General features: G+C 47.8%; 1 protein-coding gene and 3 pseudogenes across 7 annotated transcripts; 3 read left to right on the top strand and 1 right to left on the bottom strand.

Moving 5' to 3' along the window:
- The first annotated feature begins 18,316 nt into the window (after positions 1–18,316).
- On the top strand, positions 18,317–18,717 carry LOC109024896 (interferon-induced transmembrane protein 3-like; annotated as a pseudogene).
- A 1,675-nt stretch (positions 18,718–20,392) lies between these two features.
- Positions 20,393–29,474, top strand: LOC109025373 (MHC class I polypeptide-related sequence B-like; annotated as a pseudogene). The gene is made up of 6 exons (XR_008680546.2): positions 20,393–20,542; positions 23,710–23,964; positions 24,202–24,464; positions 24,869–25,170; positions 25,285–25,430; positions 27,961–29,474. The product of XR_008680546.2 is annotated as an MHC class I polypeptide-related sequence B-like (transcript).
- A 1,832-nt stretch (positions 29,475–31,306) lies between these two features.
- MHC-G (HLA class I histocompatibility antigen, alpha chain G-like) lies at positions 31,307–47,260 on the bottom strand. Of its 6 annotated transcripts, none has more exons than XM_063707090.1 (8): positions 47,117–47,186; positions 46,590–46,670; positions 46,190–46,459; positions 45,669–45,944; positions 44,811–45,086; positions 44,554–44,670; positions 31,614–31,680; positions 31,307–31,426 (listed from the first exon to the last, which is right to left on the bottom strand). In XM_063707090.1, exons 2-7 carry the CDS (start codon positions 46,651–46,653, stop codon positions 31,652–31,654), a joined length of 1,032 nt encoding a protein of 343 aa, XP_063563160.1. In that variant the 5' UTR covers positions 46,654–46,670; positions 47,117–47,186; the 3' UTR covers positions 31,307–31,426; positions 31,614–31,651.
- LOC109027162 (large ribosomal subunit protein uL23-like) lies at positions 42,671–43,510 on the top strand (annotated as a pseudogene).
- Positions 47,261–56,041: the final 8,781 nt, after the last annotated feature.

The raw sequence follows: 56,041 nt of genomic DNA, 5'->3' as shown, positions 1-56,041 counted from the left end.
TATTCTTGCTTTAGTTTCCCTGCTTCGGTCAATCATTGGTTGGAAAAAGCTGGGGCAGGTGTGGTCTCAGATCAAACGTGACAATAGATTTCAGGCTGCGACAGCTGGGACATCATCAATTATTCTTCCTCTACCTGAGGGCCTGGGATGTGCATCCTCATGAGTGCCACAGTGATCCACTGGAATAAGAGGAAAAGGGATGACGATAGAGAGAAAAAAAAGGTATTAATTGATGAACTAACACTTTAAATAGATGAGAAGGGATGATGTTCAGGGCGCCAGCAGAGGAACTGGCTCTGGCTGGGAGCAGGATGGTTAACACACAGCAATCCCCCATGTAGTAAAATGCCTGACATGTGGTGCAGCTGCAAATGCATGAGCAGACGGTGGTGGAATCTGTGAAGCTGTCTTCTAAATGTGTTCAGTTTTCTCAGTGAAGTAGGAAGCAAGATCATCAGCGGAAGTAAGAATGGGGAAGGAGGATTGGATGTGTGAGGACAGAGAGAAGGTATGTAAGAGTCACCCAGGCCAGGAGGAGGCTGAGAGTGAGCCATGCAGGGAGAGGGTGATTGCTGGCTATGGTGGGGGCTCCCCATGAAGTTTGGGTCGTGAATGTGGAGAGAACAGTCAGCATGCTGTGTGCTGCTCTCCAGCCTCCTGCAGCTCATGGGGGCAGGTGCAGTGTAGGCTGAGGTGGAATCCACCAGCTGTGTAGTTTTGCCAGGCAAGTGTGACAACGAAAGGGAGAGGCAAGGGAGGGATGGAAATTATTTACTACAGAATCCAAAATGGGTGAGGAGGGAGGAGAGGACAACAAACACTGAGGGAGAAGGAATAGATAGCAGCATCACTGGATTGGGAATTTCAAGGGGGTGGAAAAATTATTGGAATAGATGTGCTACAGAATGGACTCCATGCCTGGAAAGCAGGCACACATGCAATGAGCGGTTCACTGATGTTACATTATAGCATATGATCAAATGATAGTATCAGTGTCTTCAGAGCCTGTGGCTACCCTGCAAGGGGATGAGTGGAAAGATGGTCAGAGAGTGGGAAGTGTGAGATTGAGAGTGTGGAAGGGCTGGGGTTCTTTGCCATGATGAGACCTAGGGGAGGACAAGGTCCTGAGATTCCGGCAGAGAGAGGAGACGGTAATGAAGAAAAGGAGTTCCAGGATCTGAGAGGCCAAGGAGTGAGGGCATCTTCTCTGCTGTATAGGTGTCTATTGCTGCCATAAAAATTACCACAAACTAAGCAGCTTTAAACAGCACCTAATTATCATGTCACAGTTGTGTGGGTTGCAAGTCCACCCAGTCTCACGGGGCTAAGATCAAGGTATGGGCAGGTCTGTGCTCCTTCCTGGAGAATCTGGGGAAGAGTCCACATCCAAGCTTATTCAGGTTCTTGTCTGAATTCACTTCCTGCAGATAGAACTGAGCTTCCCACTTCCTTTTTGGGAGCACCCTTAGATACTAGAGACTTCTCTCTGGTGCCTAAAGCACATCCAATCCTCCTGCTTGGAACCTCTGATCTCCCCTTTGCTGTGTCTCCTCTGCCTTCCTTCTCTGCAGCATGTGACTCCATCTAGAGCAGATTCTCTCCTTTTAATGGCTCATGTGATTTGATCGGGCCCACACAGAGAGTCTGGGATTATCTCCCTACTTTAAGGTCCTTTATCTTCATTACATGAGTAATGTCCCTTTTGCCATGCAATGCAACCTGTTCACCAACTCCAAGGACTAAGACTGGATCTCTTTGGGGACTAGTACTCAGCCCAGCACATCTGCATATGTTGAAGTCAGAAAGAATCAAGGAGACAGCACTGCTGGAGAGGGTGACAGTGATCTAGGAGCTACAAGAGTCAGGATTGACAGGAATGGCTTGGGGCCCACAGGGAATGGCTACAATGAGGGGAGCGGGGCCTTAGTCTGACGACAGCTTAGGGGTTTTAGGGAGGAGGGAGGCAGAAAGGTCTGAGAACCACAGTGAAGAGCAAGGACCCCAGCTCACCTCTGAAACCAGGGGTACAAGTTGCTGGGAAACTCCCCCATGTAGGGGAACTTCAGAGCGGGTCACATCCTCAGGAAGACCTGGTTCCTGCTAGAGCTTCGAGGTGAGGGAGCATCCTGAGAGAGAATGAGGAGGTTTTGCTGATCATGGACTGAGGATTCCAAGGAGTACAGAGGGAAGATTTCTGGAGTTAGGTAGGGGACATGGTGGGGGGACAGAATAGAGCGTGCGGAGCCTTGTGGGGATGCAAGTGCTGGGTATGTGGGGGACCCAGTGTGACTGACACAAACAGGGAAAGGGCATGAGGAGCTCAGTCCTGGTGGACTCGAGGCAGACGATGGTGCTGAGGCTGTGGGAGATGAGGGAGGAGGAGCAGGGGTGGCTGTCACCTGGGCTCTGTCCATGGCGGTGAGGACAGTGAGGTGGTTGGGTCTTAGTGCTGTGTGGACCTTCTGATGACTGGATGGAGTGTCTGAGGGAGGAGGGGTCTTAGAGGATTCACTCGTGACCCTGAGGGAGGGTATGTTCTCACTTCAGGTCTCAGGTCTGCCCTGACACCTTTCTTTGTGGCTTAGTGCTCCCTACTGTAAATTATTGGGGATTAGTACCTTTTGGAACTTGTAACTTAAAGCAGAAACTCAGATGGTTGAAATGTCATTTTCATGAAGGTTTGTTATTAGCGTATCATTTAGATTGTCTTGCAAAAGTCTCATTTTTTGTTGTTTTTCTAAAGAGCTGTCGATCTTGTTTTAGATTTACAAATATTGATAATTTATCTCCACTGTTAATTGGTTGGGGGTTGTTTAATTTTGTACTGCATAGTTTTACATATCTATAACAACAGTGGTTTGGGCCTCTTATGTTCTAATAATTAAGACTTTAAGCTGTGTACACATTGCAATTCAAGTATGAGTCATGCATAACCCTGGCACTAAGAGACAAGAGGGAAAGTCCTTCTCTCCTAAAATTTTGCAAAGGTTCTGGGTTCTTTCTCCACTGAATAGGAACAAGTCAGCTAGTGAGGAACATGAGGTCTTTGGCCTCATCGAAAAGTGATTCAACTCCCAACTGTGAGAAGCACTGACCACTAGGAAGACCTCCCTGCCTGGTCCCTGGACCCCTAAACCATGGTAGAGGCTATCTTCCCTCCCACTGCAGAGTGATATCCCAGATAGCAAGCTGGTTAGCTGCTGCCAGCTCTTGGGTAGTTTTGTCTTCTAAGGCATGGGTTTTTATCTGAGAATCTTCCCCTTCCCAGCTGACCCAAACCGGGGCCACCCACTCTTTTCTGAGCCACCTCTGCCCAGAGACCTGTGGCTATGCCCTCCAGTCACAACAGAACACCCTTTCAGAACACCCTGCAGGAAGCTGAGATCTCTACAGACTCACATGAATGGTGTGTGCACAGAGCTTTGGTTCTAGTTCAGGAGGTGTGGAGGGAGGCTCGCTAGTCCAACAGAACTTGAGGCTAGTACTAGTGTCATATGCCAGGAGGCAAGGTTACAGGGGATACAAAGTGTCCAGACCTACCAGAGAAGGCAAACCCCTGCAACAGGCAGGGCTAGACAGGGACAAGAAACAAGGTCATTCTGGGCCAGCAAGAAGAGGGAAAGGGAAATTACAGACATATCTCAGAGAGATTGCAGATTTGGTTTCAGATCATGCAAACAAAACAAGTCACACAATTTTTTTGTTTTTGTAGTGTACATAAAAGTTATATTTATACTTTAGCCTATTAAGTATACAATAGCATTATGTATAAAATAGATATGTACATACCTTAATTAAAAATTACACTACTGTCCCTCTCCCTCTCCCTCTCCCTGTCCCTGTCCCTGTCCCCACAGTCTCCCTCTCCCTCTCTTTCCACGGTCTCCCTCTGATGCCGAGCTGAAGCTGGACTGTACTGCTGCCATCTCGCCTCACTGCAACCTCCCCGCCTGATTCTCCTGCCTCAGCCTGCCGAGTGCCTGCCATTGCAGGCGCGCGCCGCCACGCCTGACTGGTTTTCGTATTTTTTTGGTGGAGACGGGGTTTCGCTGTGTTGGCAGGGCTGGTCTCCAGCTCCTAACCGCGAGTGATCCGCCAGCCTCGGCCTCCTGAGGTGCCCGGATTGCAGACGGAGTCTTGTTCACTCAGTGCTCAATGGTGCCCAGGCTGGAGTGCAGTGGCGTGATCTCCGCTCGCTACAACCTCCACCTCCCAGCTGCCTGCCTTGGCCTCCCAAAGTGCCAAGATTGCAGCCTGTGCCCGGCCGCCACCCCGTCTGGGAAGTGAGGAGCCCCTCTGCCTGGCTGCCCAGTCTGGAAATTGAGGAGCGTCTCTGCCCGGCCGCCCATCGTCTGAGATGTGGGGAGCACCTCTGCCCTGCCGCCCCGTCCGGGATGTGAGGAGCGTCTCTGCCCGGCCGCCCCGTCTGAGAAGTGAGGAGACCCTCTGCCTGGCAACCGCCCCGTCTGAGAAGCGAGGAGCCCCTCCGCCCGGCAGCCGCCCCATCTGAGAAGTGAAGAGCCCCTCCGCCCGGCAGCCACCCCGTCTGGGAAGTGAGGAGCGTCTCCGCCCGGCAGCCACCCCGTCCGGGAGGGAGGTGGGGGGGGGGTCAGCCCCCCGCCCGGCCAGCCGCCCCATCCGGGAGGTGAGGGGCGCCTCTGCCCGGCCGCCCCTACTGGGAAGTGAGGAGCCCCTCTGCCCGGCCACCACCCCGTCTGGGAGGAGTACCCAACAGCTCATTGAGAACGGGCCATGATGACAATGGCGGTTTTGTGGACTAGAAAGGGGGGAAAGGTGGGGAAAAGATTGAGAAATCGGATGGTTGCCGTGTCTGTGTAGAAAGAGGTAGACATGGGAGACTTTTCATTTTGTTCTGTACTAAGAAAAATTCTTCTGCCTTGGGATCCTGTTGATCTGTGACCTTACCCCCAACCCTGTGCTCTCTGAAACATGTGCTGTGTCCACTCAGGGTTGAATGGATTAAGGGCGGTGCAAGATGTGCTTTGTTAAACAGATGCTTGAAGGCAGCATGCTCATTAAGAGTCATCACCACTCCCTAATCTCAAGTACCCAGGGACACAAACACTGCGGAAGGCCGCAGGGTCCTCTGCCTAGGAAAACCAGAGACCTTTGTTCACTTGTTTATCTGCTGACCTTCCCTCCACTATTGTCCTGTGACCCTGCCAAATCCCCCTCTGCGAGAAACACCCAAGAATGATCAATAAAAAAAAAAAAAATTAAAAAATTAAAAAAAAAATTACACTACTGCTAAAAAATGCTAACAGTCATCTGAGGCTTCAGCTAATACTAATGTTTTTGCTGGAGGAGGGTCTTGCCTCAATGTTGATGACTGCTGACTGATCACAAGGTGGCTGCTGAAGGCTGCTGTGGCAACTTCTTAAGACAATAAAGTTTGTGGCATGGATTGTAAAGTGGGAATTAGTACATAAGTAAGGTCAATATGAGTTTTCAAGTCAGGTGGACCTGAATATGAACCCTCCAGGCCTTTCCACCAGCTAGCTATAGAACCCTGGGCACATCTGGCCCACAATTGGCCCTGACAGACACTTTCACAGTGAATGACTGCTGAATGAAACCATATGAGTCAGTTTCCTCATCTGCAAACCAGTGATGTAATTCCTGCCTTGCCAATTCAGAAGAATACATGAGAAGAAACATAGTGCCAAGAAAAACAGACACAAGACCTGTGGAAGGCTAGGCACCAGTGCTCTAAAGCAAGATCTGCCTAAACTGGCAGGAACATTTTTCACAGCAGAGACAGGAGTTGGTCTGGATTCTGTCTGGGGCCAGGCTGAGAGGGAGGTGGGGGCAGCAGAACGGGACAGGGGCAGGGGCCTACGCAGGGCCAGGCAATGAAGCAAAGTCCAGGCCTGGAAGGGCGGGCTCCTGATGTCTGCTGGGAAACTCAGACAGCTCCCTGCCTCACCCGCCATGGTTTTTCCTCTTCCAGGATCTCTCGGAGCTGTTGCCTTCACTTTTCCTGCCTCGGAAAGTGGGGATGATGACGAAAAGCTGTTGCCAAATTAAAGGAGGCTATTGCCTCCTATCCCCTCCTGGTCCCTAGCACTCCAGGACTCACAAAGATGCTGCTCTGAAAACCCCAAGGGAAGCATGGAAGAGTAGAACAGCTCCAGGGGCAGTGGGAAGATGAGGGCACCCCTGCATGTTGACGGACACCAAGGGTGGGGGTGGAGGAGATGAAGGGGATCAGCACAGGAGTCGGGGGAAATCCTCTAAATCCCACCCTGCACCAACCTCACCCCTGCAGCTCCTTGCCTAGTTCCAGCTCTCAGCTCTCAGCTCCTTCCCAACCACACCCCAGCCCAGACCTCAGGGCTCCCTCTCCCCACCCCCTCCAGAGCAGCACAGTCCACAGAGCCCTTGAAAAGGAATTCCCCCTCATCTAACAGTTAATTATTTCTTAGTGGGGAGGGACAGCCGGTCCTCTCTTTCCAGTGACCCCATATCTTTGTTCAAGGCATCCAGTTATACTCCCTGAGCCAGGGATCTCTACGCCAGCTGGGACCTAACAGCTTCTCCAGTTGCTCAGGGGCCAGCAATTATGCAACCTGGCATCTGTGCCTGGCACTTCCTTCAGATGTCTGGCTGTCCTCAGAGGGCTGGAGTCCAAGGAGTTGGGGCAAGTAGGTGGTAACCAGGCAAAGCTTGAGTTGCAAGAAGACAGGGATATCGGCCATCCTGGTCATTGTAGTCTTATCAGGTCCTTGTCCCTTGTGGAGGCAGAATTCACCACATGTTAGTTTTTCCTGCTATAATGAACATGAACTTGGGGTTGGTGCACTGATACAATAAGGTTTGCTCTGCTGCAGTAGTGTTGCCTCCATGTAAGAGAAACAAAGGCTTCAATATAACATTTGCCTGTTTATCTCACAGCCTAAGGGCTAACAGAGCATCTGTGGGAACACAGCGGCCCACACCCCAGTCAGGACCCCACAAGGACTGAACCAAATGTAGGGTCATTAGCTTTTCCTGGCCTCAAATAGGAGTCTCACCCTGCCTTAGCCATGACTCCCATGCCATGTACATGTGGTAGGGGCCTGTGTGCCCAGCAAGGACACAGTTCAGAGAGCTTTCTTCATTACCTAGGGTGTGTGGCTGGAAAAAAAAAAAGTTGCCCACGCCCATGAGGCTCTGGAGGGAAGCATAGAACCTACTACTAAATTCTTCTGGGCTGACCCATTTCAGGCATGGTTTCCTCTGTATCAAAGTTGCTCTCTGATCTACTGCTAACTGATCAGTTGCTAACTGATCTACTGACAGTTAGCTCTTAACAAAAGAGTGTGTGGAGCAGTAAAACTCATGTCGGCCTGAGAGGGCCCCAGACGTGTAATGATGTCTGGTGGCTTTGGCTCGGGCCGCCCCATGGCTGTTCTCCTTCTTGGGTGTTCCCCCCTCCCATCTCACTGGAGCTATGGTGGGTTCACCTGTCCTCTCTTCTCACTCCCATTCTTCAGGGTGGGATGCAGTGGTGTGCTCCTCTCTCCCCAACACAGCACTGGTGTCCCTTTTGGAGTCTCATTTCTCTTTTCACCCCCAAGCCTGCTGGGGAGGTCTCAATTCCAGGAAGTTGGCTGCTGGGCATCCACTATGGGCTCCAGCCCTGGACCACAGGCGCTGTCATATTTTGGGTGGAAAGGAATTTGTTTCTTTTCTGCAAAGTAAAGAAAAATGGAATGAGGGCAATTAGGTTGATCTCATGATGTCCATGGGTCCATGGGAACTTGAAAGACTCATCCCCTTACCCCTGCTTTAAGAAGATAAATGGAGAAAAGGAGCTCCCATTAAGGGAAAACATTGACTCTATCCCTATTGACTCTATCCTTGAAATGGAATTTGGATTCAACTTCAAAATTGAATTCATTTTTAGGGATAGAGTCAAATTCAAATATTGACTCTATCCCTGAAATTAAATCACGAGCAAATAAGAAATTTATGAGATCCAAACTAAGCCATTTAAGTAAAGTATTCCAGAATTTAAAGCTCAGCAATGACAAGATATCAGGAAACAGTGACAATTCTCACACTCCACAGGTGAGTCCAGTGAGACTGGTCAGGGCTTGCTGCCTGCTCCTTGGTGCTGTCCTGGTACTTTGGAAGCATCTATGATTCTGTGAACCTCACCCACAGCTGCCCAGCAACTTCCTTTTGCTTATATGAGCCAGACTCTGCTTTTATGGCTTATACTCAAATAATTTAAGTTATTTATTTATGAGTTATACCTCCCATGTGGAGATAGGGAAGGAGAGTTAGGTACTCTTCAATGTTACTACCTGCTAAGCATATATACATGATTTTTTTTTTTTTTTTTTTTTTTTTGAGACGGAGTCTCACTCTGTCACTCAGGCTGGAGTGCAGTGGCATGATTTTGGCTCACTGCAGCCTCTGCCTCCTGGGTTGAAGCAATTCTCTTACCTCAGCCTCTCAAGTAGCTGAGGTTACAGGCGCCCATCACCACGCCCAGCTAATTTTTGCATTTTTAGTGGAGACAGGGTTTCACCACTTTGGCCAGGCTAGTCTCGAACTCCTGACCTCAGGTGATCCACCCGCCTCGGCCTCCCAAAGTACTGGGATTACAGGCGTAAGTCATCATGCCTGGCCGAAACGTTGCTTTTTAAAGGTATAATTTTGGATTAGAGCAAATGCTAGTATATTTAAGTAAATTCCATGAAGAATGTGAACACTGTAAGCAAGTGCATTATTCTCAGCTTCCATCTCCTCACAGAGCCATCATCCGCTCTCTTCCATCCTGCCCCCTACACTGGGAGACAACTATGACAGACAGACGACATGGCCTGTGCTCCTTCACCATCTGGCTTGTGCTTGGGTGTGGATGATAACAGGCACCTGCAGGAGATGGGAGTGTGGGAGGAGGAGTAACTCAGGGTTTTCATTTCCCTCTCTTACTCTGGGCAGCTCTGTGATTCTGTAATCACTTCAGGCCTCTATCTACAGCCATAGCCATGCCGGGCTGCCCCTAGTGAAAGCTACAGATTTGCCGGAGTTCTAGAAACTGCTCCCTTCCTTGCTCTTTCAAGCTCAGAAATGCAAACCATTTCCTGCTACAGATCATCCCAGGGAGCTTCAGTGCCCCTTGTGACTTTCTTAGCCCTGCCAGAACCTCTTTAAAACATGTCTTCCTTCTGTGCCATCTCTTTCCTGCCAGGACCCAGACCATGGGGTGCTCCCACAGAAGAAGGGACAAGAATTTATATATGACATGGCAATAACATATCTATTCACAATGCTAATTCAATTTGTTTTGGAAGAGACTGGGTCTTGTTATGTTGCCGAGGTTGGTCTTTAACTACTGGCCTCAAGCAATCCCTTTCCCTTAGCCTTCCCAAAGTGCTAAGGTTACAGGCGTGAGTGAGTGTGCCCAGGCCTTAATTCAAAAATTTGACTTACTACAATAAAAGGGAAACAATAGAAGCATTCTGGGAATGGAACAGGAAAGAAGGCAGAGGTGGGAACGATCAATCTGTGTCATCTGAGAAGCCCCATGTGCAGAGGCTGTCCTGGGTCTTTAGGGGACAACAACAACAAAGCACACAGGATCCTGGTGTCAGGGACAGAGCATGGCCACTGTGGGACATAGTGGCTCTCCTACAAAATAATGCTCATATACATCCCTTATGAGGAGGATCAGATCAACATATAAAAATATGTCAGATAAAGTGGAGGCGAGGGCAGGATGGAGAGCTGCCGAGGGCAGGATGGAGAGCTGCCAGTATCTGCCCTTGACCTCCATGGACTTGAAGAAAGGCTCAGCCTGGAGTTGTGTGAGGCCTCCGACCTGGAGCAGCACCCACCCCTGAAGACCAGGCACCAATCACAATGCAAGGAGAGATCCAGACAAATAAACAGGGAATGACCACAGCAGGAGCTTTGTTGAGCGCAGAGTGAGGCCACACACCACTCAGCACCTGGCCCTCCACCCGCCCTTCTCTCCCCACCTGCCCCTGCCCCAGCACAGCAGATCCTCAGAATCCAAAAAGAGAACCTAACCTCCATGTTTTATTAATGGCTGATAATATTTTACCACAGCTTCAAAGATATGATATGAGAACAATAACTAATAGAGTAAGAAGTCTATTCAGGGTGAGTGAGTGACAAGGGAAATCTAGGAGGGAGATATTGTAACCCTTTCATTCCCAGAAAAGAAATGATGGTCCAGGGAGATACACCAGGCCTGGATATTGAGATTATGTGGAAGGGGTTCTGGGGCATCAGAGGAATGGGCCTCACTCCCACCATCCTCCCCTTGCTATGCTTGGGAGGAGATAGAGCTCATCAGCTGCACAGCTGGGGAAAGAGAAGTCAGGGTCTTCCAAGAGACAAGGGGAGCTGCGAACAATCTGTGTCTTGCTGGTCTGCACAAGGCAGCTCTCAAACAGTGGAGAACATGCTAATGAGCAGATTCAGCTCAGCCACTCTCAGCCTTGACACACTGAGCATTACAGACAGCCCGTGACCAACCCCTACTTTCAAATCCAAAGATCCCCTACGGCTTGAAGCTGCTCCCCGGCCTCAACTCCTGTTGGCGTTGGGCCCCAAGGGTCATATTTCAGGAAGCTGTGAGCACCACATCAGCATCAGGGACCCGGTCACCACCTGGAGAATGATAATAAAAAGACCCAGCAGAGCCTGCAGGAGGAGACTGTATTTGAGGCAGGACCATGGGATAAGTGAGGAATGAGACGGTGGCTCCATCCTGTCTATTTCAGGAGTTAGAGATGAGCTGCCCCTACCGCCCCTTCCATGCTGCTTTTTATTGAGTAGACCCCTCCTGAAGTTATTTTGAGGAGAGAAGACCCTGTTAGGTGCCATGGTAGAGAGAGGCCCTGTGAGTCTTAAATAACTGGTTAATATAGCTACTTAGCTGAAATTAGGAAGGTAAACTCAGGATTCAGGAGAGGAGAAAGAGACAGCATGGGATCCTGCAGTCACCCTCCTGTACATCTGTTTGCAGGGAGGGTCTTTCCTGCAGGGTTGGGAGCACCCAGTATTGAGGTCCTCTGAGTATGGCTACCCTGTTGTTCTCATCTGTGAATGGGGCCAGGCCTGTTTCTTCTCCCAGTATAAACAACCAGGGGAATCCATCCACAAAACACCTGCTAGCTTCACATTAATCCTGTATTAGTTTGATTTAATATTTCATGTCTTATAAGAAATGAAATGGAAGGATGATCTCTTTGGTAAAGGTAATTCAGATTCCTGGGGCCCTGGATACCTGACCTCACTGTTTAAAATCCTCATGGAGGATCAGGAGAGTACAGAGCCCAGAAACAGTCACGAGGCCTGAAGCTCCCTGGTGTAAAGGACCCTCCCCCGCACCCTGGGGCTTAGAGTGAACAGCACAGCTGACTCCCAGGGTCTGCAACCTCTGGCCTCTACTGTCAGCCTGATCGTTCTCAGTCTTCCTGGCTGCCAAGCTTCTGGTTCCCAGCAGCCTCCTCTCTCACCCTTCACCTCTTCTGACTGGGGTCATTAGCCACTTGACAGGCAGTGCCCTCCTTGTCAGTCAGCCTGTCTACCTGGTTTCCTCTCAGGGTGTGTGGCTTGACTGGGTTAACCATCCCCAGCCCCAGCAGAAACAGGGAGAAGTGACTCAGCAAATCCCCCAATAGCAGTGGGATCCCTACATGTGAGATGGGGCAAAGCCATCATTCTAGTCCCTCCCATACCTGAGAACTTCTTGCACATCACAGGTCCAAGGACCATAGCAGGAAGTAGCTCTAAGCCAGAGACAAGAACAGAGCAGTGACAAGAGGCTGGAGTGAGTGGAGACCAGCGAGCTCTATTGAGAGTAGTGGGATGAGGCCACAGATGCCCTGTGTTGAGGGGCTAGTAGAAAATGGTGGGAGACTGGGATTTCACTGCACTAAGAAAGGAAGAGGATGGAGTGTCTGTGGGATGTGATGGTGAGGATGTTCCGTAATTCCCATTTGAAAGGCTCACTCTGCCTGTTGTATGGGTGATGGACAGCAGGTGTGAGAAGCAGCAGGCAGCCCAGCTGGAAGGCCCATCTGATTTACTATCCTAGAGAGGATTGGCTCTGGGGTAAAGTAGTAGAGGCTTGAGAAGTGATTGGATTTGCGGTCAAATATTTAAGATGGTGTTAGCAATAAGTCAATGGAGAATCACACATTTATTTACTTAACTTAATTCTACAGTTCATTCCCAGGAGTTTACAGCAACAAACCCATGGTAATAAATATACATGAATTATTTTAAAAACAACACCAAGGAAAATATAAACTTTAGAATGTTAAGGCTGGGGTAAAGCTAGAACATTGCTAGGCACGAAGGAGCATCTGAAACATTTGCTGAAATGGTTTACTGTTTACCTATCCATGGATTTGTTGGCTCACAATTTTATTGCATCAGAGCACCACGGAGAGGGGTGACAGTGCAGGTCACCAACCCTTAGTTTTCTGCTTCAGGAAGAGTTCCTTGTTCTACACTTAGAGTCAAAGCAAATTACGTAACTGTAAGATGTTCAAAGATGAAGTCAACGAATGCAAAGTCAGTAACTAAGTATAAAAACCTCCCCCAAGGAGAGTCTACATTTCTTCCCCAGAAATGGCCTCACTGTGCACTGCTGAAGGGAGAGGGTCTTTTCAAAGAGCCCAAGAAGCAGGGGCTACTGGGCTGCAGCTCTAAATAGAGATGCCATTCTTTCTACCTGCAGGTCCTGCCAAGCCTAACAGCGGACTTCAGTGATCCCACCTGAACCAGGAATTCGGGATTGATGCTGGTTCTATTTGAGCCATTGTGTAAGCTTAAAAATGTGACATGGAGATTTTGCTGTAATTGTTTCTTTGCTGGAATTTGACATCCACGGTGCCTCTGGCTTCCTGTCTGGTCCGAGGAGGGAATGGATTGTCCAGCACTTTTTTTCAGCATCTCTTTGTGGAGAGGGGATCAGGAGATTTGGAGTCAGGGGCCCCTCCGATCTCACCCTCTTCTCTAATGCAGAGTCCCTTAAGCTTTCTGGGGTGGGGGCGTTGGCACTCTGCGGATCTGATGAATAAAATTGTTCCAGCTCCTGAAATAAAGGCACAGGTGCACATAAATACGCTGACTCTTGCATGCAGTGCCAAGGTGAGGAAGTTTCCTATGATAGATGCCGAGTTTAGCACTTTGACTCTCCATTAACATTCACACAGACACACACACACACACACACACACACACACACACACACACACACACACATACAGAGCCAAAGCCAGCGATGCGGGAGGGGCTGACCTCAGGGGCGGGGTCACAGGCATCCCTCAGGTCCTTCTCAGTGGACTTTGTCTCTTTTTCCTGGAGGTGGAGGAGTCTGTACTTCATGAGAAGTCCTCTGATGAAAGCAGGAGATACTTAGGAGCGGGGAAGTGGAGACAAAGGGGAGGGGGCGAGGCAAGGGGGGAGCACGCAAGAAATGGGGAGGGGGAGGACCTTATAGTGGTCAGAAAAGTCACACGCAGAATTTGGCTCTTGGTTTTTGTGTTTCATTAGGATGGATTTAGAAAACCAGACAGAGTGCGAGATAAGGAGTCTACTTTGCAAAAGACACGTCTTAGTGTCCTCCTAGTTTGAACTCATCAGTAGTAGCTGGGAGAAGGGAGCCGGGACGCCTGTGTGGGGCACGCCCCCTCTAGTTGTTCCCATTCTCTGCACCCCACCGGCTGGTGCCCTTCAACCCCAACAGGAAGGAAAGGAAGGAGGGGTCGGAAGGCTTTGGGTCTTCCCTCGCGCGCCTTCTTCCTCTGCCATTTATTCCCTGAGTGTCCTTGCCTTCCCTCCGCTACCTCATCCCCACCTTAACAAAGCACACTCTGCGCTGTTGGGCCAGGATTCCTCCTTTGGCCTATGACTCACTGGTACAATTTCGCTGCGTCCTGTCCTTACCGCAATTGCTACTGGGTAGAGCCGGAGAGAGCATCGCTCAGACCCGCTAGATTCATGCAGCGCCACTGCCCGCACATTCTTGACACTTCTTTAGATCCAAAGTCAGAGCCTGAGTTTTCAGACTAGTTCCGAAAGTCTTTAGCCATTGGAAAGGGGAAATCAATACTCTAGGAAAAAAATTCGCTTCGACTTTGTCTCAACCCAAAGACACCATGACGGCGCAGTTTTCAAAGTTGCTTTGAGTATAAATGGAACAGGGTCTCCTGTGTCAGACTCGATTTTGCGTTTCCCTCTTTATTATAGCCCTTCTGTAAATTTTATTACACGTATCTCTACTACACTAAAAACATTTCTATCAAAGACACTAAGAAAGAGTCAATGCCATGAAAATATGAAGGATACTCTTAAAAGAGAGTTTCTGGTGTTGAGTTTTAATTAACACTTTGGTATTTTAAAATCTCTATTTGGTTTTGGGGCTTAGCTTCATAATGTTTCAAACTGAGATATACCCTTCCTTAACCTCCATACAAATTCAGGTTTATTTTTATTTTTAATTGCATTTATTTTTCTTTTTTTGAAACAATGTCTCCATTTGTCACCCAGGCTGGAGTGCAGTAACACAATCATAGCTCAATGCAGCCTCGAACTCCTGGTCTCAAGCAATTCTGCCTCACCTTCCAGAGCTGAAATTACAGGTACAAGCCACCGGGCCAAGCCAAATCCAAGTTAATACTGTAATATAAAATTCCAACATTTCAGAGAAAGTGAAAGTCACCAAGTTATTGTAGTCCCTGGAGTCACTGTCAAAATTTTGGTGAGGGCTCAGTGGCTCACGCCTGTAATCCCAGCACTCTGGGAGGCTGAGGCGGGTGGATCACCTGAGGTCAGGAGTTCGAGACCAGCCTGTCCAACATGGCAAAACCCCATCTCTACTAAAAACACAAAAAATTAGATGGGTGTGGTGGCGAGTGACTGTAATTCCAGCTACTAGGGAGGCTGAGGCAGGAGAATCACTTGAAACCTGGAGGTGGAGGTTGCAGTGAGCCAAGATCGCACCACTGCACTCCAGCCTGGGCGACAAGAGCGAAACTCCGACTCAGAAAAAAAAAAAAAAAAAAAAAAAAAAAGGCCGGGCGCGGTGGCTCATGACTGTAATCCCAGCACTTTGGGAGGCCGAGGCGGGCAGATCACAAGGTCAGGAGATCGAGACTATCCTGGCCAACACGGTGAAACCCCGTCTCTACCAAAAAAAAAAAAAAATACAAAAAATTAGTGTGGTGGCGGGCGTCTGTAGTCCCAGCTACTCGGGAGGCTGAGGCAGAAGGATGGCGTGAACCCAGGAGAATGGCGTGAACCCAGGAGGCGGAGCTTGCAGTGAGCCGAGATCGCGCCACTGCACTCCAGCCTGGGCGACAGAGCTAGACTCTGTCTCAAAAAAAAAAAACAACTTTGGTGAGAAATCTTCCAGGTTTTTCCCTACTTGAAATATACATTATGGAAGTGGTATTACTGGCATTATAATTCAGTATATCCTTATCTTTTAAAAAATGGTTAAAAGTATGAGACGCACACATCTTCTCATAACAATACTTAAAACTGATCTTACCTCTTTTATTGACCCTATAAAATTGTATTGCATAGCAGTTCTTTGGAGGACGATGGAAATGTTCCACATCTTCATTGTGGTAGTGGAGATGTGGGTGTGTACAACAGCCAAAACACAACGAGCTATGCATTTCAGATAGATACATTTGATTGTATGCAAAGCAAGTCCCAATAAAATGGCTTTTAAAATATTATCTTCTTTGAGATTTGTACTTTGCTTATGTAAAACAAAACAAAACAAAAACCTTGTTCTTGTGCCCAAGAGACACACCCTGACACATCGGCAGGTAGAGGCTTACGTGTGTATATATATTACTGTATATTTACAGATTCAGAGAGAGAGACAGAGATAAAGCTATGTTAAGAATATTCATACATACCAAAACTAGATAAAAACCAAAAATAAAAGTTAGAAATAATAAAACTCTATATTTTAAATGTTATTCTCTTCTTCACCTTTTTTCTCCTCTTTCCTTCCTCTCTCTTCCCTTTTTTCTTCAACACGCTCCCCCCCCCACCCCCCCCGCCATCCTTCCCAACTTTCTCCATTCTCTGCACTTGATCCCCGGTGTATTCCCGCCTCGAGGCCAACACACGTCACCGCGTCCGCCTGGGGCAGGTCGGGGAAGGGACGCGACGCGGCGATGTCACCGCATTCTGAGGGCCGCAGCGCCCTGCGCCCCTGCTGATCTTGTATCATTTCAGTGAACGTCGCTCCAGTCTTTGATGGGGCCACACTTGGGATGTAAATTTAGGATCCTCACTGAAGGGGCGGGACCCTGAGAGGCTTTTTCCTGGCCCCTTAGTTGTGAGTTTTCCTGCAGGCGGCGGAGCCAGTTTCCGTCAGAACCGCCCAGAGGCAGGCGCTGCCTTCCTGGGGTGGCGGAGCAGCTGGTAGCGTTCTCGGATCCTGGAATCCGTGGGCGGCCCGTGGGAGGGGCTGAGGCGCATTTCCCTACTCACCCGGATCCGAATCCACCGCGGTGCTGTTTCAAGCGAGTCATATTCCACATCGCGCTCCAGCCCGGACTCGGAATTCCTGCCCCACAGGTCTGCATTTTCATAGCGGGCAGGTGTGAGTGCCCCGCGGCTGGAGACCAGAAGCCTGAAGGCAACTCCGTCCTCCCCAGCCCACAGCGCCGTTATTCCGTTTCTATATCAGCAAACACTTGTAGACCAGGGCGGGGTGACGGGTGATCTCAGTCCTCGCAGTGAACTCCGGGCCGCAGGCTTGAAAACGCGCGGGGGCGCCCAGCCCAACCCCGCCCTGGGTTCTGTAAGCGACCGCACTGGGTCCTTTCTCTTTCTTTTCCGGACCCAGCAGTGGTGCCTAAAGTCTGCGAGGAGGAAGTCGCCTCTGTGCCCCGGAGTTCAGAGGTCTAAGGCGAGTCCTGAGGAAGAACACGTAGTTGATGGGGCAGAGCAGAAGGGGCTGGAGGTGGGGTGGAGGGAGAGGGCATTGGACAGAAGGCCTGGGAGACTTGGTGGGGGACGGGCAGCCAGGCCTGGACCCTGGGGAGTGCCTCACGCCGAGCGGAAGACCATCTGGGCTTCCCCTAGCCCAGAAAGGGTGGATTGGCTTCACCTCTGCTGGCCATCACCTCTACATGCCTTGGAACTAACCTTGTATATTATTATTATTGTCGTTATTTAAGTATTAAAAGTATTTTTTGGGGTGAGCTGAATGAGACCCTTTGCTAGAGCTGGCACAGGGAGGAAGGTCGTCCTGGAGGGAGGGTAGACACTGTGGAGGGAAGGGAGACCTGTGTCAGGAGAGCTGAGACCACCTCTCTGCCCCTCACTACTCTTGTAATCTTTAGCAGTGTAAATAATCCCCCTAAGGTGGGGACAGGACCCCAGTCCCTGCTGTGCGCAATAGATTATGATGATCAAAATAAATAATCAGTGAATGTGGATGGGAAATCTAAGTAATTGTTAAAACCCTGTGATGCTTAAATTTTCACTCACAGAAATGTGTAGGCTAGGAGTTTTAAGAGGAATGGTTAGTAATTATAGGTATAGTTCAGTTTTATAAAATGTTTGTAAGAGTGACAAAGATAGAATGAACACAGTTCCAGATCATGGACTGTTCATCGTGTAGTGGGGGATGGTACAAGATGGTAGATGACAGCTGGGCATGGTGGCACTCACCTACGGTCCCAGGTACTCGGGAGGCTGAAGTGGCTGGATTGTTTGGGCCCAGGCATCTGAAGCTGCAGTGAGCTGTGATCACACTGATGCCCTCCAACTGGCGGCAGAGTGAGATCTCCCCATCTTAAAAATAAATAAATAAATAAATAAATAAATAAATAAATAAATAAATAAATAGTAGATGGAGTTCAAGAATGCAGGCAAAGTTGGTACCCATCAGGGAGGTTCAAACCATGGGCTAGAACAGTGGTTCTAAAACTTGCCTACACATTGGAACCACGTAGGGAGCTTTAAAAGATATTGAAGCTTAGGTCCAACCTAGCCTTACTGATTCAATTGGTTTTGACTGTGACCTGGGACCGTGGATATTAAAAACTCTCCAGGTGGTTCCGTGAAGTGGCTAGGTTTGAGGACCACTGGCTAGATGTTCCAAAGAGTAAGAGACGTGTGTGTTGGGGACGAGATGATTCTTTCAGTAGAAAGAGGCTTTTGCATGGTGTTTTATTATCGAGATATAATTTATGTGCCACGTAATTTACCATTTAAAAATGTACAGTCGAGGGCCCACTCAGAACCATCCCAGCAACCTGACCACAGCTGGTCTTTGCTGGACACCATGAACCACACTGCCCAAACCTTCTTCATTCCTGCCAACAGCGGCTGCCCTCCCCCACCCCCCAACCCCAGCTATGAGATGCTCAAGGAGGAGCATGAGGTGGCTGTGCTGGGGGCGACCCACAACCCTGCTCCCCCGATGTCCACCATGATCCATATCTGCAGCAAGACCTCCGTGTCTGACTATGTTGTCTGGTCCCTGTCCCCCACTGCCTGGGATTCATAGCATTCACCTACTCCCTGAAGTCTAGGGGCAGAAAGATGGTTGGAGACCTGACTGGGGCCCAGGCCTATGCCTCCACTGCCAAGTACCTGAACATCTGAGCCCTGATTGTGTGCATCATCATGACCATTCTGCTCACCATCATCATCCTAGTGTTGATCTTCCAAGTCTGTCGATAGATCAGGAGGCATCATCCAGGCCAGGAGCTCTGCCCATGACCTGTATTCCACATACTTCAACTTCCATTCCTCGTCCTGGCCCCAGAGCTGAGTTCTGTATCAGCCCTTTATCCTCACATACTTTTCTACAATGGCATTCAATAAAGTGCATGTGTTCCTGGTTAAAAAAAAAATGTATTGGTCAGTGGCTTTTAGCATAATCACAACATCGTGCCACAGTCGCTATTATCTAATTGGGAAGATTTTCTTTTTTTAAAGGCTAGTCAAGCGAAGCAGTGGGAGTGGAGAAGGAAAAAAGAAATCTGTAATTGGTTGTGATCAATTAGTTGTAAACACCACTACACTCTGACCAGCCTAATTGGGAAGATTTAAGGATGTGACACGGTCTAATGGGCTCAGAGGCAGAGGCGACAGTAATCTGGAAGCAGGAGACTGCTTAGGCAGTGGCATCCCGGTGGGACAGGGCAAGGAGATTGGGGAGCCCACTTTTACTGCAACACTGGAAAGAGGGATGCCACCAGAGAAATGGGGGTGGTGACAGACAGGAGGTTGTGGCAGCTGTGGCTTCCATGGTAGAGACCTCACGTGTGACATTCAGCAGATGGGGTGCTGTGGGGGTCTTAGGGCACTCTGACTATAGCTGGGACAGTCACAGTGTTTAGGAAGCCTGTACAGTAATCTAGGCTGAATCCTGTGCAGTGATCTAGGCTGAAAGCCGAGACTAAAGTAGTGGCTGTGGGATCAAAATAGGGTTGGAGGAGCTTTGAGTACTTGAGAAGGAAAAGGGGGAAATCAGAAGGCACCACGGAAAGAGAAACAGGGGAGGAAGAGAGGATGATGTCGTGCGAGACGTGTAGAGTGTCCTTGTAGACCTGTCACATTGGAAGGTACTATGGTCTCAGAGGTACAGATGTCCTAAGGCAGGCTGGAAAAGGGAGTCTGGGGAGAGCTTGGTGTTGGAGTGGACACAGGCAAGCTGCCTCCTTGGCCTTTTGATCACCCAGGGACTGCATAGAGAGGCAGCCCCGGGAGACCTCACACACTTACAGGAAGTTACCATAAGAAAGGGGACCTAGCTTTGAGTAAAAGGGAGGAGAAGGAGATTGTAAAGCTGAAACGTCTAAGAGATTTGTCGTCTGAGCGGATCAACTGGGGCAGGTGCTTCAGAAACAGAGGTAGCTGAGGTCTGGAAACAGGTCTGCAAATCTGGTCACTGGCCACATAGCCAGTAACGCTGTGCGCGGCTGAGGGGAGTGTGTTGGGAGAATAACCAGGCTTCGTCTCTTCTGTAAGTGTGTCCTGGAAAGAACAAGCGAATGACAGTCAGCTTGATGGGGTGGCTGGCGAAACCGTCTTGGTGAGGCACGCTATCCTAGGGGTGGGGGTGCGGGGATGGGGTGGTCGCAATACAGGGAGGGCGGCAGGGCCCTGGTCGTGCTCATGCGGTTGGGGCTGTACTCTCAGCTGCTCGGAGCCAGTCCCCGCATTTGGCGGCGCTTCCGCGCGCTCCCCCGTTTCTGGGCTCCAGGTCCCGCCAGCCAAAGTTCTCCAGGTCTCCTGACCACTGGTACGTTCCCTTCTGAGTGTGGCCCCGCCCTCCCAGCTCGTGATTGGCCCTAAGCTGCGGGCGCCAGTTTTCATTGGGTGAGCGGTCGCTGGGGTGGGGCCAGGTGACAGGAAATTTCTGGTGGCCCTTCGCGGCTCCGCTGGGTTGGCAGCCTCTTGAGCCACTGCAAGGAAAGCAAAGTCTGGGCCATGGAGATGAGCCTAGTCCTACTGTTCCTGACCCGCACTGCCCTTTTTGCACCCCAGGGAGCTGCTGCTGGTGAGTGGGGTTCCTGGCGGTCCTCGGCGGAGCGGCAGCGGCGGGGCGTTTCTGGGGGTCCGGGTGGGTAGCGGCGAGCGCTGTGCGGCCGAGGCGGGGCTCAGGTGCACTGTCGAGGGTGCGGGGAGTGGACGTGGCCCGTTCCCGCCACACCTCAACCCTGCTTCCACGTCTCTTTTCAGTCCTCCTCGGGATCGCTCATCACCCGCCCCCTGCATTTTCTGGTCTTGTCCTGCACTTTTTCTCCTCGCCTCTCCGTCTCCTCTCACTTTTCGGACAGACCTGTCTTTCTGAGGCCCCTGGGTTCCCAGGCTGCTCCTGTGAATGGCATTCGAGGGCCCTTCCAGCGCGGCCGCTGAGGCAGTCACCTCCCCCGGTGCTGGGGGCGGCCCTAAGGTCCCTGAAGCCCTGTCCTCTCCCGGAGCCGACGTGTTCTCAGCTCCTGGGCCGCATCTCCTGGAGTTGAGGCCCTCCTTTCTCGGGACCCGGAGCTGGTGCTTCCTGCTGCTGTGGGGACTGTGGGGCTCCTGACCCTCACGCTGAGGGGTTGGAGTCTGCAGGCTCCAGGCAAAGGATTCTTCCTGCGACTTCTCTCATCCCCAGCTCATTCTCCCCTGGCCTCCTGCTCCCGGGGATCCTCTCTTGTCTTGCATCCTTCCCTGCTACTATTAACTCCAGTGATGTAAGGACACCAGATTCCCTCCCACCTCCTCCCCTGCCCTCAGGGCACCTAGGGTCCTGTTGCCCTCCCAGCTCCCTGTTACCCCTTCCTATCTGCAGTTCTCTGATACATTTCTAGGATGTCTTCTGCCCTCATCCCCTGCCCCCGCCACCGCAGGTCCCTCCTGCCTCCCTTATGGGCCTTTCCTACAAGCAGCCTTAACCCAGGGCTGGCCCTATGCCACCCACTCCCAACTCTCCCTGACCCTAACTCTCTGGTGCCGCCTTTTGTCCCAGGGTCTTCCCTCCATCCCACTCCCCTCTAGACCACCCAAGGGGAGCCCTAGTGCTAATGTTAGTTGGGCCTTAGGCAGGGCACAGGGCAGGGCAGATGCCCCCTCCCCTCTAGTGCAGGTGCCTGCTCTGGGCCCTGCCTCACGGTGGCCCCTTTCCCACTCCTTCATCCTCAGCCCCACCCTCTTGAGGACCCCCCACTCCAGCCCACGGGTGCTGGACCATCCCTCCCTGGTCCCTCCGCCCCTCTCCGCCTTGGGACCTTGTGCTGCTCCTACCCCTTGCCCAGCTGCCTTGGACCCTCAGCAAGTTCTCATCTTTCCCAAGCCCCACCCTCACTCAGAGCACCCTCCCCTCCTGTCCTCACCCTAACCAAAGTTCCCCCAGGGTCACCCCCACACCATGCTCACCCCATCCTCCAGTCCTTGCCCTGCACATCTCTCCTCCTCTACCCAGACCCAACACAGGCCGTGTGTCCAACTGCTTCTTCTTCTTTTTTTTTTTTTTTGAGACGGCGTCTCCCTCTGTCACCAAAGTTGGAGCGCAGTGGCGCCGTCTCGGCTCACTGCAAGCTCCGCCTCCCGGGTTCAAGTGATTCCCCTGCCTTAGCCTCCTAAGTAGCTGGGATTACAAGTGCCCACCACCACACCCGGCTAATTTTTTGTATTTTAATAGAGACTGAGTTTCACCATGTTGACCGGGATGGTCTCGATCTCCTGACCTCGTGATCTGCCTGCCTAAGCCTCCCAAAGTGCTGGGATTACAGGCGTGAGCCACCACACCTAGCTGGTAATTCATTTTTTAATTTTTGGAGGAATCAACACACTGTTTTCCATAGCAGGTGCCCTATTTTGTATTTCCAAATGCATTACACAAAGGTTCCAGTTTCGCAACCTCTTTGCCAAACTTGATATTTCTGTGTGTGTGCGTGTGTGTGGGTTTGATAATAGCCAAACTAATTGGTGTAAAGTAATAGTTCATTGTGGTTTTGATTTGCATTTCCCTAATGACTGCTGATGCTGAGCATCTTTTCATGTGTCTGTTGGCCATTTGTACATCTTGTTTGGGGAATTGGCTATGCAAGTCCTTTGCCTACTTTTGTATTAGTTGAATGTCTCCTGTTTGAGTTGTAGGAGTTCTTTATGTATTCTGGATATTAATCTCTTATCAGATATATATGATTTGCAAATATTTTCTTTCATTCTGGGGGTTGCTTTTTCACTGTGTTTATTGTGTTTTTAATGAACTTTTTTTATTTTGATGAGTCCAATTTATCAATTTTTTCTTTGTTGTTGTATCTTTGGTGTTATATCCAAGAAAGTGCTATCAAATTCTATGGCATGAAGATTATTCCCTATGTTTTATTGTAAGAGTTTTTCAGTTTTAGTTCTTGAGTTTAGGTCTTTGATGTTTTTCTTAGTTAATTTTCATATGTGGTGTAAGTTAGGGATCCAACTTCATTTTTTTTTTTTTTTTTTTTTTTTTTTTGCATGTGAACATCTAGTTTTCCTAGCACCATGTGTTGAAAAGATGCACTGACTCTTTAAGACCCTTGCCACCAGCCCACCCCAGGGGACACCAACTGGTCCATCCACCTCCCTACCTGGGGCATTGCCATGATACTCTGAAGCCCACACCATTGCTTCTCCCTGGAATACGGACCTCGTAGAAAACGTCTCTGGCACCACAGCCTACCTGCCCCTCCTGCCTCACAGCCAAGTCTCCCTTGCCCCCACCTTGTCCATGTTGAGCCTTCCTCAAAGGCAGTGGCCCTTGCCTCCATCTCACCCTCACCTGTGCACCACAGCCACGGTGGTCATGGGTCCCTCTGAGCCTGGGTCCCTTACAGTTTCTGCTCTCCCCTCTGGCAAGACCTTCCTTCCACCACTGCCTTCATGCTCCTCCCTTGAACCTGCAGGGCAGCCCCTTCCATTGGCCTCCTCCCTATACCCTGAGGGGGCCTGTGGCTGCCCTGCCCTGGCACCTGGCCTACAAGTTTGCCATCCCCATTCCCCCTTCTTCTGTTCCTCAGTCCCCTCCTCTATCCTCCTACCTTCCCAGTTTTCCTTGCGTCTGAAATCCTCATTCTTGTCGCTTTGCCCGTGTGCATTTCCTGCCTCCTCAGGAAGGTCGGGACAGCAGACCTGTGTGTTAAACATTGATGTGAAGTTACTTCCAGGAAGAAGTTTCATCTGTGATTTCCTCTTCCCCAGAGCCCCACAGTCTTTGTTACAACCTCACGGTGCTATCCCGGGATGGATCTGTGCAGTCAGGGTTTCTCGCTGAGGGACATCTAGATGGTCAGCTCTTCCTACTCTGTGACAGGCAGAAAGGCAGGGCAGGGCCCTGGGGACAGTGGGCAGAAGCAGTCCTGGGAGCTGAGACCTGGGACACAGAGACTGAAGACTTGACAGAGAATGGGCAGGAGCTCAGGAGGACCCTGGCTCATATCAAGGGCCAGAAAGGAGGTGAGAGTGGGCAGTGGGCAAGAATAATGGGAGAGGCCTTTTCCAGGAGAGTTGGGGCAGAGAGCAGGACCTGTCTCTTCCCACTGGATTTGGCTGTGAGTAGGGGTGAGGAATGGTGCTCAGCGGGGCTCAGCCCACACAGGGAGGGATGGAGGAGGGCCAGGGAGGGGTCCTTCCTGGTCTGAGTTCCTCACTTGGACTGGAAAGGAGAAGTCACTGCTGGGTAGGGGCAGGCAGCCTTGCATTCCCTCCAGGAGATTAGGGTTTGTGAGATCAGGAAGCCAGCAGCACCAGGGGCTTTAGGCATTTCTACACATATGGGAAGCTCTTCCTCTCTCCCAACCTGGAGACTCAGTAATGGACAGTGCCCTGGTCCTCCAGAGCTCAGACCTTGGCTATGAACGTCACAAATTTCTGGGAGGAAGATGCCATGCAGACCAAGACACACTATTGCCCTGTGCAGGCAGACTACATGCAAAAGCTATGGTGATATCTGAAATCCTGGGGGGTATCAGAAAAACAGGTATTGTGAAAGTAGTGGGTCCTCCGATAGAAGCCTGAACCCAGGGTGGGTATTAGGCAGGAAAGGAAGCCCTCAAGGCCAGGGCTGCCTCATCTGCCTCCCAGCCTGCCTATCCTGGAGAGCTGCCTCCTAGCCCCACAACACAGGAGCCCACCCCTGACAACCCTCTCCTCAGCATCAAAGCAGGGGTCCCAGAGTGTGAGTCCACAGTCCCGAGGCCCATCTTCCTGCAAGCCTAGGGGAATTGGACCCCAGGTGAGGACAGATTTGCAGAAGGTCTGGGGTCAGTGAGGGTTTCAGCCAGAGTCAGAACAATAGAGAGGACCAGTCCTGTTCCCTGCATCTCCTTTAGAGGGGAGCAAGGCTTGGCCACATGCCTCACTGGCTCTGCCCTTTTGTCTCCAATGACTCCCTCAGTGAATGAGATGCACAGTGGGGCCTTAGAAGGCAATGTCACCATGATGTGCTGGGCTCCAGCTTCTATCCCCGGAATATCTCTCTGACCTGGCATCAGGATGAGGCATCTTTGAGCCAGGATGCCCAGCAGTCTAGGGGTGTCCTGCCCAATGGGAATGGGACCTACCAGACCTGCGTGGCCACCAGGATTCCCTGAGGAGAGGAGCAGAGGTTCACCTGCTACATGGGACACAGAGGGAATCACAGCACTCACCCTGTGCCCTCTGGTGAGCGTGGGGCAACTCTCGATGGTTTCGACCCAGGGAGGTCAGGCCAGGGTGGGGATAGCAGGGATGGCTGTGGCTCTGCGTGCTCAGTGTGTCACGAGGCCCTTTTTTTAGAGAAGGCCCTGGTGCTTCAGAGTCAATGGCAGCCATTCTGTATGCTGCTGTTGCTGCTGTCATTATTATTAGTATTATTATTAGTAGTAGTATTCTCTGTGTCCTTTGGTGCAAGAAGAAGACAACATCAGCTGCAGAGAGTCCAGGTGAGCAAAGGAAGCAGTGGCTGGAGATGGAAGGACTCCTCTCTGGGCAGCAGGGTCCCCTCATAGCTCCTGCACAGATAGACATGTAGGTGACAAGGTCCTGGAACAGGGGATGGAAGTTGGGGTATTTGAACGGGGAACGGGAGCCACATCTCCATCTATACCCCTAAGTCCTGGCCAAGCCAGGGCTGGGTCACGGCCCTCAAATGCCCAGCTGTGGCCTCCTCCTGCTGCAGGTGAGGAGTGGACAGCAGGGAGGGCCGTGGCACCTGCTCTGTCCCCATCCTGGTCTCTCTGTTTCTTGGGCTCACCACGGTGCATCCAAGTGGGGTGAGTTGAGAATCGCGTGCTGATTGCTGAGGGCCTGGATGATCATGGCCTCAGAGGGAGTAAATAGTAAAGGCAGCTGTGATCTGGGGAGGGGCTAGAAACTGGAGAGGAATCCGAGGAGAGGTGGGGCCCCTAGTCTCTTCCTCTCTGCCTCCCTCTCCCCTGTTTCTCCAGTCATCATGAGGACACCAAGAAAAAGACCCACGAAGCCCAGACTGAGAGGCCTGCCTCTGCAGCCCCTTTGAGGTCCCGTTGTAACAGGGAGGGTCCTGAGTGCACACGGCCATTTCTGTCCACTTTGCAGCTCCCGTGTGCCTCCTCCAGGAGCTGCCTCGGGGGTGTCATGTCCTCTGGGTCACTCGAGGTTCCCACCACATGGCCCTCCCTCCCTGAGTTTCTGTGCAGATGTTATGGATGAGTAAATAAGCAGACGTCCCTGGGCCATTTGGGAAGCAGGAGCCAGCTCCTTGTCAGGGCAGCTGTGGTCCCTGTTTTCATCATATGTCCAAGTGTTACCTTGTCTAGCCCCCAGGAACACAGTCCCCAGGGACCAAGTTTTCTGGGCTTTGGTCTGTGCTCTGTGGCCTCACCTTACCCTCCCTGAGCCAATTCCCCTTTCTCAAGGTAGTCTGATTAGTTTAAAATAAGAGGTGGTCAGTCTGAATCATTTCCCCACAGTCAGGTTGTTTCAGGGGAGAGGAAAAGAGACAGCAGGAAGTTTTGTGTTTCTGCAAAGACAAAGGAAGTGCAGGGGACAGTGAGAGGCTGAGGTGTCCCGGAGATCTGGGTCTTTTTGCCATTTCCCTACTTCTGTGTGTCTGGTGGGGGTAGTGGTGATTTCTCATCCTTGAGCCTAATTGCACTGTCAGTCGGCCCCTCAGGCCTGGGCAGATGAGAAGGTTCATCCCCTGCCCTGCACCAAGAATGTCCCATACAGGAGGCACCCACAGCAGGGGCAGTGCAGGTCTGTGGTTGCTCCTGCTCTCACCTGTGGTGTCTTCTGTAGAGGAATTCTCAGTTCTGGTTCCCTGTGGGCAGTAATGGTTTCCTTGTAGGTCACTGGGGCATTGGCCAGAAAAAGGTTGTGAAAATCACATGCTAATTTCTCAAAATTCCTGCTTTCAATGTTGATGTCCAATAAAGATGTTCGTAATTTCAGCTGGATATTCTTAATAGGATTTCCTCCAATACCGATGCTGTAAGGCATATTGAATGGAACAGGAATTCAAATTTGAAACTCTCTCTCTAGAAGGGTCCATGTGGGAGATGGTGGCTGTGGCTGTGGCAATCCCCAGGTGCAGAGTGGGCAGAGGCAGCCTCAGGCTGAGGGGTCTCAAGAAATCCCTTATTCCATAGGGAGAAGAAGAAGATCCCCTGTGGGTGTGAGGGCAGCGGCCTGGGTGGAATCCCTGCTAGGAACGAGACAGGAAGGCCTTGCAGCCTCACCAAGCAGCAGCCCTGGGGTGGAGCTGGATTTCCAGGGATGAGTGGACCAGGCAGGAGCAGGGCGTCCCAAGTGCAGGTCATGGACCTGAGCGTCAAGGGAGGTAGAGCCTTCTTGAGCAAGGGGGTCTCCAGGGTCAGGTCAGGTGCAGACCCCGTGGCAGCCACATGTTACCATACTGGGCCTGACAGGCCTGCTGGGCTTCCTGGTGGGCTCTCCAGGTAGGAGCTGCCTGCTCAGGACTGGAAGGGGAGGAACATTGAGCTGTAGGTGGAGGGCGGAACCCACAGTGGGCAGGGCCTGCCCTGGTGTGCAGGTGCTTCTGCAGGAAAGGAGGGCCTGGGAAAAGAGAGAAAGAAAGGCCTTGTGTGTGACCCAGCCCAGGCCTGGAAGTACATGGAGCCAGGGCCTCTCTCTGGGGAGGCCTCCCACTGTGTCAGAGCTGGCCAGGCTTGAGAGGAGGGGAGGGCACTGAGTTTCCTCTGGAGTCTTGTCATTTAGTCCTGGGGCCCTTTCACTCCCCACAGAGTGCATAGTGGGCACAGGGCAAGTGCTGATGTTGATGAAGTCACGGGAGGGGACTGGCAGGGGCTGGGAAAAGTGCCATAGGAGGGAGAAAAATGTGGGAGCATCACCTTCCCTCAGAGAAAGGGTGAATCTGATTTGGGAGTGACTGAGGAGGGAGAAGTCCTCAGGGAGTAAAAAGCAGCACTCTGCACCCAGGGGAGCATTTATTGGTTTCTCCCTTTTCTCCAGAGCACGTGAGCCTGCAAGGCCTGGATCAACACCTGGTTGGGACAGGAGACCACCAGGGCAGTGCACAGCTGGGATTTCAGCCTCTGGTGTCAACTCCTGGGTCTACTGGCTCCACTGAGGGCAGCTACACTCTGCAGCCAGATGGCCAGAATTCAACTCCCTGCCCAGGTCTCACCAGCACTTTCCCACTTGGTGCCTCAGGTTCCTCATCTATGAAATGTGGAAACTAACAGCATTTATTTCTTGTGGTTGGGTGGATGGAAAGTGTTAGTATATATGAGGTGTTTGCAGCTGTGCCACATTATTTTTGTTATTTTGTTATCATTTTATTATATTTTAATATATTACATGTGCAGTAATTGTATTATTATTATAAATGAGCTTTATGAGTGAGTGTCCTGGTTACGGCTCTTTCTGAGGAGACTGGGACCAGCTTTCCCCTCACCCTGTCACACTGTCATGCATTACCCCATATCTACTCTGTCTTCATAATTTTATACTATAGAAATTTGCCCTTTAAGTAGACATTTCTGGTCTGTGTTTTATTTCAAGTGTCTGGGAAGGGATAGAGTGTGAGGTTCAAGAGAGAAGGAGAGGTCTGTCTTGATGCCTTGACACAGCACAAAGAAATCTCCCCACCTCCCCCACATCTCCCCACCAGTTCTCGGTGATGGATAGATTCACAGCAACACCGAAAGGGCTGGGAAGGGATGGAGGGGGACATCTGCAGCCAGTGTTTAGGGGCTGACCCTGTGGGAGGACACTTGCCTTGCAGAGGGCCTCTGCATCTTGCAGATGCAGAGCTGAAGTCTGATATGAGGGAGAGGACAGAGAGTGCTTTGAACTTTCCTGATTAAGAAGAATAGAGATCAGTCTGCTTCTGGGGTTAAGTGACCACTGGGGAGATTGGACTGAATTAATGAAGAATAAATGAACTGGGAATGAGGATGAGTAAAGAAAGCATCAGCATCTCCCACTATCAGTTCAGACTGCTTGGGAGGTGGGGAGGTGGGATAGTTCCTGACCCTGTTGTGAGGTTCCTTTTAACTTTCTGGCCTTGGGGCACAGATGGGTGGTCCTCTTCTTGGTCAGGGCAGCCTCAGCTCCACTCAGGTAAGGCAGTGGTGGCAGGGAGAGTTAGGGGAGCACCTGTGAAATGGACCAAGGCAGGGATGGGAGCCCTCTGTGCAGCAAGAGTAGATGCAAGGCCTGCCTGGAAGCAAGAGGATGAAGGAACCTGGTTGGGTCCTGGTCCGTTGCCTGCCTGTGTTCACAGGTCAACCAGTAAAGGAGCTAGGGTAGAGAATTCAATCGTGGGCTATCTATCCAGAGATGTGTTTACAGGTGTATTCTTTCACATTTGTATTCAGGTTTGGTGTCAACAACACATTTATACATGCCTGTTTGATGTTTAAGTATTTTCACATTTTAGTTAACCCTTAAATATCGTTGTTGACTGCAGTTGTCATTAGACATAAACTTGCATATTCATTGAAGCTTTTGTTTTTATTTTAATCAAATTTATAATTGTGCACAATTGAAAGTCAAATATTTGTGCAGAATCTCTTGAGAAAAATGAGAGTCCTCTCTGCCTCTTCTCAATTTCTGCCTTTCTAGGGGCCAACCACTTTCAAGTTTTTTAGCTGATTCTTTTGACTTTACTTCTGTATCTCTAACTACTGTGTCTTTATTATTATTGCTTGATTTTTTTCAGATGCACCCATCGTTGCACAGCGCAATGGTGGATGCAACAGTTAAGAGTACTTGTTCTCTTTCACTCTTCCCAGTATATTTATATAGTGATTATGTTTAGTTCAGCCATCTCTTGTTTCTTTTACCATGACTAATCCTCTAGTCAACTGGACTACTTTTCACTGCCTGCACAACATTGGTTCTTCTTGGAGTTAATACTTGCATTTGTTTTTATTTATTTTATTAACTCTCATTAATTTAAGTTTGATATCTCTTTTGTTTGTATGATTATTTCAAGACGTTGGACACTTTGGACATTCTGTTAATTTTACCTTCTTGGAAATGTCCCTCCTGGGCCTTTCTGGCTGCTCCCATCTGGACTGGAGGCTTCTCCCTGTGGAGCAGAGTCACTGTCCTAGGATCTCCCGCCATCACTATCTGGGAAGGTGCTTTACATGCAGTGGAGGCACCTGGGTTACAACCAAAATGCAGACTGATTCAACATGTCAAGGCTGGGCCTGTGAGCCTTTCTGTCTAGTTTCAGGAGGTGCTGATTTTCCTGGTTCATGGGTGATAGCTGGGGTAGCAGGGATCTCTCTTTTTGTCTCATAGTTTTCTGTATCTAAGGTAAGCGCATACTAATATATTTTTAATGAATTCATGTACTTTTTCCCTAAATTAGTAACAGGGCTAATTTGTCTTTTCCTTGGGCCAAAAACTACATTATGTAAAATTTGGTATCTTAACTATTTTAAAGTATACAGTAGTACAGTATTAACTGTAAATACATTGTTGTGCAGCAGATCTCTAGAACTTTTCATCTTGCAACACTGAAACTCTATGCCCATTGAACAAACATTCATCCATCCCCCTCACCGAGCCCCTAGCAGCCATTAGTTTACTTTCAGTTTAGACACCTCATATAAATGGAAATGTGCAGTATTGGGTTTTCTTTGTGATTGGCTTATTTTACTTAGCAGTGTCCTTCAGGTTCATCCCTGTTGCAGCCTGTGACCAGGTTTCCTTCTTAAGGCTGAATGATATTCCGTTGTCGATATATACCACATTTTCTTCATTCATGTGTTGGTGTGTGTTGTCTTGGCTGTCGTGAATAATGCTGCTTTGAATATGGGTATACAATGTTTTTCTTTTCAAACCTTCCCTCATTTTGGTGGAATTAATCCTTTAGTAGCTACTTCTGACAGCACATATTTAAAGTATGTTTGTATGGTTCAATTTTTCCATTGTTTTTATTCTCTCCAGGAAGAGGAGATAAATATATGAAGGTGCTGTTTGGCACAGAATTTAATAGGGAAGAAAGAGACAGTATAAGTCACCAGTGCTGGGTCTCATCATCCTGCAATTTCAGAACAACTATGAATACAAAAAGAATTTTAAAATCCCAGTCCTGCCTAGAAAGGGGAAGTCATCTCTAAATATGGTGGCCCTGGGGCAGCTGGCCTCCCTGCCAGGCCTCTTCCATGGGGGCCCTTTCTGCAGTGACTGTGGTTTCTTCCCATTTTACTCTGTCCTGTGTCCTGACTGAAGCGACAAGGTGTGTCTGCAGCTGTGCTCACACCTGGAGGAAACCTCAATGGTGTGAGTAAATTGTAAATGTTTACTTATTATGGGTTATTTTATTATTTATGAAGCATGTATTTTGATTTCATTTTACTGACAACACAATAAACCAGGACATGGTGACCCTAGCAGCACATCCTCTTTCCTGTGTCAAGAAGCATCGTCCGGGGAGGTGAGAAGAAGACAGTCCTCCCTAGAATTGAAGAACCAGGGAGAACCAGATGGGCTGGGCAGGTGGGTTTTCACCTGGAACCTGGAGGATGAGCAATGACATCTCTCCACCCTGAGCTCAGCCCTGGCATCCACCTCCTGGGCTCATGAGCAGTGCAGTGGTGCCTCCTAGTGGTCTCTGCTCTTCCTTTTCCAGATCAAGCACAAACCTGAGATCCAACTGTCCCTCTTATGCGCCTGGGTTTCTTCACTGGACACCAGTATGAGTCAACTTTCCTGTAAAGCAGAACAAGCACGAGATTGGACCATGTTAGAGGAGGAATGGTGTCATCTCCACTTCTGGAGAGATCCCTGTCCCCGTGTTTGGGGGAAGGGCCAAGCCTCACTCCCATGCAGAGAAGAGGCTCTGACTGTAACTGCACCTGTGGAGAGGTGAGGACCTGTCGCCTCTACACTGATGGCCAGAGCCTCCAGAGTGGGGCCAGGCTTTTCCCTCAGCTGTGTCCTGTCAGGTTCATCTAGGCCTCAAAGAATAGACCCTGGACATTGCCTCTGGCAATGTGAGCTGGACACACACCCAGATGTAAGGTAGCCCTGCCAAGTATCCTGGGGTTGCCAGTAGTTCTGGGTACTCAGTGTCTGGAGCGGAGGGTGGGAAGGAGGCTTGGTGCAGAACAAGAACCATATGTCACATACTATTTTATTCTTTATTAGTGTTTTTGTCATAAAAAACCCCACGGGTACCATAAAAGATAAAAGATCTAAAAATGGTGCCCTTTAATCAAAAGTAAACACCCTTTAACCATCAGAGAGAGGGAGAAGTTTGGCAGCTGACCTAGACGCCCCATCAACTGCCCCAGCTCAATGATAAACTCTTCTCTTCTTCAAATAAAAGCACATCCTGACTTACATGGCCATCACTTCTTTGTACAATTTTATATTTTTATCATCTAAAATTATAGTTTAGTTTTACCTTTAAGAGTATATTTTTATCCTCATTTATTCCATAGATTCCTGCTTGAAATTTATATTGTCAGGTAGTTTCTTGTCCTTTGCATTTTGCAGATTGCACCCCAAGGTGTGGTTTAATGTATCTCTATGACCTGTATTTTCTGTAAATTGGTAGTTTGTTATAGAGGTTTGCGTCTATTCAGGGTTTTTTTGTTTTTTTTTTTGCCATGAGGATTGATGGTACTATATCATGTTTTTCATCAAGAGGAAGAATTCAATACTAGTTATTTCTTTTTTGTGATGTTAATTGCCATTGCTGTTCAGTGGCTAAATCTGTTAATTCATTACGAATTGCAAAAGTCTCAGTCTTTCATTTCTTCTCATATACTAGCTGCATAATTTCTAAAATAAAAGATTTACCCTCTTCCACCAGTTATCTATTCAGTAGAAACTTGTTTTTTGAGAGACTAAACCAAGTTTCTAATCACCTATGACCCAGCAATTCCACTTTTTGTTATATACCAATAGAAATGCATGCATTTGTGTGCCAAAATATATGAAAATATTATTTATAGCAGCATGATTTGTAGACTCTGAATACAACACAAATGTCTATCAACAGTGGAGAGACAAGAAGTGTGAGCTATTTATAAAGCTGAGCGCCTGACTGCCACGGGAGTGAATAGTGACCACACACAGCAAGACCTGGGACATGGCAGGGACTGTGTCCAGAACTGACAGAACTAATCTATCATATTAGAAATCAAGAAAGTGTCTGCTCTAGGGTTGGGGAGGGTGATTTATGACCAAGTAGAACCCAGTGGTGTTTCCTGGAGGCTGGCAATGCTATTCCTTGATGTGGCTGCTATTTACCTGAGTGTTCACTTTGTGAAAATCCACGGCCCACTTATGGTTTGTCCACCTTTCTCCATGCATGTTGTCCTTCATTCAAGTATACATTTCTGATGTTTTGAAACAATTCTCTCTAAGCTAATATAGAATCTCCATTACTGAAAGTCCTTAGAAATGCTGCATTGGAAAAAATTAGTCCAATTATTAAAAATCTATGAAATAAATGCTGTGACTCAGACATTAAGAGGAGAATCTACAACAAGAGCAGTAGGCTTGGGAGCTAACACAAGAACAGCTTTGGAAATGGCTGTCGAGCCAGGAACTAGGAATCAAAACCCAAAAAGGCCCATGCAAGGTGGAGGGTGTGAAATGATGCCCCAGTAGTGCACGAATGAATGAGTCATGGGCAGTGGCTCATGGGTTGCTTGGTCAGTCAGGAACTTGAGCAAAATAGAGTTGGAAAACTGGGGGATGGAAGAGAGAGGTATGCACAGACCTCTTGACATGGGCAGAGCTTCAGAAGATGGTGGTCGCAGGTTTCCCCAAATAGAGAACATCAATAAAAAGGTAGAAATTTTACAAAGAGACCAGATAAAAAGTTTGGAGCTGAAAAGTGCAATAACTGAAATGAAAAATTCATTAGAGGGACTCCAGAGCAAATTTCACCATGCAGAATGGAGAATCAGCAAGCTTGAAGATAAGACAATTGAAATTCTCTAGTTCAGTAGCAGAAAGAAAAAAAATTATGAAGAAAAATAAACAGAACTTTAAAGATCTGTGAGACAACATCAAGCACATGCACTTTGGGAGTCCTCAAAGAAAGGAGAGAGAGAAAGGAGAAGAATGACTATTTAAAGAATAACTCCAAACCTTCCAAATTTGATGAAAAACATTATTCATCCAACAAACTTGACAAATTTTAAGCAGCAAAAAAATTTAAATTTAAAGAGATCCACACCAAGAGAACATTATAATCAACCTGTCAAAAGCCAATGACAAACAGAGCATATTGAAATGAATAACAGAGAAGGAACTTTTCAGGTTCAATGGATCCTCAATAAGATTGCAGCCCAGGCCGGGCGCGGTGGCTCACGCCTGTAATCCCAGCACTTTGGGAGGCCGAGGCGGGCGGATCACGAGGTCAGGAGATCGAGACCATCCTGGCTAACACGGTGAAACCCCGTCTCTACTAAAAATACAAAAAATTAGCCAGGCGTGGTAGTGGGCGCCTGTAGTCCCAGCTACTCGGGAGGCTGAGGCAGGAGAATGGCGTGAATCCGGGAGGCGGAGCTTGCAGTGAGCCGAGATCACGCCACTGCACTCCAGCCTGGGCGACAGAGCGAGACTCCGTCTCAAAAAAAAAAAAAAAAAAAAAAGATTGCAGCCCAGTTTTCTTCAGAAGCCATAGAGTTAAGAAGGCATTGGAATGTTGACAAATTTAGAGGTCAGAAAAAAAAAGACTGTCATGCAGGAATTGTGTGTCTGGAGAAACTCTCCTTCAGAAATAATGGATTTTACATATATATATGACTATACATAGTACTATATATATATATATGACTATACATAGTACTACATATCTATAACTATATATAGTACTACTATGAAATTATATATATAGTACTATATATAGTGGTCATACTATAAAAGCTAGTAGTAATATGTATATTTTTGGTGTTTATATGTGTGTATGTGTGTGTGTGTGCATATATATATAGTACTATATATAGTAGTCCTATAAAAGCTAGTAGTAACATGTATATTTTTGGTGTTTAATTCTTCCTTTGTTTTTCCTATTTGGTTTAAAAGAAAATGCCCATTGACTAATGAATGAATAAACAACATGTAGTGTATTTCTACAATGGAATATGATTTAGCCATAAAAGGAATGAAATACTGATACATGCTACAACATTGCTGAATCTCGAAAACATGATAAGTGAAGGAAATCAGCCACAAAAGGATACATATTTTATGAACCCATTTTTGTGAAATCTTCAGAAGAGACCAATCTATAGAGAAAGAAAGCAGACTTGTGGTGACAGGGTCTGGTGGCAGGAGGAAATGGAGGGTGACTGCTTAATGGTGCAGAGTTTCCCCTGAGGTGATGAAATACTCTGGAACTAGAGAGTGATGATGGCTACATAACATTGCGAACCTACTAATTGTCACTGCATTGTATACCTATTGTACAATGGGTACAGTGGTAAATTTTGTGTTCATGTATATTTTATCACAGTAAAAAGAGGCTGAAGAATAGATTCCAAAATCTTTTATATAGTAAACTCCTGAGTTTGCTTGAGCATCTGCCCATCTGTCTTTCCCCCTCAGGACGTCATCTCCTACTCAGAGCTCACCCTTGTTCTTCTGTAAGTAGAAAGCCTTTCTTCACAACACTCCCAGATCAGCCAGACCCAATCCCCAAAATGACTTTCTGTCTTGGATCCAAATGCTCAGGTGCAACTCTGGGGCAATTTCAGTGGGAGTGAAGAGATTATCCAACTAGGATGATTCATTTGGAGGGAAATGTTTGACCTTATGTTAGGAAAGTCACTGGCTTTCCTAAAAAGGATCCTGCTTACCAGTGAGTATATAATTTTTGTATGCCCGGGGTGGACTTCACAGCAGAGGAACTAACAATAGCTCTAGGAACACCATACACCTCATGCGTAGCTGACTCACCCATCTGCCTCCCCCAGCTGAAGGGAGGAGCTGGATTATTACCTTGGCCCATCCATCAACTGCATTTCACTGGATGTGCACCCTCTACAAGTGTGAACCTTCCAGGGTTCTCAGTTGCTTTTCCTGCTGTTGTGCGGCCTCCACTGGTGTGGCTCATGCCCAGGGGGCCTGCAGGAGACTGAGTGTCTCCTAATTCTCAAGGCCAACATTTTCAGTGAGCTCAGATGAAGATTTTATGTTCTCAGAGACTCATATTTTCATCTGTGGAAGGGAAAAATCCATCTCGCTGTCTTAGATGTGATGGTAATTTTACATAAATATATATATAATTATAGTATTTTTATGTCTATAAATGAGATAATCAGTATTTTATAAATTGATGGTATTCTTAGCATTGATTTCATTGCTCAGCTAAACGCTGTAACTAAAGGATGAGTCATGGAGTGGAGGAAGAATATTTTTCTACTCTCTGGAGGTGCCATAATCGGCATTTCTGCCCTATGGATTTCAAAGGAGAAATTTGCTTTAGGCTGAGGTTGGAAGGATATCTGAACTTCTTTGTATTACTATTATTTTAGATGGGGTCTCGCTATGTTGTCCAAGCTGGAGAGAAGTGACTATTCACAGGTGTGATAATAGCACACGACAGCCTCAAAATCCTGGGCTCAAGTGATTCTCCCATCTCAGCCTCCTGAGTAGCTGGGACTACAGGTGTGCACTCAGCCACTTTTCATTGTTATTTTACTTCAAATGCTTTATTTTGAATATTAAAAATGCAAAAATCTATTTGATCACAGAAGACTTTAAAATACACAGATCAATGCCTACTTGAATTAAAAAAAATAAAATACACAGAAGAAATACCACCTAGGTCTCCCCTCAAAAATATCACTGCTATTGTATTGTTGAACCTTCCTGGACTCAGTGTGACTGTTGGTCCCTGGAGCTGTCCTTTGCGTGGTGCTGATTTCCATTTTGTTGGTGGTGGTTTGTTTTTGTTTTTGTTTTTGTTTCTGAAACACAATTTCACTTTGTCACTGAGGCTGGAGTGCAGTGGTGCGACCTCAGCTCACTGCAACCTCCGCCTCTCGGGTTCAAGCGATTTCCATGCCTCAGCCTCCTGAGTAGCTGAGATTACACGCGTGTGCCACCAGGCCCAGCAAATTTTTTGTATTTTTAGTAGAGACAGGGTTTTGCCATGTTGGCCAGTCTGGTCTCGAACTCCCGACCTCAAGTGATCCACCCGCCTCAGCTTCTCAAAGTGCTGGGATTACAGGAATGAGCCAAGGCGCCTGGCCCATTTTGTTGTTCTCTATGTATATATTTTTATAGGTATCTTCATTGTACAAGGTTGCATTCATATGTTATGGGTTATCTTGAATGTTGCTTTTTGAATGTATTATTATACAAGTAGTTTTCCATGTTGTAAACTCTGTATAAAGTTTACATGCTTTTTTTGGCCGGCATGGTGGCTCACGCCTGTAATCCGAGCACTTTGGGAGGCCGAGGTGGGTGGATCACTTGAGGTCAGGAATTCGAGACCAGACTGGCCAACATGGTGAAACCCCATCTGTACTAAAAAATACAAAAAATTAGCCAGGAGTCTAGGCATGTTCCTGTAGTCCCAGCTACTCAGGATGCTGAGCCAGGAGAATCGCGTGAACCCAGGAGGCAGATGTTGCAGTGAGCCGAGATCACTGCCACTGTACTCCAGCCTGGGTGACAGAATGAGACTCCATCTACAAAAATTTTTAAATTTAAAAAGTTGACACACTTTTACAAGCTGCATCCCATCTCAGATAAGGAGGTGATGTAACTGAGTTCTTTTAGATCCATCTGCTTTCATCTTATCTTTTTGTAGGTAATATTTTGACAAGCATGTTTGTACATAAAGATTCTCCTATGGTTGGGATTTTAAAAATTCATAGACTACTCAGGCCAGGTGTGGTGCCTCAAGCCTGTAATCTCAACACTTTGGAAGGCCAAGGAGGGTGGATTGTCTGAGCCCAGAAGTTCAAGACCAGCCTGGGCAACATGGCAAAATCCTGTCTCTACAAAAAATACAAAAAAAATTAGCTGGGCATGGTGGCATGAGCCTGTAGTCCTAGGCACCCCAGTGTTTGAGGTGGGAAGATTGTTTGAGCCTGGAAGGTTGAGGCTGAAGTGAGCTGTGATCATGCCATTGCCCTCCAGACCGGGCTACAGAGTGAGAATTTGTCTCCAAAAATAAATAAATTCATAGACTACTCAAGTGATAAATATTAAACCAGAGACTGCTTTAAACATTTTAAAGCCTTATTATACTGTCATACTGTGATTGTACTGACATATTTATTCATTTAACAAATACTTACTGAGAGCTATTTACTGATTATGATGGTGAGAAACAATGGTAAGGAAACAGACCAGATGCCTTTATCAAAGAACATACATTTCAGTGATACTGACTGTAATGGTTAATTTTAGGTGTCATATTGACTGGGTTAAGGGATGCCTAGATAGCTGGTGTAACATTATTTCTGGGTGTGCCTGTGAGGGTGTTTCTGGAAGGGATTGGCATGTGAGTGACTGAGCGGGGAAAATCCTCTCTCGCCGTGGGCAGCCACAATCCAATCACCTAGGGGCCCAGATAGAACAAAAAAGCAGAAAGGAGTCAAATTTTCTCTCTCTCTCTCTCTCTCAATCTGGGACACTTTTCCTGCCCTTGGACATCAGAACTCCAGGTTGTATGGTCTTTGGACTCTTGAGTGTTGCACCAGTCAACCCTTTATCCTCCCACCTCCTCCTCTGGCCCCTCAGGCCTTTGGCCTTGGACTGAGCCAGGCTACTGTCTTCCTTGGTTCTCCAGCTTGCAGGTGGCCTCTCATGGATCTTATCAGCCTCCACAACTATGTGAGCCATTTCCACTAATAAATCCCCTCTCGTCTATCTATCTATCTATCTATCTATCTATCTATCTATCTATCTATCTATCTATCTATCTATCTATCTATCATCTATCCATCTACTCTATTGGGTCTTTCTGTCTTGGTAACCCTGATACACCAACAGACAATAAACAAATAGAATCTGTCACAGTATCAGTGATAATTGTCACTGATAAAAAATACACCTAGGCTAGAAGATTGGTGGGAGTGGTGGGAATGGCAGGGAATAGATTTCAGAAAAGGTAACTGGGCATGACATTTCTGAGAACTTGACCATGGGACATTTGAACAGAGACTTGAATGGTGTGAGGAGTGAGCCATGTGGACCCCGGGGGACCAGGTGCATGTGGGAGTCACAGCAGGGGCAGGTAGCAGAGACAGGATGGAGCAGTGACAAAAGGCTTGTGTGAGTGGAGACGAGTGAGCTGGGCTGAGAATGGCGGGATGAGGCCCCAGGGGTCCTATGATGAGGGGCTTGTAGGAAACGGTGAGAGACTGAGGTTTCATTGTGCCTAAGAAAGAAAAGGGCTGAGGTGTTCATAGGATATGTCCTAATTTTCGTTTGAGAGGCTCACTCTGCCTTTGTGTGAGTAATGGACAGTGGGCATGAGAGGCAGCAGGCAGCCCAGCTGGAAAGCCCTTCTGGTTTACAATTCTTGAGAGGGTGGCTCTGGGGTGGTGGCAGGAGAGGAGTGAAAAGTGATTGGATTTAGTGTTGATATACTTGTTAATATTGTGGTAAAACATACATACCATGTAATTTACCTTCTAACCACTTTTTCAGTGTACAATTCGGTGGCCTAAAGCACATTTACAATGTTGTGTAACCACCACCAATATGCATTTCCAGAACATTTTCATCATCCCGACAGAAACTGGACCCATTAAACCAAAGCTGCCCATTCTCCCTACCCTCAGTTTCTGGTAAATTCCATTTTACTTTCTGTTTCTATGAATTTGCCTATTTTAGCTGCATCACATAAGTAAAATATTATATTTGTCTTTTTGTTTCTGGCTCATTTCACTTATAGTGTTCTCAAGGTTCATCCAACCTGAATTTCATTCACTTTTAAGGCTGAATAATATTCCATGCTATGTGCACCATGGGTCGTTTATCCAATCATCCTCCGATGGACACTCGGTTGCTTCCACTTTTTGGCCATTGGGAATAGTGCTGCTATGAGCATGAGTGTACAATTATCTGTGTGAGTTCCTGCTTTCAATTCTTTTTGGTATATGCCCAAAAGTGGAATTGTTGGCTCCTATGGAAATTGTGTTTTTACTTTCTTGAGGAAGCATCATACTGTTTTTCATGGTCGCTGTACCACTGTACACTCTCACCAGCAGTGTACAAGTGTTATGACTTCTCCACATCTTCGCCAACACTTTGACTAGTGAAGTTCAGCATATTTTCATGTGCCTATTGCCCATTTGTATATCTTATTTGGAGAATTGTCTATTCATGTTGTTCACTCATTTTTGAATGAGATTGTTTGTTTTTCTGTTGTTAAGTCATAGTTCTTTACGTATTCTGGATATTAATTCTTTATCAGGTATATAATTGGCAAATATTTCCTCCCATTCTGTGCATTTTCTTTTAACTCTCTTAATAGTGTCCTTTGATATATAAAAAAGGTTTTTAAATTTTGATAGTCTAATTTATTGTTTTTCTTTTATTGGTTGTGCTTTTGCTCACCAGTCAAGAAGCCATTGCCACATCCAATGTTCCTAAGATTTTCTCCAATGTTTTCTTCTAAAAGATTTATAGGTTGAACTCCTAAGTTGAGTTCCTTGAACCATTCTGAGTTAATTGAGTTAATTTTTGAATATGGTGTAAGGTGATGCTGTGAATTTTGTCCAACATCATTATTTTGTATGTGGATATTAAGGTTTCCTGGTACTATCAGCTGAAGTGGGGCTGATACACTTGTAAGATGCAGTGAGCACTGATAAATGGGAACACCATGCATTTATTTACTTGTCTTTACTCCACAGGTGATTGGAGGAGGCTTTTGGTGACAAACCCAAAAGAAATGAATACATATGAATTCTTGTTAAATCAAAATCAAATAAAATTATAAATTTTAAAATGTTAAGAGTGAGGCAAGACTAGAACATCACTAGACAGGCTGAAACATGCTGAAATGGAGGGTTTACTGCTTTCCTTGCTTTAAATTTTGCTGGCTCACAATGGCTTATGTTTATTGCATAAGGGGGCCACAGGGAGGGGTGCTTGCTCACATAAGGAGCCCCTGGTTTTCTTCAGAAACAAGTTCAAATTCTCCACTTAGAGCCAAAAAAAATTAATTGCAAGATGTTCAAACTGAAGTTGGCTTCTATAAAGTCAAAGAATAAGCAGTAAGTGTAAAATAAACCTCAGGAATCCAAGGAAATTCTACCTTTTTACCTAGAAATGGCCTCACAATGCGTCGCTGAAGGGAGAGGGTCCCTTCCAGGAACCCCATGATGTAGGGGTTTCTGCTGCAGTCCCAAATTGAGTTGTCCCTTCTCTCTAACTGCAGGTCCCACAAGACCTTACTGTGGCTTCAATAATTTCACCCGGGCTAAGATCTGAGGGGTTTAATGCTTTTTATTTTGAGCTGCTGTCTGGGACTTAGAAACGTGACTTGCATTTTTTGTCAAAATATTATTTCTTTGATGGAATTTGATATTGGTGGACACTCTGCCTTCCTGTGTGGTTCCTACAAGGGCAGATGACTTTGCACTTCTTTTTGGCACTTCACTAGCAGTGATAGAAGGTTTGAAGTTAGGGCCTCCCTCAATCTTTACCCTCTCTCTAATGCAGAGGATTGCGGCCTGTTGGCAGAAGACTGGTGTCTTGGGCCCCAGCTGACCTGATGAATATCAATATCCAATGCCCTGTAATGAAGTCATGTGTGCACATATCATCACTTCTGCATGCAGTCTCATGGGAAGGTGGGTTCCTGGACCCCAGGTTAAGGGCCTAAGCACTACAGGCATACAGATAGAGCTCCAGGGAAGGGAGAGATGACTGGGGTGGGACCACACTTTTCCTTCAGGGTGTCCCTCAGTTCAAGGAAGCTTGTACTCAAGGGAGAGAAAGTCCTGGCAGGCCTCCTCACCCTTGGCAATCTTGGTATTGGGGCTGGATAATTATCTGTTATGTGGGTGATTGGGCTGACTTGTGCACTGCAAGACGTTCAGCATCCCTGGTCATTCCCCACAAGATGCTGGTAGCACCTCCTCCTCACTCCAGTCATGGCAATAAAACATTTTTCCAGACATAACTAATGTCCTCTGGTGGGAAAATTGCTCCTGGATGAGAATACTTGTTTGAGAGGTAGAGACACTCAGAAGCTGGGCCTGTAGAGGGAAAGTGATCCAGAAGTAGATACAAAGCAGAGTGGGGCTGGAGAAGACAGGAAGGGAGTCTAGGTCTGGAGGGGCCTGGCCTGATGGTTGAAGGTCTGGAGCTCAGAACCTCAGGGTATGGGGAACTAAAGCTCGTGAGGAATGGGGAGAGTGGCAGAACCTCCTATTGCCAGAATATCACACTCATACCCACTAAACACCCAGCCCATGGTTCTGCATCTCTGGGAAGTCAGGATAAATTTGGCTGTATGGGGTCAGAAAGAGTCCCGGTAACCCTAGGCTTTGTGTGCCTCCTGATGTGATGAATGTGCGGTCACAGCTCCTCCTGTAAACATTGCTGCCAAATGTTTAACCCAGAGCTACATAGGTCCTTAGGAGGCATAGCAGATAGAGGAAAAAAGTTAAAGGCATCAGGGGAAATAATATGATAAATTCAGTGTGGAGAAGATTCCACAGGTATTTGGCCTCATCTCTGAAACAGGTAATGCCATTCTAAAAGAAAAAAGATGGGTTGATTGTTATAGATTGTAGGTAATTAAAGAAACATAACCAAAGGCAATGAGTGGACATTTTAAGAAAACAAGCTATAAAAAATAGGTACAAAAATGTACTGAAAGAAGTGGAGATATTTGAACATAAAAGGACTTTAAATAATATTATGGAATTATTTATTTTCTTTGGTGTGATAATGTTGGTTCTTACGAGGTGTGTGATGAAGTATTTAGTGGTCTAGTATCACGGGTCTTGCAACTTACTTTAGAATGACTCAGTCAAAAATCTTAATCTGGACCCTTTTCATAAGATGGTGCCAAAAACGAAGAAGGAAGCTCCTGCCCCTCCTAAAGCCGAAGCCAAAGCGAAGGCTTTGCAAGGCCAAGAAGGCAGTGTTGAAAGATGTCCACAGCCACAAAAAAAACAAGATCCGCATGTCACCCACCTTCCGGCGGCCCAAGACACTGTGACTCTGGAGGCAGCCCAAATATCCTTGGAAGAGCACCCCCAGGAGAAATAAGCTTGACCACCTTGCTATCATCAAGTTTCCGCTGACCACTGAGTAGGCTGTGAAGAAGATAGAAAACAACAGCCCACTTGTGTTCACTGTGGATGTTAAAGCCAACAAGCACCAGATCAAACAGGCTGTGAAGAAGCTTGTGACATTGATGTGGCCAAAGTCAACACCCTGATTCAGTCTGATGGAGAGAGGAAGGCATATGTTCGACTGGCTCCTGACTACAATGCTTTGGTTGTTGCCACCAAAATTGGGATCATCTAAACAGAGTCCAGCTGGCGAATTCCAAATATATGTATATCTTTTCACCATTAAAAGAATCTTAATCTCTTTATTCACTCTTTCTCTTCACACACACACACACACACACACACACATTTACGTGCATGCTGTAAAAACATATCTACCTGTATCTATAAAAAGATATATTTTTATTCTTTATTTTTAAAATTTATGTATGTTTGTGAGGCACAAGTGCAATTCTGCTACATTGATATCTTGCTTCTCAGTCCCACACAAGGAAGCTGTCTCACACTATAGAGAAAATATTCATGAACAAATTCGTATCAGTCACAGTGAGAGGTAACACTTTAAATAGCCCATTTCATGCTCAGGACATCCAAGTCAAAGAAACCCAATAGCACAGCTGAGTCCCCTCTGTTCCCCCCCAACGCCCCACTCACATCAGGGCCCCTGCCCTGGAGTGTCACCTTTATTAGCTGTGAGAGACACCCCAGAGCCCTGGGCACTGTCAGTGATTGGGGTAGAACAAAAACAGGACCTGATCAGAGCCCACAGATGTGGCTAGAGGAACTGTGGGGTGGGTGAGCTCCCTCATAGGCTCCTGACTACAATATCCCAACGATCTCAGGGATCAGCCTCCTTCATCTTACCTGCAGCCTGAGAGTAGCTCCCTCTGTTTCTATCTATGGGAAGAAAATGTCCTGTGAGAGGCCAGAAAGGAGGCAGGGCCATAAGGTCCTAGAGCAAACCCCTAGTCTTTGATCCCAGAGAAGTTTCCAGAAAAGTGTAACTGTAGATCCAGGGCAGGATCAAGAAATATGAAGAAAGCAGATGTGGGTCCTGGACCAACTGCCCTCCTGAGGTCTGTCATCAGCAGGGACCTTCCCCTGTGATTTGTGACTGCTGGGATCAGGTCCCATCACCACCATAATCATCGAAGTGAAGAATCTGTCCTTCATTTTCACAGGAGCTTTACAAATGAGTAGGTGCTGGCACACAGGGCCCAGGCTGGGTAGACCCATGAGTGTGGATGGTGCTTCCCAGTAATGAGGCAGGGCACACTTCTACTTGGGGTTTGCAACCCCCAGTGGGACAAGAAAACTCAGACTCCACTCCTCACCCCTTCCCTACCTGAGCTCTTCTTCCTCCACATCACAGCAGCGACCACAGCTCCAGTGACCACAGCTCCAAGGACAACAAGGCCAGCAACGATGCCCACGATGGGGATGGTGGGCTGGGGAGACTGCTCTGGGAAAGGAAGGGAAGGTGAGGGGCCCTGATCTCCAGGCCTCAGCCCTGACCCTGCTGAAGAGCTCCAGAAGGGCTCCTGCTTTCCCTGAGAAAAGACATGACCCCTCATTCCCCTCTTTACCCATCTCCCTCCTTACCCCATCTCAGGGTGAGGGGCTGGGGCAGCCCCTCGTGCTGCACATGGCACGTGTATCTCTGTTCCTCTCCAGAAGGCACCACCACAGCGGCCCACTTCTGGAAGGTTCCATCCCCTGCAGGCCTGGTCTCCACAAGCTCTGTGTCCTGGGTCTGTTCCTCCCCATCCCGCTGCCAGGTCAGCGTGATCTCCGCAGGGTAGAAGCCCAGGGCCCAGCACCTCAGGGTGGCCTCATGGTCAGAGATGGGGTGGTGGGCAACGTGTGCCTTTGGAGGATCTGAGAAGAGTCAGAAAATTCAGGCACTTTGCACTCCTCATGGGAAACCCCAGCAGCACCCATGTGACCAACCTGAGAATGGACAGGACACCTGGGGTGGGGAAGGGAGCACAGAACCCAGACACCAGCCTGGACACAGACACCTGGGAAAATCTCCTATTCCTTGGAAAGTTCGAGTCTCTGAGGGGGGAGCAGGGACTTCTGGCCCTGACCTAAGTGAAGGCCGAGGGACTGGAATCAGAGCCCCAAACACATTGAGTGGGAGGCAGAGAACAAAACTTGAGAGAAAAGTCACGGGGCCCAAGGCTGTTGGAGGGCTCAAAGGGGACCGCGGATCGGTATTCCAGGGACTGTCTTTCCTCCATTCCCTCAGAGATTTCATCCCTTAATTGTCCCAGAGAGCAGGGCGGACTCTCACAGTCACTCTCTGGTACGGGATCTCGAAAGCCAGGAAGATTCTTCCTACTCAGGACCAGAGGGAGGGCGATATCCTAGCATTGGGCCCACTTTCCTCCCAACCTTGTGCGAGGCCATCCCAAGAGATCTACAGGAGATGGGGAAGGCGCCCATGGCCCCTGGTACCTGCGCGCTGTAGCGTCTCCTTCCCGTTCTCCAAGTATCTGCGGAGCAACTCCAGGCACTCGCCCTCCAGGTAGGTCCTGAACTCCTCTGCATATTCCTCTGCCTCATAGAAGCGCTGGGTGATCTGAGCCACGGTGTCCGCCGCGGTCCAGGAGCGCAGGTCCTCGTTCAGGGAGATGTAATCCTTGCCGTCGTACGCGTGCTGGTGATACCCGCGAAGGAGGCGTCCGTCGGGCCCCATGTCGCAGCCATTCATTCCCTGGAGGGTGTGAGACCCTAGCCGGTCCCCGCAGTCAGCCCCGCCCAGCTAACCCCGCCCCCTCCCCGCCCAACCCGTGGGGATTTTGGCCTAAACTGAAAATGAACCTGGGTAAAGGCGCCTGGGACTCTCCCGGGTGGAGGGTCTGGGCGGGTCCCGCTGCCTCGGGGTGGATTTCGGATCCGGAGACTCTGAGGGACCCGGGCGGTCCGTGGCGGATGGGGGGTGGTCGTGACCTGCGTCCCAGGCCGGGGTCACTCACCGGCCTCGCTCTGGTTGTAGCGGCGGAGCAGGTTCCTCAGTGCCACTCGGTCAGTCTGTGCGTTGGCCTTGGCGTACCCTGTGGTCCTCTCCCAATACTGCGGCCCCTCTTGCTCCACCCACGGCTCCCGAGGCTCCATCCTCGGAATCGCGGCGTCGCTGTCGAACCGCAGGAACTGTGTGTCGTCTACGTACTCCACGGCGATGTACCGGGGCTCCCCGCGGCCGGGCCGCGACACAGCGGTGCTGAAATACCTCAAGGAGTGGGAGCCTGGGGGCGAGGAGGGGCTGAGACCCGCCCGACCCTCCTCCGGGCGCGTCTCCCTGAGTCCTGCGCCCCCACCGGGCGGGCCCCTCACTCCTCCCCACAGAGGCCGTTTCTCTCTGGACCCCGCACTCACCTGCCCAAGTCTTGGTCAGGGCCAGGGCCCCTGAGAACAGCAGGAGGAGGCTTCGGGGCGCCATGACCCCAACCTCCGCGTCTGGGAAAAATATGAGTCCCGGGGGATGCGTGGGACTTTAGAACCTGGGAACTGCGGCGACACTGATTGGCTTCTCTAGAAACCCGACACCCAATGGGAGTGAGAAATGGGGCCGCGTTATGAGTATCCAGGAAGAAGGACCTGACACGGGTTGGGAGAAAAAGAGAAACTCTGGGGAGATGGGGAATTCTCAATACTGAGCCTCCCAACCCCAGACACCGCCTCGGGGCCTGAGCCCTTGAGAGCCACTCCTGGGGCCCTGGGACTTTGCCCTCCCCCTCCCCCTCCCCCTCCTGTGCAGGGTATGTCTCAATGTCTCCCTGAGTCTTCGCCCGGGGGCTGAGAAACCAGGGAGAAACCTTCGGCATGGACCCAGTCCATCTCCCTTCATTATTCATTCCGAAATCCCAGTCCCTTGATTGAACTTTCTGCCTCCCATTCCATACCTGGACTCCCCGGACTCTTTTGGAAGAAAATTCACCCCAAGGAGCTTGGTGCCAGACAATGAACTTGTCCTGAGAATGAAGGTGTAGAGACAGTTTCTTCTTCTTCTTCTTCTTCTCCTTCTCCTTCTCCTCCTTCTTTCCTCCTCCTCCTGCTCCTCCCCGCCCCCCTCCTTCTTCTTCTCTGGAAAAGTTGTACCTGAGCATATGAAATAGGACAGAGACCAGTTTCTTTCTTTCTTTTTTTTTTATTAGCTGCAGTGAGTAGTAGAATCTTGGTAACCCCTGAATTATCAGGAATCTTTTTTTTTTTTTTTTGAGACGGAGTCTCTCTCTGCCGCCCAGGCTGGAGTGCAGTGGCGCGATCTCGGCTCACTGCAAGCTCTGCCTCCCGGGTTCACGCCATTCTTCTGCTTCAGCCTCCCTAGTAGCTGAGACTACAGATGCCCGCCACCACGCCCGGCTAATTTTTGTGTAGAGACGGGTTTCACCGTGTTAGCCAGGATGGTCTCGATCTCCTGACCTCGTGATCCTCCCGCCTCGGCCTCCCAAAGTGCTGCGATTACAGGCATGAGCCACCGCGCCCGACCAATCAGGAATCTTATGTGTAAAAACTGTTACTTTGGCCCCTTGATATATAAATGTGTCTAAATGCATTACAGTTGTACAACTCTCAGAGCTCCTAAGTTTTACTTTCCCAGACTATGTATCTGTGACTCTTGTTGTATTCTAAAATTACCTTCATTCCATAGCCCTGAGTTTCTGTGGGAGTCCAGGACATCTCCTGACAATACAAAGTAGCACAACGTGTTATTGTATATTGCAACCAGGAGCCAATACGTTCATTCACCTCAAAGTTGCAAGTGTTCAACGCAGTCACAATGCCCCTCACCAGTGCTCATGCACTTCCTGTTTTTAGGAAGTATCCGCATCTAAGTGGTGTGCATGTTTTATTGGAACACTTAGTATTTTTTTTTAACCTGAAAAAAAGCAGAAGAAGCAATTAATTTTTAGGCAGTCCCACATACGGTGTTAAAGGCCAAATGCAAGGAACACCCTGCTAGGCTCTGTAGATGGATGTATTAAAAATTTATAAAACAATGTGTTTAAAGCTAAGAATTCTGCTGCTTTCAAATTCTGTCCCTCTGCTCCTTCTCCTCACCTCCTGCTTCTCCAGCCCTTCCCTCCGTCCCTCTCATCCCTCAGGCCCTCCTCTTCCCTTAGTCCCCACCACTCTGTCACTCCTGAATAGTGGCTCTAGCACTGTTCCATTACCTGCCACCTGAGTGTTCTCTCCACAGTGGTCCTGCTACTGTGAGTCAAAGTGTGTCGTTTCTTCACCTAAAACACTCCAGTGGCTCCACTTCGGTCTTGTGAAGCTTCTAGAATGTCAGGCACTTGAGCATATGAGGGCATACCTGGTTCAGCATAGGCACTAAATTAATTTTTGTTGACTAGTTGAATGAAATATGATTGTATAAAAATTTAATCGCATCATGGAATATTATAAAATGAAAAATACTGGAAAAAGGAAATATTTTATTTTACTCATGTAGTGTGCTTATCAATTTATAAATTCGTTCCATGTGTCTGTTGAGTCTGTGTATGACTTTTATATGACTGCATAACAAATTACCACAAACACTGGCTTTAAACAACACCCATTTATTGTATTTATTTATTTATTTTTAGAGACATGGTCTCCCTCTGTTATCCAGGGTGAAGTGCAGTTGCATGATCATGGTTCCCTGCAACCTCAAACTCCTGGCCTCTAGAGGTCCCCCTGCCTCAGTGTCTGGAGTAGCTGGGACTACAGGCGAGTACCACCGTGCTCAGGTAAATTAAAAAAAAAAAAATTCCTTTTTGTAGAGAGGAAGGTCTCCTCAAATTGCCCTGGCTAGTCTCACTCCTGGCTGCAAGTAATCCTCCTGTGTCATTCCCACAAACCTTAGGATTACAGGCATGAGCTACCACGCTTGACCAAACAACACTTATTTATTTATTTACAGTTCCTTAGTCAGAAATCTGAGCATGATTGGAGGGTTCTCTGTTTAGGGTTTCCCAAAACTGTGTTTTCATTTTGAGGGCCTCCTTCAGGCTTATACAGAGGCGACAGAATTCAGTTTCTGCCAGTTGTAGAACTAAGGTTCCTGTTCCTTGCCTACTGTCAAGGTAGAGAGAGGCTGCTCTCAATTCCTGGTGCCCACCAGCATTCTTTGCCACACAGCCCCTTCATTTTTAAAATCCACATTGGAGGAACCCCCTCACACTGAATCCCTCTCACACTGTGAATCTCTCTGATCAGGAAGAACCCAGTCCTTTCAGGGGCTCGCCAGATGAGGACAGCTCGACCAGGGATAATCCCTGTCTTAAAGTCAATTGATTTAGGACCTTAATTATATATGCAAAAATCCCTTCAAGGCAGGACTTACATTACTGTTGGTTGAATAACTGGGGTCAGGTGAATGACCAAGGTTACACGTCTATCATGGGGGGGGAGATGATAGAATCAGCCTAGCATGGCTTGGGTCTTTCTTTTGAGTTTAATTGGGACACAGTTGGAAATTGAAGTTCAAATAAAGCAATAATTGTGAATGATAATAAAATACATCCTATTTAGCCATGGAAATTCCTCTTACCTCTTAAAACCAAATGACATGTTTAATATTTTATAATTAATTTAGGTTGGGTGTGGTGGTGGCTCATGCCTGTAATCCCAGCACTTTTGGAGGTGGAGTCAGGCAGAGAGCTTGATTTCATGAGTTCGAGATCAGCCTAGGCAGCATGGCAAAACCCTTGTCTCTACCAAAAATACAAAAATTTTAGCCAGGCATGGTGGTGCATGTCTGTACTCCCAGCTACTCAGACAGCTGAGGTGGGAAGATCACATGAGCCTAGGAGGTCAAGGCTGCAGTGAGCTGTCCTCCTGCCACAGCACTGCAGCCTGAGTGACAGAGCAAGACCTTGTCTCAATAATAATGATGATAACAATAACACTAATAAATTTAGAGCAAATGAAAATTAAAGTGCAACTATTCATCCTGTCTTGTGAAGCTGTATTGTTTTTATACTGTTACATTACAAACTACTGAAAATGTAACAGCTCAAAGCAACAAATATTTATCATCTCCCACAGTTTCCAATGCTCAGGAATCCAGGAGAGGTTTCCCTGAGTGTTTCTGGCTCAGGGCCTCTCACAAGGTTGCAGTCCAGTTTTCAGCCAGGGCTGCATCATCTGAGGGCTCAACTGGGCTGGGGATTTGCATGAAAAATGGCTCACTCACATGGCTATTGGAAAAGCCCTCAGTTCCTTGTTGTCTGGTCCCGGGAGGCCTCGGTCCTAGCCACATGGACCTTTCCACAGGTCTGCTTATGACACAGCAGCTGGCTTCCCCCAGAGTTCATGATCCCAGAGACAGAGAGAGCAAAGGTAGAAGCTACGGTAAGTTTTTTGTTCTACACCAACAGTCACAAACTGTTATGTCACCATTACTCCATCAGATAGAAGTGAATCATTAAGTCCAGGTCACACTCACAGGGAGCGAATGAAGCTGCACCTCTGGAAAGTGGAGAGTATCAAAGAATTTGCATATATGTTAAAAGCAAAATTAAAATTATTGTTTCAGAATTTTATAAATCCAAAGCTTCTTTCATCTGATTATAATTCTTTAATGCTTTAAACTTCTCTTTTTAAAGTAATGATTAAAATTTGAGACATCACAGAGCCTTGGGTATTGAGGGGAAAAAAGTTTGAGACAGAGAAAGGAGATACTATAGTATCTCTAAGTTTTTCTTGCAAATACCTTTAATAACAATATTCTCTTTAATGAGTTGCAACACAGTTGAGAACTTACAGTAACTAGGTCAAATAGTTCCAAGACTTCAGTGCCATAACAATAGTGCCTTAAAAATAAGTATTTGTTTTGCCTCAGATGTCTCAAATTTAGTTTAAGAATGTCCCAAATGCCAATTTTCTCATTCAAATATCATCTTTAAAAATATTTGCCAAATCAGATTGCTTTTAAGGTAGAAAAAATGTGAATCTCATACCTCAGCCAACACATCTAGCTTAGCATGATGTCAATAACTTTGGTTGGATACAGTAGCCCAAAATGCTTAGCTCCAACTTAGGAACAAGATTTTCCAAAAACTGGCTACTGGGTGGGCATTCCATAATAAACTTGACATCTTTCGCTCTGGTTTTTAATGAGATGTGGTAGACATGATTCGGACATCACTATGATTCTAAATAGCACTGCTATTCTGTACTTCTACAGTATTTTTTAAGCAATCCTATTGTGTTTTCCATTCCTATTTGCTATTCTGTCACTGGTTATTCCTATATAATTTTTTCCTGTTTAATTTATTTTGATCAGTAATGTGCATTTCCAATTCTGTAAAAGTTTAATTCAGGTGTGTGTGTGGTAAAATGTAACATCAAATCCTTTGCAAGACGGAATTACCTTGCACATCAGACCGAACATTGTACACCGAAAATCTATGGAGATGTCAATGAGCCAAGGATCAAATGACCTATTTCTGGTCAAGGCCACTTTCATAGCATTCTGGCTCTCTCCATCACATGGATCATTACAATTGGCTTTGGTCCAATGTGAATAGTTCTTGGTAAGAATTATTGTAATGGCAAAAACCGCAATTATTTTTGCATCAGCCTGTAAGAGTTCAAAGTCACTGTCTTGGCTGCAGAATTACACCAGGCACTTTTTACTCAGACTCTGTTAATAACTTCCTGTTCTTTACTTGTATCCCATACACTGTGGCATTAAACTTTTAACATACAGATTCAGAAAATGCTTCCTTATATCATAACCACATAGGGTTATTTTATATGTTAGGAATATTTCATGAGAAGTAGGAAAAAATGGTGGGAAGGAAAAGAAAAATCAAGAAGAGAGTAGGTGGAGAGAAACGGGAAACATTATGTATGGATAATATTATAAAAATAGAAGGAAATAAATCAGATGTAGATAACCACCATGGAATAATCGAAACATAAGAGAGGTTTATTAGCTATCTGTTGCTGTGTAACAAACTACCCTAAGACTTAGTGACTTAAAACAGTGAACATCAATTTACTCAAAGAAAACAATACAAATATCAGCAAAACTGGAGCAGGTGGAAGAAGTTGGATAAACAAAAGGATTTTACAAACTGGAAAAGTAAGAGGTCACTGGTGATAAATGGAAATGATTTTGTTGGTCCATGTTCTCCAAGAAGCAGATGACATGAGATTAAAGTTGCAGTATTTTATTAGAGGACTCACCTGCCAGAAAATATGGGAAAAGATCCAGGAAACCCTGGGAGAGGCAGCAGACTGAGATGCAAGCGTGACCCCCAAGTGAGGGACAGGAGAGGAGGTTTGTTGGACACATCCTAGACCATAGGCAATCTAAGGAGAGTTGAGCAAGGCCATAGAGGAGTCCTCTAGCCACAGTTGGCCCTTGTCTTCCAGACATAGGCCTCCCTTAGTGTCCCTCTTGTCACCCATCACTGGTTGGGAACAGCCCATGGGAAGCAGGGTGTCTGCACCAATGCTGCTGAGGATGTCAGAGCACAGGAGCAGGGCCTTGGGAGATTATCTGGGAGCATAGTTCAAATCTTCCTTCCTGAGGTTTCTGGGCCCTTGGAAATCAAATTCTCTCAGGCTTGGTTGCTGGACAATTCCACTAACACTTACAATGGGACAAGGGGAACCAGGAGACCCCTCAAGTGGATCACTGGGTTCCACACACATTCCTCCTGCCCTCATTGTGACAGCAGCCCAACCTCCTCCTGGGGATTAGGATCTATTACCTGTGCCTGGAGAGGAGGGGACTCCTCACTTGCTGGTCTCTGGGCAGATACTGTCCAAATCTCTCTGGGGGCAATAGTAATGTGTTCTTCAGTAGGCTCTCATTTGTCCTGATTTAAGAGTACCTTCCTTTAGAATCCAGGACCTTCTACCCTGCAGAGCACAGTTTTGGGAGATGAGAAGTGCAAAATCTCACAGCAGGTGAATCTAAGGAATGAGACATGGAGCCATACCCACTTTCACTCCTTAGTTTCCGGACCCACATGTTCTTCCTACTGAGAACACGGCACTGTAGAGATGTCTCTGATTTAATAAATGCACCATATCCTGAAAGACAGCACCCACCCCTCAGAGTGCTTCCTCCAGGCTGGCACTGAGTTGTGCCTGTAGAAGACCTGTCCAGCATTCTTAGTGGCTGGCAGACCCTGGGTGGTGCAGATGGTGATAGAACCAGTGGATCCCATGGCCATGAAAATGCTGCACCTGCTTCCCTGTCAAGTGGGTTCCGCCAGGAAGACAGTGTGCTAAGAGCAATGCCATGCCTGTGAATCAGGAATGTCAACAGTCCCTGGAGAGTGGTGCTGACTGAGGGTCTGAGAGCAGGACAGGAAAACCCACTCATGGAATGGTGCCTAACCCTGTAAAGATGAACCTCTGGCCCTTCCAGAATGGAAGTGGCTCAACTAATCACTTAGCAGCGAGTGTTGCTTTAGTCACCTAAAGAAATATAGCCCCACTGAGGCACATCATTGGCCTCAAATGCTAATGAGTTGGACATTCAGAGGAGGCAGCAGCTGGATCTGTCTTGGTAGGTGGTAGTCAGTGCTTCTGGACCCATATTTAGCCTCATCCCTGCCACTGTGCTTGCGCTTGCTCCATTCATGAACCCATCCTGCCAGGCCTGGGCTGCCCCATGGTGAGGGCTGGCTAACTTCAATTTGTCTGCTTGGTTGTTTAGTGCCACTTCAGGTTTGGATGTTTTCTGGAGGTGTCAACATAGGATTCATGCTCAATCCAGATGGACCATTTCTATCTCATGATGGATGCTTTGGGGTCTGTCCGATCTATGACTTTCTGAGTTACAGAAGCCAATTCATACGGGCATTTGAAATCACATGGTTGTTTGATGTCCCATGGCAAGGATTCTATCTTATCAAGGCCAGTAACATACCAAAAGTTGCTTCTAACAGGGGCATATGTCTCTGCTGTGGATGACATGGCCTTACTCCAGAATCCCAGGCCCTCCGCGTGACTCCCCCACTGGTGCTTGTTTCAGCTCCATCCTGCATCCTTCCCCATGACTGACACCTCTAGGTGGGTCTGAGGGATGGCACTGCCTCATGGCCTGAATCTGCCAGTGTCCTTTCCTCAGCAGGCCTAATTGAAGCAAGTCCCCTCCTATTTCTCCTAGAGCGTAGATCAAAGCAATAGATGTGGGATGTGGTGTTGTCAGAACTCAAAGAGGCTCACCAGGCAGTGTGCTTCCTTCCTTGTAGTGAGGATGCAAGATGCAACACTTTGTCTTTTACTGTGGAGGAGAAATTCCTGGATGTCCTCAACCACTGGATGAATAAAACTTCACCACAGTGGCCACTCCTGAATCTCTGTATGGTTTATCTTCCATCTTCTGGAGAGCACGTGTTTTGCCAAGTCCTTCAGCATACTTTCCACCTCGTACTCATCCATCCTAGTCAACATGATGTTGTTGATGAAATAAGCTGATTTACCATTCTATAGGATGCCAGGTTCTTCAGATCTCTTAAGACTATACTATAGAGGGCAGGTCAGTTACAATAACCCTGAGGCCAATTATCAATAAATGTGTTGTGGATCCCACATGAATCACTTCATGTATAGTTTTTCTCATTGGAAAGGAAAGGAATGCACTCACCAAATCCACAGCTGCACACTCTGTGCCTGAGGCCTTATCAATCTGCTCTACCAGTGATATCCAGCCAGCATGGCAGCTGCAATTAAGACTCCTACTTTTTCAAGTCTGAAGTAATCTCATTCATTCTTTAGGCCCCGTCAGGCTTCCTTGGGGACAGATTGCTGGATTACACGAAGATAATAGGCAACTCCAACAGCACCCCTCATCCTTCAGCTCTCTAATGGCGGTGCTACACCTACAATACCTACAGTACCTTTCATAAGACTCACCCTGGGACTCAATATCATTTTTTATTTGGCCAGGATGAAGTCAGTTGCAGAGGTTTCCCTTTGGCTTTCAGACAATGACAGCCCTTATTCCAGAGACTTGGGACCCAATGTGGGGGTTACTCCAGCTGCCAGGGCATCAATGCCAATTACACACTTGCAGAATGGGGAGATAAACAGGGCTGGGTCTGTGGACCCAGTAGTCCCTTTGTGATGTGTCCAGATTTATTCCCAGCTTCTGTAAGCCCCACTGTGGTGGGGACATAATGGTGCTATAGGCCTGTAGGCATCAATATCAGCTCACACCCAATGTCAACACTCCCCCAAATTCTGCCTGTTTCCCTTTCCTAGTGTACAGTCCCCCGAGTAAATGACTGTAGGCTCCTTTGCAGAAAGACAGAGGGAATTGTTCCAGCATATATTTGCCATGAGGTTCCAGGGTCCTTCCTCCTGGGATAGGGACTCCTTCTCTGTAACTGGGATCTGAATCTGAAACTTGGTTGACGTTTAGGAATTGAGAATGGGATCACGACTTTGTATTGAGTTAAACACCCTCAGCCTCCTGCTTATCAATTCTTGCTTTCTTATCATAGATGTCAAGCAGTGCCCTTGTTGGCTGCTGTCTGTTCTGACACCACCCTCTATTAACCTTCCCCACAACTCCCTGCAGATCAAGCTGCCTCAGCTGCTCCTCTGAGATTGTCAAGTTAACCGTGCCCTCTGGCTTTTGCAGGCCACTGTCACCATTTAGTTCTCTGCCTTTTCAAGGCCACACTTTCCTCATGAATATCAATGAGCCCAACTATAGGACCTCCTTCCTGCCATCACACCCAGCCTGCAGAGGACACCACCCCGACGCTTCTTAGCAATGCAGGTCCCTCTCACCGGCACATTCCTGAGGCTCTGGTGGAAGGTGTGCCCTATGGGTCCTCTGTGGAGCATGGCCCTAGTGGGCATTC

Source organism: Gorilla gorilla, chromosome 5, assembly GCF_029281585.2.
Source record: "Gorilla gorilla gorilla isolate KB3781 chromosome 5, NHGRI_mGorGor1-v2.1_pri, whole genome shotgun sequence".
Lineage (NCBI taxonomy): Eukaryota > Metazoa > Chordata > Mammalia > Primates > Hominidae > Gorilla > Gorilla gorilla.
The sequence above is the reverse complement of the archived record's forward strand: the minus strand, read 5'-3'. Positions and strand labels throughout refer to the sequence as shown.

Bases quoted from the DNA above. Each gene is read 5' to 3' on its own strand.
- MHC-G (XM_031011798.3), bottom strand. From the start codon at position 46,653: ATGGCGCCCCGAAGCCTCCTCCTGCTGTTCTCAGGGGCCCTGGCCCTG. The intron at 45,087-45,668 runs GTACCAGGGGCC...GACTCTTCTCAG, and splicing joins GGAGACGCTACAGCGCGCAG to ATCCTCCAAAGGCACACGTT. The intron at 44,671-44,810 runs GTAAGGAGGGAG...TTCCTTTCCCAG, and splicing joins GCCCCTCACCCTGAGATGGG to AGCAGTCTCCCCAGCCCACC.